This window comes from Mesocricetus auratus, unplaced genomic scaffold (assembly GCF_017639785.1).
Source record: "Mesocricetus auratus isolate SY011 unplaced genomic scaffold, BCM_Maur_2.0 Super-Scaffold_100003, whole genome shotgun sequence".
Classification (NCBI taxonomy): Eukaryota; Metazoa; Chordata; class Mammalia; order Rodentia; family Cricetidae; genus Mesocricetus; species Mesocricetus auratus.
The window spans coordinates 81,587,091-81,658,164 of record NW_024429188.1 but is presented as its reverse complement, the minus strand read 5'-3'; the positions used below and the strand labels follow the sequence as shown (position 1 = coordinate 81,658,164).

Below are 71,074 nucleotides of genomic sequence, written 5' to 3'. Positions count from 1 at the left end.
AGCACACCTGGTGCTCTCATCTTCTGAACACCAGCATAGTCTGTGAGCTAAACACCCTACTCACTCACAGACTCCTCACTGGAGACCTATGTGTGTATGCTGGTTGCTAATCAGAATCATATAGCTATTTGTAACTGCTTTCCTAGTTGGTGAAACAGGGTTACAGTGCCCATGGATTCACGGTAAAAATGAGTGTGAAAATCATATGTGACAATCAAGAGAGATGAAATAGAATGGAAGCGATTCGGTCATCTGAATTGTTTTGGTGAGCCCCTGTGTAGTTATCTAAGCATTTTGTCTCACTAGTGACAGCAGAGATTGCGGACACTGGGTTCAAGGTGAGACTTCCTGGCACCATCTCATGTTAAGTATTTACTACTCTTACAGTATTTATGTTTGGAGTAAAGGCTAATGTCCTGTAGAGTTAGGCAGCATTTGTGATGTGTGGCCATGCTTGGTAACTATGAAGATAGCACACAAGGAAAACCAATGAGAGTAAGATTCAATTCGGCCAAAATCCATTTTAACAGAGATTAGCCCTTCTGCTGAGTAAGCTGAGCCCTAGTAAACTGATCGTGCTTTCTTCCAAGGAGCTATGGAAATAAATCACCTTGTGGGTGAAACAGAGTTAGTCTTCGTTTGCAAGGGGATTTTAAGTGTCTCTGTGGTTTAGCTGTCCGTAAAAATCTCCCTGGATTTAACATCTGCTGTGTCTTCAAATTACCCTGAGGATTTTTCGGAGACTCTGTGAATATGAGCAAAGAGCCTTCATTTTGCAAAGTGTCCATGGAAGCCATAGGGACATTAATTCGATGCAGGGAGGGAGGAAGAGGCAAGGTTCTGGTCTTTGCAAAGGAAGTTAGTTTATTCCATAGGAAAGAAATGAAACAGGAGTTCAGGGCATAGAAGAGAAACCTTTTAAACTCTCCCTGGATAGACTAGCCAGTGAGTGGAAAGCAACAGATGACACGGTAAAATGGGGGTGATAAACAAGTCAGAAATTTCCTGCAACCTTGGTAGAGACAGTGACAGGGTCACAGGCACTTCGGAGCACTTTGAAGACATTAAGGAAAGCTTGCTGTGGAAAGAGTCAGACACTAAACACTCGAGACTTTGTGCACTTGTTTTCTGTAATCTCTGTCGTGATTTAGGGTTGTTTCATCCACACTTTCAAAATGTGAACTAAATGAAACAATCTGGAATGGGATTGCTCAGAAAATATCCACTGAGCAACAATCTTCTGCCCATTCTGGTTCAAGATGGTAGTGATTGTTCAAACGTTGATACAATTTCAACCTATCGAATGGCTTTGGTTAAAAAGGCAAGAGTGGGGCTGGGAGATGGCTCAGAGGTTAGCAGCGCTGGCTGCTCTTCCACAGGACCCTGGTTAAATTCCCAGCACCCACATGGCAACTCACACCTGACTGTAGCTCCAATTCCAGGGAATCCAACACCCTCACACAGACATACATAAAGTAAAAATGAATTAAAAAGAAAAAGACAAAAGTGGCATTGGAGGCTGAGGGTAAAAGGAGACATGCTTCAGAATGACGTAGAGCCTTCCTGTGGTCCTACCTAGCAGAGAGAACTATTTGGAGAAGGAACATTTTGAGTAAGTCTAAAGGTCTGGGCAAAAGCTATACAAAGTAAAGTGGAAAAAGAGAAGAAAAGAAAAGAAAAACACTGGAGAGAGTGATTTAAACAGGACACTGAGCATCTGGCCAAATTCAATCTGGGAGAATTCCCTCAGGAGCCTTGAAGGCAGACCCAAGCACAGTCTGGAAGTTGGGGTCAAAGGGAGGCAAATGCTGAGGGTTTTTTTCCCCACGAAGGCAGAGAAAGTTCTGCATTTTGTATTGTAATTACCAAGCATTGGCGGCAGAGCTTTGGGAATAAGTGAAATCTCTGCAAAATGTAACTTACCTGCCTGGTATTCATCTAAAATACCTCATAAGGTAAAGCTTGGTGCATGTAAAGAAATTATGCCTGAGAAATTGGAGTCTGGGGACCCTGGGAGTTATGGTGCAGAGGATGGAGAGGTTGGCAGTGTGCCCTTTCCCCTCCCCCCACAAGAACCACTTTTCCCTGGGACGACAAAGCAGGCTAGGAAGGTAGAAGCAACATAGCACGGGAAAAGCCCTTGATAATAAGCTTTTCAGAATGTAAAGGAGGGGCTCCCCCAGATGCTGACTGAAAAGACCGGAGGGCAGCAAGTCTTAAGCCAAGATCAACTTGTCAAGATACGAAGAACAATGCTTTCCCCAACCCAGCAATAGCACAGGGCTAGGGGGTTTAAGACAGGATCAATTCTTGGAGCCTGACTGGGAGGGGAATGAGGGGCAGCGTGGGTGGTAACCACACTAACCACAGGTGTCCTGAAAATAACCATTGAGTTCATTTTCCAAGCTGTTTTCTTAACTGTTGTTTGATCTGAAGCTCACAACAAGACAGTGCGATACCAAGACATGACAGTGATTTTCTCATTTTTTTTTTAAACTTGAAGCTCAGAAGAGTTAAGCCACTTGCTTAAATCTGCACAGCTTACATAAGTAGCATCACAAGAGTCAGCTCTCTTTTCCTCTACCCCCACCCCGTCTCTGTCTCTGTCTCTGTGCCCCCCATCTCTTCTCTCTCTGTTCAGTTTGCTTCGTTTTGTTTTTTGAGGTAAGCTCTTACTAATGCAGGCCAGGATAGCCTCCAACTCCTGATTCTCCATCCTCTGACTTCCTGGTTCTAGTATTACAGGTGTGTGCAACCACCCTTCTTTAGTTTTGTTTTTAACTGACATTCTAATTGTACATATTATGGGATAGAATGTGATTTTTCCACATGTGTTCACATTGTTTAATAATCCAATTAGACTGTTAAACACAGCCATCACCTCATACACTTACCATTTCTTTGTGGTAAGCACATTAAACAATCTTCTAGAAAATTTGAAATACATAATGCATTATTACTGTTAGCTACAGTTACCCTGCTGTGTAATGTAACACCCAAGCCAGTTTCTATCTAAATGTAAACAACGTCTCCCTACGTTTCAAATAACATAACCGAGGCTGCTTTTCTACAAGGGGAGCAAATGACTGGCAAAGAAGTACATGCTTGGAAGCTCAGAGGCAGTGGTATATTCCTTTAAGCCCAGCACTCGGGAAGCAGAGGCAGGCAGACATCTGTGTTCGAGGTCAGCCTGGTCTACCGAGTGAGTTCCAGGACAACCAGGGCTATTACACGTTACACAGACAAACCCTGTCTTGAAAACCAAAACCAAATAAAAAACTAAATAAATAAAAAGGAAGAAGAAGATTCTTGGAAGAAGTGGCCCAGCTGGGAGTCCAATGGGTGAAATACAAATGACCAACCAGACAAAAAGGGTAGTAAAGTTAGGAAAAACAAGCATTTCAGAGAACTGCGAGGGAAAAAGGCTTTTACACTGAAACAGTTCTGAATACAAAGTCTATATTTCAAGGAAATAGGGACCTAAGATTTGCAAAAATGTTGAGGACAACCAGGGAAAACTACAAAAATGGAGTCAGGACAACTTTGAGGAATTATCTCAGGCAGAGAGCAGTGAAGAGGAATTATTTTACATCTCATGTTGAGAGTCTTTGCCTCAAATCTGATTTAAATGCATAATAGGGTTACAAATTACTCAGTAACAAAAAAACAAAAACCTTGTGATGAAACATAATTCTTATATCCCACGAAACGTTTACTCACTATTTAGTATATGCTAACTATAACATGTTCCAGGTATAGCAGACACAGCAGTTAAGCACACATTGTCAGCACCTCGGGGGGGGGACCTGCAGTTGAGCTGGTTATACAAAAAAAAAAGATTGTCCCAAAGCAATGTGATAAGTAATCTGATAGAGATAGGGACTAAGGGGACAATGGAAAAGGGAAGCAAGATAGGACCTGTGTTGCTCACTCAGCTCTAGGACTCTGGACACCTTCACCTGAAGCCAGCACTACTCTTGGTGAAATTAAGCACGTGACACGTGAAACATCTGAAATGATCCAACTAGAAATAATGCATCATGCAGAGTTAGGAACTACATCTCCCTCTCCCAACCTGAGCCACTCTTCTGGAAAAGAGACTATCAAGTAGAAGTTTGGACCTGGTGAGATGGCAGATCCGGCAAAGGTGCAACAGAAAACACTAGCAACCTGAGTTTTTTCTCCTGGGTAGAAGAAGAAAACCCACTCCACCACGCTGTCCTCTGGCTTCCACAAATGGTACATTATATATCATTTAAACACATTCAAATAATGTATCAATTTCTAAAACCCTAAGGGGATGGAACATCATGCTTGTGAGACTGTTTGGTGGGTTACTGTCACTAACAACATGACAACATGACAAAAAATAGTTGTTTGGAATGTTAAGAGTCCACTTTCATGCTCTCTGATCCTAGGAACGGTATGAGAAAAGTTCATCCAAATAGAGGCGAAACCTATTGCTCAGGACCACCATGGGCTAATTTTTTTCATGCAAGTAGTTGTTGCTAAGGAATAGACCACAGTAGGAACAAACAAATATACAGACAGTCAGGATGTAATGGAATATATTACAAGAATCTTAAGTACGTTGTTTTAGCCATTTACTGTCCATTGTACAGAAATTACCAGAATTTGCTTGAGTTTCAACCATGTAATTATTACTCTACTAAAATATAATAATACTGGGGCTAGAGAGATGGCTCAGTGATGAAGAACACTGGATGCTTCTCTAGAGAAACTGGGTTCAACTCCCAACATTTACATAGACCACAACTGTCTGTAGCTACCATGAGAAGGAATTCCAAAAGTTCTTCTGGCCTATATGGATGTCAGACATGCATATGTGCAGACATATCCAAATAAAATAAATAAGTAAAACTGAATAAGTATAAATACAATAATACCCTTATTACTGATATAGTACTTTAGTACTCATTGCATTACAGAAAGTCATGAATATTTACTGAAGTCTTCAGATACCTACCTTCCAGTTCAACATCCCTTCAATGCGCAAGCTCTGTAAGACAGGGATTTTCTTGTTCTGCCCACCAAACATCCCAAATGCTCAAAACCATGTGTTCAGTAAACTTTTGTCCAACGAGTAAGTTAGCAAATTAGAACTTAAAAGATTACGCTGATCTATCAAATTTCACACAGCCAGTTGGATATGTGGTTCTCAATCTAGTTTTAATGGTTGAAGGTTTCTTCTCTTTGCTTCTCTCATTTTCCTAAGTTGCCCCTGGACAACCTATTCCCAGTTTAGTCACACAGTATGAGTGTTCTAGTATGCCAGAAACACCTGCTGCTCCCAAGACTCTATCTTTGCACTCAGGTCCTAGCAACACACTGTGAAGCTTGTGGAGATGAGGTCCAACACTTAGAAATGAAATTTGTACAGGTATTCTAGCAACACCTTAAATTTTTTAGCTAAATCAGGAATCTAGTAACTTAGAGTTGCCATCTGCTTACGACATTTCAACACTTTGCGTAAACTCATTCCCTGCTTTAGATTTGAAACTACTCACTAGAGACAGTAATCTCTAAGACAGGCTTGGTGACTCACACCTCAATTCACAGCACTCAGAGAATAAGGCAAAACATGAGTTTGAGGCTAGGATGGCTTTCATAGGCTATTCCAGACTAACTTGGGGTACACAGCCAGAACATGTGTGATACCTGTGAGGGCCTAATGAATGCCTTTTTTTTCATCTCACTGTAAGAGTGATGGGATTACTGATGTATTCAACATATCTAGTTTATATATGGATTTGAGGAGAGTCCAAACTCAGTTGTTAACACTTGCTTAGCAGATGCTCTAATGGCCGAGCCATCTCCCCAAACTGGCACCCATATTTGAGAACTGAAGAAATGAGGACTTAAAACTTTCCCCAAGTCATATAGTCAGTGAAGAGCACAACAAAGACAAAGGAAATGACATCTTTGGGATGTTGAAGGATCCATCTACTCTGCGGATCAGGGTTTCAAGAGAAGAGTGAATGAGCTAAGTGTTATAGCTAGGAGCTCTAATTCCCTGGACACTCCTGACCAAATCCATCGTGCCACCTCCTGGAATGAACAATGGGCAATTAAGTGACTTTGCTATGTCAGGTTTCATGACAGGACCTCATTTAAATTAATCCATACAACAACCCCTTATGGCAGGGAATTTGCCTTGATTTTATAGGTAAGGAAGTTGAAGTCCATGATAATTAAGTAATTTACCTCCTCATTAAATTGTGGCCATGTGTTGGAATCCAGGTTTGGGTGACTAGGGAAATCTTTAGGCCTTTTCCAGCAGAGCTCACAATTATGGCTTACTATTTAACCCTTCCAAGGTTAGGTATTTACACTTTAACAATGAGCTTCCTGTGTGAATTTCACAGGACAGTGGTAGACCTGAAAAGAAGGCTGACTGGGGCCTGCAAGATGGACCTGTCTTAAATCACACTGGAGTGGCAATGACTTGACTTCCCTGGAGTTTCAAAAGTAAAGCAGAAAGCCAGGGAAGGTAAAGCTCTACTCCAGCCATAGCCTTCTTCCCCTCCAACTGGGATAACCAGTCTCACACACTCTGCTAACTACAAAAACAGAATGCAGAATCAATCAAGAGTTTATTTGCAAAGGGTAATGCCAGAGAGTGAACTTCCTGCTGCCTCGGTACATTTAACATGCTTACTGGCTCAGCATTTGACTTCCTTCTAACTCACTTTTAGAGATTTTTTTAATCACTAACTCCAATAACATCCCTCCTCTGCCCACCACCTTTTACAGTACTAACTTTATTGTGTGCTTTTCATACGCCATATATCCCTTTTGGTCCACATAACCTAGGAATTTAGAAACAAACCCTACTTCGAGGTATGGCCAGCCTGGACTTTTGCAGAAATTTAATCTGCAGAAAGAGATATAGTATTTAGTTAAACTCAAGTGAAGCCCTGCATAAATCATACAGAGGTGAACCCAGGTTAGTCAAACAGGACCCTAGAAGGTATTTGGGGAATAGACTTGCAGGCAGTTTTATTTCCCTACATTTGATTTACTTCCAAAATCTTGAGGCTCACAAGTACCCCAGGAGTAAGTTGGCTCTCCAATGCTGAGCAGGTCTTGGCCCTGGAGCAGAGTTCTGGTGTTGTTTCCTGCATTCCCACATTTCTGTTTTCCAACACATGGATCAGGCTTCAAACTTCCTGTCTGGAGTGTGTGTGTGCATGCATGTCCTTTGGTTCTAGTCCTGTTCAAACAAGGCAGCTCTTTTCTTGTCAGCTGGCAACTACATGCTCAGGACTGGGGTGTCCAGAAATCACTTGGAACCTGAGCTTTATGCAGCTGCCCTAGAGAAGGAAGATTTTTCAGCATTTTTCTCATTTGTCTTAGGCTGATTTCCAGGGGTTGAGGTGGACAGGGAGCAGAACTGTGTAGGATCTATTCGCCCTAGTATATGTGCTTGCTTCTGCCTTTGTTCCTAAGTGCATTTAAATGATTTAGTTGTTCACAAGGCAATTAGAGGAAGATGCACTTATTTCACACTCCCAGTTACTTGGTGGGTGGAGGAGGATGTCACTCAATGCAAAGCACTCTGGTTCTATGATCTTTCCTTTTAGAATATGGCAGCATTGAAGAACAGATTCTACTCCTCACTCTACTTTCTGCTTGTCCAGTAGCTCAGGCAAAACTCTAGCTGTGAAAGACAGACTTTTTATTAAGACAGCCACGAGTTGACAAAACTTTAAAAATGAAATTTTCTGTGAGGTACATATGACTTTTAATCTCTCTTCAAAAGGTAGATGTCCTGATAAGATGGAGCTGTGCTCCAGCTGCCTCCTTTACAGGCTTCCCATCTTCTGTTCTTGGTAGCGCACATCACTGTACTGATTTTAAGGACATGTAAAAATGAAGACATTATGCAAGCCTCACCACTGTCTGTTCCCAAACTTCTTCATGCTTCTAAGTGGAAACTCTTCCTACAAAGCACTGTCTTTTCCCCACTGTCTGTTTTCCCTATGAATTTGCACCCTGTAGGTCCTCATATAAGTGGAATCATACATTTGCCTTTGTAGCTGGTTACCTTCATTTCACGTAGTATTTCCATGGATGAGACTTATTTTTGATGGACTCTTTTTCTTTTTAGCACAGTTTCTAAACTAAAGGAGGAATTTCATTTTATGAAAAAGGTCAAACAGGGTACACAACCTGGAATGAAGACTCCTTAGGTTCTCAGATGAAAATGTCCTTGTAAGACCCTTTTTAATGTGCAGTACTTGGGTAACCCCGTGTCTTTACACAGGTGTTTTACAGCTAGTGGCTAATTCTCCTGGTATCCCCCAGAGGGCTTTCCACGTTTTATAGGCAAGTCTTGAAGACATAGGGATGGTGTAGGGATTAGTTAAATGTGTGTGGCATAGTTTGCTGTATAAACTCACTCTCTGAAACTTAGTTTTCACTCCCTGCTGTTAACTTCCACAGCTTTTACCATCAATGCTGCTCATTTAGCACTTAGCATACACTTGTTAGTTGTCTTTTTATATTTATCTGCTGGAAGGCAGGAGCCAAGTCTCATAGCTTTTTGTTTTTAAGTCCTGTCCATAAGAGCACTTCAATCTATGTTTGTTGATATTTCCCTCTTCTTCCCTTTTAACTAGAGCAGGCAATGCAGAGCTTTTTCAACTCAAACTCAGTTTAAACAGACAAATGCTTTTCAGGGTAAAAACACAGAAGAAGTCTTGCATAGCAGGAGAGCTGGCCACCTAAGACCTTAAGACACTTGGAAGACCCTCCCCCAGGGGGGACACACAGACTTACCTGAAAAACTGTTGTTTTCCACAGGCTAAGTCATAAATGACTCACACAATGCCTGATTCAAATTTCAATTTGTTGGTGAGTCATATCCAAGGTTAATACTTATAGGCTCCAATAGCTGTGGGGAAGGCATTTTGGAAGAGTTTTAGAAGGCAACTTCAAGAGTCCGAGCAAGCACAACACACTGAATCCCCAGGCTTTTGCTAATGTAATTTATTTTTCTGTGGTGACACAAGATTGGAAACTACCTTCTTAGTAAGAAAGTGAATGACGGGGCTTTTGCTGAGTTAAGAACAAAGTAGAGGTAAAGGCAGTTTTCCTGATATGGAAGGACATTTAAGAGATGTTACAGAATAAACATCTTCAAGGTTTGCTGTGAGAGCTGACCCTACCTGTAAGAGAGCAAAAGAACTCCCCACTGGACACTTTACATATTGGGTTTCTTTCATCTTTCTATGTGCATATTTTACCCTTCCTATTGTTGAGTACCAACTTTTCTTTTGTGGTTATGATCAGTCACAATCTCTCAGGATAGTCACATGATTTTTAGTTTCTGTGTCCATGCTTCTAAATATAGAACAACCCTGCCTCTTAAACTAGACGTTTCTATGTTTTAAACATTCAAAACATAGTACCTTCCCTATGAAAAACAATCACCCAAGTAACCTCTCTTCACACATAGAGTGAATCCTACTCAAAATCCATTTTGCCACAATGCCAGCTTCTGAATCAGCAGCTACTAGCAGAACACAGTGTAACACTCTGCAGCAAACCACCCACCTGCTACCTTTCATATACCCAGAGGGATATTTGGAGACCCTATTTATCATGACACAGTGTTTCTTTTGAGCATACCTACTTTGGGTTGCCTTGATTCATGGCACTTCCCAAGGCTCCTATTGGGTTGGCTGGAATTGGCTGTCCCTCTTTCACTGGCATGACTTCATTGTAACAGCTCTGAATGGATGGTAGCTTTTATACTTTTACTTGTTTCCAACTCAAATGTTTTCTAAGAAGTACAGATCTATAGAGAATGGGTGGTTTCCATGGAAAATCTTTCCTCATATCTGTTTGTCAAGTTCACTTTAGTGATACACAGCATGATTTCCTCTTTCAGCATCAGCTCCACAATAGATTTAGGTCGTGGTGAAACTGCAAAACTGTTTGCAAGAGAAATCTCAGCTACCCTGGTTAGAAGAGGGGTAAGTTATTATTCTAACTGCAGGAAGCCAACTTCATATCCACCCTGAAAACTATAGGAAAAGAGTTGGCTTTTCAAAATAAAACCACACCACTTACCCAAGCCTGTATAGAAATGATTGAAACAGATGAGTTATAGCTCCAGCATGTGTCGAGTAAGTGTGGAGTGATTCAGAGAGTTTTTATATACATTTCATTTTATTTTCATATCTGTACCACTAAGAACCCAGTACATGCCTTACAGCATTTTCTTACAGATAAGAAAGTTAAAGTCCTTTAAAAGTCACACAGCTAGGTAATGTGTGACAGAGCCCACAGTAATTCTTCCTTTGGTTCAACTTCCTTGTTATTTTGCTCCCCCTTTATTGCTTCTTTGTGTTTTCTTTTACCCAGATGTTAAATTGTAGGTTCCAACCCCTCATCCCGTGTTCCACGATGTTATTGTACTCAATTCTCCGTGTACTTGAGCAACATGATTTTTTTTCCGCAGCCAGCAAACGTGAGCATCACATTGACACTCCATGTACTTTCCCTCTCCTGATTTAATGAATTTAGAAGGAAAAGTTACGTTTTCCCCGAGAGTTGGACAGTTCTTTAAATATAAAGTTATATCCCAGTTGGCAAATACACTGTCACACCCTTTCACAAGACTGAGAAGTCAACCGTCTTGTCTATCTATTCTCAGCAGAGGCTGGGGGAAGCAAAGAGCTAGACAATAGTCTCTTGTTTGATTTTATTAATTTTGAGGGCGGGTGTGATCAAAGTATCGGACTGGCGACTGAAAGGACCAATCGTAGGCCAATAGCAGGCATGACTGGCCAATGAATAGATGCAAAAGAATGGTAGGTGGAACCTATTCAAGGTCCGCTCTGCCAAGATGAGCACTCCCAGCCGGTCCAAGAGGCGGAGCTTCCTCCAAGCCCCGCCCTTCTCCTGGTGCCCTAGTGGCCTGCCTCTAGGAGGAGGCTAGGACCCTGGTCGAGATTTGGGACTGGAGGCAGGGGAAGAAGGTGTAAGAAGGTTGAGGCTGGGGGTAGGGTGGGTGGGGGTGGGGATAGTGTGATGGAAGAATAGAGAGGGATCTTGCTGACTTTGCACTGAGTAGACAGTCAGTTGGTCAAAGGAAACCAGGTTGGGGGGGGGGTAAAGGAGAGGAGCTCCTTCCTGAATTTTGTGAAGCTGGTTTTGGCTGACGCTGTTTTTTCTGCATTTATACGTTGTTTTTCTTCCTCCTGCGATGGGGCGGGGAGCTGGGCTGACTTCTCCCACGCTACTCTGCAGCTCTGTCGCCGTAGATTATTAAAGTCTTTGAAAACATGAAACAACCCCCCCCTCAAAACAAACCCCGTGCCTTTCTTTTCCTCGCTTTAATTCCTGCATACACTATGTGAACTACCGTCGAGTTCAGCGCGTGGGAAGAGGAGAGCCAGCGAGTTATCCCAGCTCTCTCCTCGATACCCAAACGTAGCCGATCAATTGTTTGAAAGTTCCCCGCCCAAAGGCCGCCTCTTCTCCTGGGCGCCGCCTCCTCCCCTTTGCCCGCCAGGATCCTGCTGGCCTCCCTCCCGCCTCCCGCCCTGCTGGCCCCGCCCTTGGCCCTGCCCATTTCATCTTCCACCCCCCTCCTTCTGGGCGGTCCTAGCTGCTCACCGCCAGAAGAAAAGGCACCCATTCCTCCCCCTCTTCTACCTCCCATCCTTCGCTCTGGAGCTGCCTTCATTGCAGTCACGCCCCTTCCTTCCGAGGAGCTTTCGGGCTGCGTTCGCTGGTAGACCCCTGCATTACTCCTCCATCTCCGTTCTCTTTCGTCTCTTCTCTTAGTTCTCATCGCCTTCCCCCACCACCACCACCTCCAGCCTATCTCGCCTCCCACTATCCGCTGCTCCACCCTCCGGCCCGGTATCCTGCCTGCCCGTCCACTGCCACCAAGGAGAGACCCAAGGGAGCTGCGAGGTGGGGAGTAGCCGGGACCTGCGGCTTCCTCCCTACCCATCCCTGGCCTCTGGCCTGGGACCTAAGCCACTTGAGCCAGCGAAGAGAGTGGTCACCTTGTCTTCACTGCCTTCGGGGGTAGGAGAAACATCCTTACTTTTTGCGGGGAACTGGGGCAATAGTCTGTAGTGTTGTGAACTTAATCATGCCCTTATTTGTGAGTAGGTTGTTATATGTGCCTGTGGGGATTGCCTGTTTGTTCTACATTCTTTGCTGTTGGCCTTGGGTTTTCTGAGATGTGCAAGAAGTTTAAAAGAGTTTAAAAGTATGGACTCCTCTCCTACTTCAAGGAGGAGATGCTGGAAGGTATCACTCCTGGTGCTCCTTCATTTTCTCCCCGAGTTCTTGCAGGTTCCTAACTGAATTGATCACTTAAGGAACTAAATAAAGACCTTAACTAAATTAGGGACTTTGAGGTCTACCTTTAGTCCTGCCTGAAGGTTTGCCCTTATCTCAGATAGTTTTCTTCTAAGTGCTTAGGCTTGGGCTGGGAACTCACCCTCCCTGACCCCAGGGCCATGAATTCTTCAAGTTTTAAAATGTGGAAGTAATACACCACACAGCTACTAGATATATGCAAGCATGTGTGTCTGTGTGTGGTGGTGAGGTTCGGGAGGCAGAAGCTTTTAATAAGTAGTTTTGCAAGATCATGAAAGTTTTAAGGTCCGAGCCATGGCTACTTCAGTTCATCAACAGCAAGGCTATCTTCTTAGGTAGGTGAAACTGAAGAGAATGGAAAGGAAGCAGGAAAACGAGTGCGAGCGATCCCTGATGATTGCTGCTAATAAATAATGTGCTAATAATTTGCAGCAAGGGACTGAATACAAATTAATGAAAGGTGAACAGGAAAGATTTGAGAAAGCCTTTTCTGTTATTGCCCCTTGCCTCCATGAAGAGTAGATGTCAGACAGTTTAAAACTACGAATATAAACTTTCCCTCCCATTTAGAGAGAAAGATAAGTGATCAGTATAATCTTTAGTGATGAAGGAAGGATATGAAGTCTTCTTAGGTTTGACCATGGGAAACGTTCTTGCTCAGGCCAGCTTTTGTGAAGCCTCATCAGACCTTTCAGTACCCTCATTCAGTAGCTAAGAATAGTCAGAAATGTCATTTTGGACAGGGGGTAAATTGTCACCTATCTCCTACCTCTCTTAGGTTGGGCAAGTGCCACTAGCTTATGAGACTGGTTGTGTTGAAAGACTTGTTACTGAGATGTGCCCAGTCTATTGCTTATTCTTTAGGGAAGAAATCATTTGCATATATTAAACGAATTTTCTTTGGTTGATTTTAACTGGGGTGAAGGTGGGGGTTGAAAAGTTAAGAAGGTAGAGAAGGGATGTTACAGAGTTGCATGGTGACAATTTTAAAGGCTATCATGTTTCACATCAGCTGGGAGGGAAAGGCTGGCCTGGGACATTTTAATAGCCAGGTGGTTGTAGAGTAGTTGCATCTATTTACAGATGATAACTCAGGTTCCAACTATTCTGTATGGGTTTGCCCAGTGTCGTTTACAGGCACTTTCTGGCACTACATCATGCTTCATTTTAAGTTACTTCTTTCTTTGGAAAAGTTTGTCTCTGTGAAATTGAAAGTTTTTTTTCTTTTTAATTCACAGCCTAGGTGCAAAGTAAACCTGTAACTCCACCTGTATGTACAGTAAGTTTTACATGGTCATCATACATGCCTTTACTGGATGAAAAAATACTTTAGAAAGAAATTTTAGCAATTCACATTTGGCATTGAGATTTGGACCTTAAAGTGTATTTTTTTCATTGATGAAGTAAGGTTTATTAGACTAATGAATAACGGAGGCATTTTCTAAGGTTGATATTTTTTCCTCCATCCTATATATGCATAGAATGAAGTAGACTCTGGAATGCTAATAGGAAGATAGAGGGATGGATATTTTGACTTTGACGTCCCATTGAGTGCCAGCATTCTAAGTGGGTACATCTGCTTCTGGGCCTCTCCTAAGAGCTCTCTCCCAGGGCCTGTGCCTTCTTTAAAAGGGTGTCTTTGTAATTAAGCAGCCCTTCCCCCCCCCAACTCCCTTCTTCTTTTGATCCAGTTTTTTAGGCTTATTTTCCATTTGGAGACCAGAGGAGTTTCTCACACCCTCCTGCTCCCCTCTTAACATTTCTGTTCCTTTATCCCAGAAAATCACAGCCCAACACCATGTTCTCAGGATGGCTTGCAGTTTTGTTGTGTTTGGGACAGAGGGAGTGTTCCTAGTGAGGAGGAGTAGAGGATATATTCTGTCTTGGGAAATGCTTGTGGCCAGGTAGCCTCCTCCATGGAGACTGAGCTTTTGGAATGCATGAGAACAGTCTATTCTTCACGACTGTCTGGTAGAAATTGTCCTTTGCACCCATTAAGCCCAGCTTAAACCCACTGAAAGGGGTGGAGAGAGGTGTGTGTGGTCAGGCCTAGCCTTTTAGGGTGGGAAATGTTTCCAAATCTCCTATTACATCATCTCTTTCTCTCATGAATTCAGTGCATTTAGAGATCTGCATGACAAGTTAATTAGCTGGGGACTGACCCAATTTGTTTAGAATTGGTGATCTATTGATTTCCTGTCCTCAGGAATTTTTGTTGGTGTTTTACTATGATGTGTTGTCTTTAGCATTACTTTTCATTCCTTGTTTCCTTTTGTGGACTTTGCTCCAAAATCTAGGTTCCCACCCCCAAGTCAAAGGTTAGAATTTAGTTGTAGGAGCTAAGGGGGTATTAAACAGGCTGGGATGCCACATTACTCTCCTCCATGGTGGGCTTCTGACCCTTTGTAAGGAAGTTGCCCCTTCCACATACAACACACACAGTCTGAAAAAAAAGAAAGAAAATGAAAGAAAGTAGAAGGTCATTTGCTTCATAAAAACATCTACACAGGCTTCCTTAAACAGAACTAGTTTTCCTAGTGTCTTTAAACTCTGACTTGATAGGTTGAAATAAAAAAACACCCCAGTATAGCTGGACTTTCTTAGGATCATATTTATTGCATAAAGGACTACATTAGCATTTGCTGTGTTGATTATTACCTGAACTAAATGAGGCTATTATTGGACTTTTGAAGCCTTTTGTTATATGGGATGGGGTTAATTTTCTATATCATTATGGCTTGTAATAATACTGACCACATTAGACTCAGCCCACACATGCTTGTAGGAAGGAATTAGCATTGCTTTCTGGAAGAAATCTAACTTTGCAGATTTTGAATGTCTAAAAATGAGATGCTATACCTCATTTTTGTAAAAATATTCTCTTCCCAGGTATTATATTTGATTAGCTCAAGGACCTAGAAAGTTTGGTTTTTGTTTGTTTGTTTTTAAATATAAGAGTCTGTGATAGGCTTTCCAGGTGAACCCGTTGGGGAGAGGACCTGGGCTTTAGCGGAGTTTTCTCCACTGTAGACTGTGGAGATGGCACTGGGTAATTTTGACAAGTCAGTTCTCCAAAGTTCATGCTTATCTTTTGAGCTTCACTAATCTGGTGTGCCTTTGAATGACTGCTACCAGGCACAACAGTTGTTACAAATTACAATCCTGTACTCATCCTGTGTGTGTGTGTGGGGGTGGGAGTGGGGATGAGTCTGTAATAAGGTATCTATAGAAATGTGCTTTCTGTTCAGCAGTCTCAGATAATAAACCCAAGACTCTGTACAAAACTTCAAGAATCCCATCAATTTTTCCTGGTCCCTCTACTAATGGGAATTGCCCATAGGAGTATGCAATGTTGCCTTTAAGTAAGAGCTTGTCACAGACAAAGTTTTGCAACTGGTGTAGAATAATGGAGTTAGAACTGAAGTGAGTACATGTGAAGAATCTTGTACATTTTCTTCCCGGAATTTCAGGAGGGACAAACAGATTTAAATGAGTTTTAAAATCTTCCTGGGTCTTATAAGTGGTTCGTCTTTGTGTATAGCAAGCCCATTAATGCTATTCTTCTGACCTCCACTTACACACTTAAAAACCAAACTAAAACCCAGTGTCTACTTGTCTAAATCATTGGAAATTACTTTTAAATTGATGCACCATGATATCTCAAGATAGTATAAATTTGGATGGACTGTGAGGGATCCAGACTAAGGTCAGGGGAGCAGGAAGGCCTAGGTATGCTTGTTTGATATCTTCAAAAGTAGTTTGTCAGCCTCGGCAGGGGGGGGGGTGGCTAAAGAGAACAACATATAGATAGGTACAGTAGAGTGGTCCACCCACGAAGGGCTCTTTTATTTTTTTATAAATTTTACTTATGTATTTGCCTTTTTTGCATGAGTGCTGTGTCTGCATGTCTGCCTACATGCCAGAAGAAGGCATCTGGTCCCATTAGAGATGGTTGTGAGCCACCTTGTGGTTGCTGGGACTTGAACTCAGGGAACTTAGGACCCATGGAAGAACAGCTAATGTTCTTAACCATTGAGCCCACAAAGGGCTCTTTTATTTGCGAACTTTAGACATAGTGAAACTTAAGTTTCATAGACTTTTAATTATTCTTTATTAAATACAATATTGTCTGCACGTGATATCTAATTTTTGATAGATTCATTCCTGGTAAACTAATAGCTCTTCACAAACTGAATGAAATTTCTTCAGCCAAAATGCAAATACTGAAATCTAAGTCTGTAGCATGTACACATTTCTAAGTGAAGTATAGGCATATGTTTCATACTTTGTGCTCCTGGGGGAAGAAATACAGGTGGGTTTATTTGGTATCAGTTCCTATTGCAACCCCTGCAACAGAGATTTGCTTGACATTTGTGAAGTCACTCTCACTCTTTCTCTGGCTGCCTGAAATGGCATTAGTCTGTGTGACTTGAAGCCAGGGTTTGGGATTCTCTGCCCAACCCCTATCTGACTTGCCATGTGACCAAGGGTAGCTGAATTAGCTGCTCTAAGCTTCAGTTACCCTTCTGGGAAACGAGGATATTAATACTTCACAGAGGTGTTTAGGCATGCTTCATATTGGGTATATGCTTTGAGGTCGCTGGAAGCGAGGTGTTTGCATGATGGTGGAGCGGGGTTAGTAGAGGCTCCTGAGCAGGTGTTCGTATTTAATGAGCTTTTTCTCTCTGATAACATACAGTACCCTTTGGTGTGCCCTATTGCCTTACTGAGTATAATTAAGACTGAGTCTTATTGAAACTCTCGACATTTTTTTTTAATTTAAAAGAATTAAACATTTTCATATTCTGTGATAGGTGGAAAAGGAAAGTAGTGACAGTCAGGGTAAGGAAAATAGTTTGAGAAAGAGAGATAAGTTAGAATGCACCCTAGTGTCCAGGGAGTTCTTGAAAACCCCTTCAAGCAGTTAGAGTAAAGCAAATTTTGATGTGTCTGTGTTTTTAGGAAGAAAGTTTTGAGTAATACTTGCCTGTGACAAATACTGGTGATAGCCAGTAACTGAAACCCAGCTATTGTAGTGTTTTGTGCACAGCTGGTTTTTATTAATGATGGAATATTTATGCTTGCTCTACAATCCATGGCTCATTTCCATGTGTATGTCAGAACTTAAATACCCCCAAAGGCAACATTAAGATAACATTAAATATAAATGTGGCCAAACTAGAAAGGGTGCATTTGGGGGGTACCTGTCATATTTATTGGTGTTGTTTTAGATTACAATAGCTGGTCACCTTTACACAGTGATGCTGATCTTTCGCCTTCTTATAACATTCCACAGTAAACTTCAGGACAAGTGATTGCCCCCCCTTTATGGTGCACATGAAACTGATGTATGTATTTTTTAAGAGCATTTTTCCTGGCACATGCTTCTCATTATCCGAGAGGCCTGGACTCAATCAGTAAAGGAGCAGAGAAACCACATAATTGAAAGGAGAATGACGGTGGTGCATACTTGGAATATTTGTGGGAAGGGGATTGCTGACATCAGAAAATGTAGTGGTCTGAGTGTTAACAGCATTGAAGAGAAATCAGCTTTCTGTGTTTCTGTGTATTGAGAATTATTTTAAGGAGATACAAATATGGGCCAGGTTTGACATCGTTTATGAAGTTGTCCTGGAAATTTTGATGAAGGTTGTTATAGAAAAGTTCAATTAAAATCTTCCCTATTTGGAAGCTAATTAGCGCATCCTTTACTCACTCATTTCAGTTGTTTTCAAGGGACGCTGATTTGCATTGAATTAGTGACATTCTCCCTCATGTGATAGCAAACTAAGATTAAAAATAAAATCACAGATGAGGAAAATCATTTTGATTGCCAATTCTGAAGAAATAGAATTTCCTCTGTTACCTTGGGCTTTCCATGTAGATATTTGTTTTACTCCATTTATACAGTGATCCCAGTTTAATTTAGTATCCAGTTTTACCTTGTAGATCATGAGTTGTGACCCACAACTTAATAATAGGAGTTCTCTGTGTGAATTGGGAAAATATAATGGATCATAACACACTATTTTATTACAGTAGTCTATTTTCTATTATTTTCTCCTCTCTTTTTCTGTCTACCTACCCCCCCCCCGTGTGTGTGTGTGTGTGTGTGTGTGTGTGTGTGTGTGTGTGTTTGCCTGCACACATGCATATGTCAGGAGGGGAGAGGGGGAGAGAGGAAGAGGAGAGAGAGAGAGAGAGAGAGAGAGAGAGATTGTTTTCTAAAACAGTTTTTGGAGCTAAGAAAATATTGATGACCAGCTTTACCCCCTAGATCATTCTTTTTGCATGAGGTTGCCAATTAGGATTGTATAGGGCAGTGTGGTAAATTTTCTGACCTGGTTTTTCTGTGACCAGGCTAAGCAATGCTCCCTTGGTAGCATGAAAAGGAAGGGTTAGGGTGGGGCTAACCATAAGCATAGGCTTCCTAATAGTTTGAATTTTACTTCACCTCTTTTAGGGAAATAAATAACGACTTCTAAGATTTCAGAACCATCTGCAGAAGAATAGATGTTCTGTAGAGGGATAAAATATAAGGTCTATTTTGAGCCTTTCCCTCCACAGCTTGCAGGAGAGGGTCATTCTTTATATATACAGAGTCCCTGATGCCTTCCCCACAGGCCATGCCAGTGTTAGTTTCTGTCAGTGAGACAGTTACTTAGGCTATATGATATGTGTCATAACTGATCTTACTCTAGTCCTTCCTTGAGATGGCAGGGTCTAGATTCAATTCTACAAGGCAACAATGTCAAACTAGGTTTCTGGTTCTTGCAGATCAGCAGGAGGAGGAGGGGCTACCTCTGTCTTAGGAGAGTGACTCAGGTTCTTTGGCATGAAGATATGAAACACTGGCTCTTATCCATGCACCTGCTGGATGCCACACCTGCAGTCAGCACCTGAGTTCTACTCAGACACAAAAACGCGACTGAAGGCAAATGGGGCTCCTTTTCACAGTCATACAGTAAAATGGGGGACTCCAATTATGTCAGCACAACATGCATGAGAGTTAAATGAAGTGAGTCGTCCTCCTGTTAGCTTGGGGAAATGTCTTAATACTTTCTTATAGATGAAATACATACTTAGACATATTGTTGGAGTGCTGAGGAGATTTGGCTTTTGGAATAAGTTTCTCTTACTTTGAATTAAAATTAAAGTTTAACTAAAATTTCTGTTGTAAACTGTCTTCTTCAAAATTAGGCAAGACATTTGTGGAAGGGTTTCTCTTTTACCTGAACATAGGGCAGGAAGTCACAAGATTTGCTTACTGATCCTGACCCTACTGGTGAGCAACAGTGAAAACTTGATCCAGTTAGTTAACATTAGCTATCTTCTCTGGATTCATGTTTCTCCAGTTTTAAAGTGGAGTTAATCACATCTGTCTTGTCTTCCACCCACAGCTGCTGAGAAGGCTACCAGAAGCGCAAGAACCGTTGACTCTTTAGAAGGAAAGCTGAGAAACTAAAGGTAATAATAATGTTAGTATTCTAAGTCTTTTATACCTTTTCTTCTGTGTTAGCCTCTCTCAAAGTCTTTGGAGTTGTTATTACTCTTTATGCACTTATTGAGCACACTGAAAACACGAGTTAGTGTTTCAGGTACTGGGATAGAAATAGCTTATACCCATCCCATCTGCTCTAAGAGCTCATATTCTAGCAACTTGGACATTCAGCTCTGGCTCAACTTGCTGTGATTTCTCCAAGCTTAAAGCCCAAATGAGGAGAATTACCTTCGTTTTTGTCTCTGGATTATGACAGGAGACTTACATCCCCGAAGCAAGGTTGTCCTATTGAAATTACGTAGAGGAGGGGACCTGAAAGTAAATGTAGAAATTTGTTCACATTTCTAATGTACACAATCCTCAAGTAGTTTTCTTCAGGAGTCTATCATTCTTTCTCCCATGCTGAATTCTGTTCCTATTCTGTGGTTCAACTCCCTCTTAGGCCTTTAGCACTTCAACACATACCAGTGACTTCCAAAGATATATTTCAGTATTATTTGAAATCATATTGATCCACAAATTCAGGGCCTTCTATTCAGCTCAAAGATTTTTTTCCTTTCTGCCTAGTCAGAGATATAGTTCATGGCTCTATTCTGCAGAAGTATTAGATTAGACCCACCTTTTCCAGGATTTCCTGATGCCTGAGCTTGTATTATTTGTTGTTTTTTTCTACTCCAGTGTCTTGGTCTATGTGAAAGCTAAACACTTTTGGCTATAGTAAAAGCTCACTAAATGGTGATGAGTAGTCCACTGTGATTAGTGCTAAATTGATGTGTATACAAAGGACCATAGGAACATAAAGAGAACAGAATTCATTTTCCATACTGAGCAGAATTCAGGGCAGGGAAGAAATGGAGAATGAATAGTGAAAATCTTTGAAGGAAGGGCTGAACTACACTTTTCTGAGAGTTCTAGAAAAGAAGTAAACAAAATGGCCATCATGTGAAGCCAGTGGCATTTCTGGTCTGCTGCCTTCACTGTCTAAAACCTGGGTGGTTTTTATGGTCAAATATGAATAAACCTGTGTTTATAACACATTGACCATTTACACCGGTGACATGTATTCATAATAGTAAATCAGGTCACCCTTTAATGTGCTACTTTCATTGAAGCAGTAAATAGAGCCATGTGCACAGGCTTCTTGCTCATATGCATTCAGTTTTAGATAGCAACATACCCATTAGGATAGATTGAAGATTGGGAACTCAAAATGAACAAATTCCATTCTCAGAAAGTAACAGGCTAGGTCACCAGAACTGAATGTCTTCAAGCTGACTGTCAGATCTTTCCAAGGGCAAAAATGAAAGATGATATAAGCCATTATAGGCCATGAACCTGTTCTCACCCATCTGATGTTCTTACTAATTAGCTTCTTGGCCAAGTGGCAATTTGGGGCAAGTGCATGCAAGCTAGATTCCAAGGGGAGCCCGCATTCCACTCTCTGCCATTTCAAAAGGCACTAAGGTCTTATACTGCTTCACTTGTCCTTAGCTTCCCAGTGTCCCCAGAGCCCTGCCCTGACCTGGTGGAGAAATGGGGCAAAAGAACATTATTTTTAATGAAAGAAAGATTTCATGTGGCTTTGGTATGCTGCTATTTTTGTTTGTTTGTTTTTTGTTTTTAATGGATTGTCACAAACGTTTGTGCTCCTTGATCCATTAGTGCTACTTGTGGGATTGTATCATTAAGAAGCAATATCTTTATTAGGATTAAGATTGTATTAATATCATTAAGAAAATATACTTTTCCAAAATATGGCAAAGGGTTAAATCACAAAGATGTTTTTATAACACTATTTAGACTAGCACAAAGCTGGAAGCCATTTGACTATCTTAATTGGAAAATGGGTGAGTGCATGACCATTACAATATATGTTATGACTTCTATGCCAAAACATGGGCAAAAGGGTTATAATAAAATGAAATGTAAGATCCCATATTATGGGTATATTAGTATTTCTTTGTGCTGGTTGTGGTGGCTTATACCTGTAATCCCAGAACTGGATAAACTGAGCAGAATGATTACCACGAGTTTAAGACTAGCATGAACTACACAGTGAGTTCCAGGTTAGTCTGGGCTACACAGTGAGACTCTCTCTGAAAACAAAAACAGGTGTTTTTCATTGCTTTGCAAAGGTCGAAATAGAACTTCAAAAATACTAATAATACTGAAGTGCTGGACTTATGAGTGATTTATCTTTATTATAAATTTTTGCACACTGTGTTTATGTTGTTTAAAAAAATAAAGTGTAAATAACAATACCATAGTGGGAGGAGATTGTAAAGGCAGCAGGTATCTAGGGAGATTCTTATACTTTCTTCCTTTTAGGTTCATCCTGTTCTTATGGATCCCTTATACTTTTTCTGAGTCATTAAGTGTCCAGATGTGGTTACACGGTCTAGCAATCCTCTTTATAAATGGATGTATATCAGAGGATAAAGAGTGGTGGGGACAGGATTCGCCTCACTACTCTGTGTTTCACTGGCCCCTCCACAGTCAACGTGATAACTTTGTTGCCCATTAATAATTTCGGGTTAGTTGCTTCAGGCCAAGATAAATGACAGTGTAAGTGGGATAAAAGATGGCCAATTCTGATCTGGGCAGGATGACTCAGAAGGTTAAGGCACCTGCCTCTGGGAAGACTTGAGTTCCATCTCCAGGATCTGCATGGTATAAGGAGACAGCTCACTCCCACAAGTTTATGTCTCATCTGTGTATGCACAACATGGTGTACATGCCCACACACTGGTGTATATACACACATACAAACACATACACAATAAATAAATTAAAATGTAGTAAAATGTTTAAATGAATTAATGTTTTAGAAACAGATTTCTCCCATGATCCTCAGTAGGAGTAGAAAATTCCAAGGCCTTACAGTAATTTTTCCGTGTGATCTAGGCAATGAATGACATAGGAAAGAACTGATGCTCACTCTTCCCTTACACATTTTTAAGCAAGAGTAAATGCCTGTTCGAGATGCAAGTTACAGGACTGTGGGGCATTAAGTGATCTCCCAAGAGTCTTCTGAATTCTGGCTGTTGGTGACTTAAGAAACCCAGCACCAATAACTGAGATGCAAATAGGGACTTTAAATCAAATAGCTTTCATAATTTTATTAAAGCATCTAGAAAAAAAGCTAAATCAGCATAAAAATTATAGTAATAGTTAACTTTGGGGGATCTTTACTGTGTATCAGGATCTATGCTTAACATTTTACATGGAATACCTCTACTACTCTTAATCTTGGTAATCATCTTATATTGTGTGTACATCATCGAGGAGGTAAAGAAAAATGGATGAGGTCAATTAATGAAGACCTTGATTCAGGATTTGAACTTGAGAAGTGAGACTATAAAACTCTTGACTGTGGTGCTTTTACTGTTTCCCCATTACCTATCAAACTCAATGATATCTTATGCAAATAATTGAATGTGTGCTTTGTATTGTAAGATTTCTTGAGAAAGGTGGTGTCTATGAAACACCAGGCCATCAAGCAGCCCAACTTGAAAGCACATGAAAGCTTCCTGGCTTCGTTGTTAGATTTATTTATTTGAATTGGTGTCTGGCCTGCATGTATTTGCATGTGATGTGCATGCAGTGCCTGTGATGACCAGAAGAGGTCGTATGATACCATGGAACTGGAGTTATAGACAGTTGTGAGCTGCCATGTGGGTACTGGGAATTGAACTATGGTCCTTTGGAAGAGCATTCAGGGCTCTTAACCACAGAGTCGTCTCTCTAGTCCAGGCTTCTTGCTTTTAATGAAAGTGTGCTTGTGTGTGTGTGTGATGTTTTGTTTACAAGGACACAGACACAAACATTTTTACCTGGATGCTTTTCATTTATCTGGAAATACAGTATGAAGTAGATTGATTTGAATTTAACAGAGAAACCGGTTTTCTACTCTAGCTTTTCCATCCTTGTTTGTGTAGTAAAGGGCAGAATGTTAGCAGGAAGTAGGAGGGTTAAAAAGAAGACCTAATAGGCTTATTGCAAAATTTATTTGAAGGGCAAAAATATGGTTTGTTCTGGCCACCTTGTAATGTTGATTTTGCTGGGTCTTGGCTTGAGAATCATCTGAACTCTCACTAAGGTGTTTGGCTCAGCGGGGAGAGGTTAATGGCTACAAATGAAGCAAGAATTTATCTTAACCTTGCTGTCTTGCTGTTACAGAAAGAGCTGGATATATAGGTTTATATTGCATGTTTAAAGACAGAGCTAGGTATTTCCTTTTTTTTCTGGTCCACTATCCTCAAAGGCACTCTGTGTGTCCATGAGCAACAAGGTTATTTTATTGATTGAAGATGATGTCAGATCCTTGGCAGTGGCATGATTAAAAGTGTGGGCAAATTAAAGGTTACAGAGTTCATACTATTTGAGTACTTGTGCGTAAGGAAGAGATCTTCTCTTTGATTAGTAGTGTCGTGATTTTCCTTAGCATGACGATGGACCTAAGGTCTTTCAGAAAAAAACTGTAAGCTGGGGAGAACTCTATATAGTTGATTTGCTTGTTTGTTTCCTGACCTGATTCACTTTCCTGTTAAACAGAAACCAAAACGACCTGATATGGAAGAACACAGTCAGTGTCTAGTCAGTATTCTAAAGCTATTTGGGGTTTGAAAAAGGTGTGGAAAAGTTTGAACAAAATTAAGGGGAAGGAGATTTTGGCCAAGTAAGGTTTTCTCCAGTGAAGATCAGGGTGTCAGAAGAAAGCCAGTCTTAATCAGCTTGAAGAATCTAAGTAGTTCTGGAAGAGGAGCCTGTGGCACTTTCTCTCCAGGGGCTGCTGTCTGGAAGCCTAGGGCTTTTCTAGTAGTTCAGTTGAAAACCAGACAAATGTTTTGTTCAGAATAGGACAATAGAAGCATGGGGGTTATTTACTAGAGTTGTTATTCACAGTCTCACTTTGATTCCAATTAAAAGTTGTTTCTCTGCTTTGAAATGAGGGGAGACACCCTAAAATAATTACCTTACAGACTGGAGACAGTTTTGCTTTTGATCATGATTATACTTTGGACCAAAACAAGATGGAAAGACAAATTTCCGGGTTTGTTCACTCTATATCTGCTCAGTTTATTTTTGGCAACATTGCAAGGAAATAATGTTAAATTAATCACTGTGTGGTTTTGTGGATTTTTTTTAACTTGAAAATTTTGGAAAAGCTCCCAAAATACAATGATGCTCATGTGTTTCTTCTGCATTGCCGTGCTGCTCACAGAGCCTCTGGTGTGGATTAAAGGGTTTCTTTTCTTCCTTCCTTTAAAGCGATATGAATGAGTCATGGCTAGGCCAGGATGTGGTTCATGTGCGACCTTACCTAAACACAAACTCTTACATTTTATAATAGCATTGGTTGGACTTGGAGGGATTTTTTTAAAGAGAGATTCGAAGCAGAAATGGTAAACGAAGATGATGGCCAATCTGTATCTGTGGGATGTTTCTCATCTCCAATCGAAATGGAGAAGAATCCTTTTGCTGAGATACTGGGTCAGAGGACGTGCTGAGAAAGCAAACTGAGGTATACTCTGCTGCCTGGAGAAGGGCTGCTGTTTTGAACTGGGTTGGATGTTCAGCTTTCCTACTCTTGCGAGGGTGATTAGCTGTTGATCAGATTGTAAGCTCCTTGAGAGCAGGAACTCTGTTTTGTGAATCTCTGTATGACTCATTGTGTCTAGAACAAAGCTGGCAAATATCTGGAATGGTCAATATTCAATAAATATTTAATGGCTTGGCTGAAGTTTTGTTTTTCTGCTGCCTGCCTGAGGCTGAGGCAGTAGGATCAGGAATTTGATATTCAGTGGTCTGTGTTTAGACCCCAGATCTAACTTGTGAAGTCTGCTTTCTCTTCTGGTTGTAAGGCAGTTAAACTCATGAACCTATCCTGTTACTGATACCAACTGAGTGTTGTTCCCCAACGTAACAATGTTTGTAGTTATTCATCACCACCTAGGGTTCCAACAGGCATGGCTTTCCAAGGCTGTGAGACTTGAACACAGCAGCCCTTTCCAGGGTCACATCTTAGACTTTCTGTCTCTTGGAGACTGGAATCCTCCTGCACTCACCTGCTGGACAGTGGGGTTTGCTTTCTGCCTTAGGGGAGATAGAATCTGCCACTCCTTTAAAAACCAGGCAGCACAGGACAAACAAGACTTTCCCTTGGAAGGAGTAGTTTGGCTAAGTGCTGCTGGCTCTTGGTGGCAACTTAGAAACGACATTTTTATTTCTCCCTCCCTACCCTTCCTGAACATTTCAGAGTGACCAGTGGTTGGACTCTTGCCGGCGCTTACCCTGAACCTGAGTGTTAGGGGAGAGGGAGTCTGCTGCTGCGGTTTCTGGAGCTGCTCATAAGCAAGAGTTCCCTATCCTGATCAAGGCTTTAAGCCTAAAAGAAAGCAGAAATAGGTATGAACCACTGGTGTGCACACGTGTGTGTATGTGTGTGTGTGTGTGTGTGTGTGCACGCACACATGAGTGTTTGACTTTGAGCACGTGGGACCTGCATTGGTATGTGCTGACCCACAGGAACACATGCCTGGGTGCCTATGTGTGCGTGCTGGATGGACGGGTGTGTCATGGGAGGGGGTGGCATACCTTTGAAGGTATGGGGTCTGGGACAGCTCACTGTCTATATTCTCCTGCCTTGTGGGAGAGGGTTGGAAATGATATTGGTTTTAACTACAAACATTCTTGTTTCTACCTTTTTTTTTTGCTAGAAGAAAAGAATTTGGCAGTCATCTGTCCAGTTTCAGGCAACAGAAGAGATTTTTATATTGTCTTGAGTCCAAATCTAGGAACCACAGAGTGGAGACAAATGTGATTACAGGCTAAGTTAGTTAGCCTTTTGGTAGTTAGCTTACACTTTCCCCCCAAATATGGATGGGATATAAAAAGTGCTTCTTGAATTAGGATTGTAGCTAAGAGGTAGAGTGCTTGCCTAGCATGCCTATGACCCTGAGTTCCATTTCCATTACAAAACAAACCCATCAATAGGATCATTACTTATCTGAATAAAAAGTAATAAAACGTGCCTTTGGAAGGGAAACTGTTGGTTCGGATTTTTTTGTAGAACAGTTGAAAGGCAAGTAGTGATAACCATCAAGAAATAGAAGCCAGAGGCTGAGCATTTCCATCTGCTGTCCACATTCTGGATGCCCTGCAGCACTAAGGAAAGGGATTTCCAGGGAGCTTGGAGGTGACCTAATATCATAAAGACCTGATAGGTAGAGTGTAGAATATTCATTTGCAAAACTCAGCACTCCGTGGGTTGACCCTTACAGTGACTTTGTGTGTGATATGTCTGTTCACACCAAGTTACTTCAGATCTATATAGTGAAGATTTCATTGTTTAGCATTGCTGTTCCCTTTTAGTATTTAACATGACAGGATTCTTTCTAAAAAGTCTTTGAGTGTTTGATAGATTGATAGACGCAATAGAGTGTCAAGAGAGAAGGGTTGGTGTTTATGACATGCCATTCTATTTTTCAGATGAGAAAACAGAAATCATTGTGAGAAGAGTATTGGGTTAGGCTACCCTGTAGATTGTAGTATGATTCTGACATAAATCTTCATGTGTACTGCTGCTATCTATTTTACAAGATCCATATTAGATCTTTAGAAGAATTGATGGAGGATGGAGGTAGTCAGGGACATGGTCATCATACTTGTTTCAGAAGGATGGACTTGGATTTTCAGTTTCTAAATGTTGTCAGAGAAAGATTTCAAATCAAAGAGGAACTTCCCCGTATCTGCTTGTCCTGCCCAACAACAGCAAACTGTGTTTATCCTTGGATAGCCTAAGGAGAAATGTGTCAGTAATACCTATTCAAAGCCATTTTCTTATTGGATCACGGAGCATCCAAAATGGATACTAAAAAGTTTTAAGATTATGCTTCAGAGTTATAGGCAACCTGAGAAAAAATAACATAGAAACAGGGTTCATTTATACCTGGTGCCAGCTAAACCCTCTTTGCCCATTATTTGTTCAAGTTTTACTTTGTATTTTATTTTTCCTGTCACATGCTGAACTGCTTCATAAATCCTATTTAGGAGGTGACTTGGCCCATGTCTCTGTCTCCACCTTCTTGCACAAGACTTATATTTTTTATTTTTAAATAGAGTACAGAGAGGTGAACCTTGTAAGGGGTCTTAGAAATTTCCCCCTCTCATTACCCTACTTGACTATCCCTTGTTTGCCCACTCCTTCTATGAATTAAGTCAGGATTAATTAGATCATGGTAATGGAGGAAACAACTTTTTGGCCTAAATGTTCAACATGCCAGTGCTAAAGACAATAAGCATGGAATTAATCTATGATTTATGAATACAATTCTCTGTTTTGTCTCTGTAATGGATGCCTCTCCTTCAAAAACACATTTTCTTTCCTTTTAGAGGACTGATTTGTGCATCAGCTGGATGTTAAGCTTCCTGTTTCCCCTTCCCAGGTCAAGGGCAGCCCAAGTGCCCAATTTCTCTCTCTCTTCACAAAGCACCGCCAGCTATAGAGATGAGAAATTCTGAAGAGCAGCCAAGTGGAGGAACTACGGTATTGCAACGTCTGCTTCAAGAGCAGCTTCGCTATGGCAATCCCAGTGAGAATCGTAACCTGCTTGCCATACACCAGCAAGCCACAGGGAATGGCCCTCCGTTCTCCACTGGCAGTGGGAACCCAGGCCCTCAGAGCGATGTGTTGAGTCCCCAGGATCATCACCAGCAGCTCGTGGCACACCCAGCCCGACAAGAACCCCAGGGCCAGGAAATCCAGTCAGAAAACGCCATCATGGAGAAGCAGCTGTCCCCTCGAATGCAGAATAATGAGGAACTCCCAACCTATGAAGAAGCCAAGGTCCAGTCTCAATACTTCAGGGGCCAACAGCATGCTAGTGTTGGGGCTGCCTTCTATGTCACTGGAGTCACTAACCAGAAGATGAGAACCGAGGGACGCCCATCAGTTCAGCGACTCAATCCTGGCAAGATGCACCAAGATGAAGGACTTAGAGACCTTAAGCAAGGGCATGTCCGATCTCTGAGTGAAAGACTAATGCAGATGTCACTGGCAACCAGTGGAGTTAAAGCCCATCCACCTGTTACCAGTGCTCCCCTCTCCCCCCAACAACCCAATGACCTCTACAAGAATCCCACCAGTTCCAGTGAATTCTACAAGGCTCAAGGGCCACCTCCTGGCCAACATAGTCTGAAGGGCATGGAACACCGAGGCCCCCCACCGGAATATCCTTTCAAGGGCATGCCATCCCAGTCTGTAGTGTGCAAGTCCCAAGAGTCAGGGGGCCACTTCTATAGTGAGCATCGCCTGAACCAGCCAGGGAGAACAGAGGGGCAACTGATGAGATATCAGCACCCCCCTGAGTATGGGGCAGCCAGGTAAGAGTTCCCCTTCTGTCGTTTCCTGGCCTCATCCCCAACCAGCTTCTCTTGCTGCCTGTTGGGAAAGGGAAGGAATGGGCAGGTGTTTGATATACCAAAGTGCCCAGTGGCTGAAGAGAAGAGCAAGGCTTTATTTTCATGTTGATTTTTGCCTCTGAGGATTCTGGAAGGAGGGTCAGTGTTTCTAATCTTCCGAGTTCTTAAGGGCTTTTAAAAGAAGCAGTAGCAAGTTGTTTTGGAGGTTAATAGCTCTGAAATGTCTATCACTTCCACGACTCATGCATCACTTTTTGTGTGTGTGTGAACCAATCTATCTGTTTCCTGTTAGTTTGTACTTTCTCAGAGAATTACTGTGTTACTTTTCAATACTAAACAGCCAGGGAGATACGATTGTTGTTGGAAGAAGAATTATACGTGTGCCGGTTCCTAATGTTCCTTGCCTTGAATTTCATTCAGGTCCCGCTTCAGCAAATGTCTGAGTTTCTTCTTGTTTCTGGAGAGAGTTGCTAGGCGGCTGCCTTTCATGATTTGAAGCATCTAGGTTAAATTCACGTTGTCTCTGCAGAAGTTCTTCCAGATGCTAAAATGCACGGAATACTACTGCCTCCACTTCTAGTTGTGTCTTGCTTTCTTCCTAAGTGTATTTCTTAATCATTAAGCAGCCACTGTCATTTCTGTCAGTCACCTGATCCTATGACTCTTTTTTTTTGTTTGTTTGTTTTACGAGACAGGGTTTCTCTGTATTGTTTTGAAGGCTGTCGGTCCAGCCCGGCCTCAAACTCACAGAGATCCGCCTGCCTCTGCCTCCCGAGTGCTGGGATTAAAGGCGTGTGCCACCACCGCCCGGCCATATGAGTCTTTTTTATTATTTGTATTATTACTGTTTGGTAGAATTTCAGGACATGGCTCAGGGGAAGGGTTGAACTACAACAGCAATGGCAACAGTTATGTGTGGCATCCTGGCCTCTTCCCAGGGGTAGGTAATGATAGGTGTCCATAAGGTTTGAAGCCCTAGGTGGCTCGCAGACTGTGGTCTTATTGGTATCTTCCTCTTAGCCTCTTGTCTATTCATTCATTTGGGAAAGAACCTCCTGGCTTGAAGTCGGTGACTCAGGAGGTAAGGCACTTGGGGTGGAGTAGGGCGGAGGTAAGAGAAGTTACCTAGCATTTCCTGGTATTTCTTTTCTCCCCTCCAGCTCCTGATTTTTTTTTTATCCAGAGGCAATTCATTTTAGACTCCTCCCCTTGCTTTACTGGTTTAGGATTTTTTTTTCTCCTTTAACCCAGGGTGATTTCTTAACCCTCTTTGCAAGTGCCTCTGAAGTTTTCAGAAGACAGGAGCCTCATTTTTTTATTATCATCTTGGAACAGGAAATGGGCTAAGCACAGGGCCATTCAGCTTTCACCTGCTGCAAGAATCCAATTCCCATCTGCCCAGTGAAATGGAAGACCCCAGGGAGGGTCTACACCCTTGGACTGCAAAGCTTAGTGGAAATCCATTCAAGCTAGGAAAATGTCAAGGAAGTCTAGGGCTTTTGTTTTGTTGTTTCCTTCAGTATGGAAGCATGGGAGGCACTGGCTCCTTCTGGCCTGTAGATGGGCTGATGTCTGATCTGATGCCTTGTGGAAGACTGTATTGGCTAGGGTGTGGAGATGAAGCCAAAGCCCCAGCTCAGCACATGGCCCGCCTTCCTAGGAAAGCTATTCTCAGAATTCATTCTCCAGTATTGTTTGTGATCTGAAATGACTCCCACAGTGTTTGAAGCTAAATGGAAAAACTCTTTGATCTGCCTAAATAAATAATGAGACAAAGAAGGGTTTTTTTACCTTTCCCACACTGATTAAACAACCAGAGAAATTAAGCTGCACACATTTTTACAGGAAGATATGTATCTTTTCTCCTTCTAAATTATCTGTGGATCTATTTATGTCCCTTGAAACAACGAAGCCCATGCTGACCTGCCTTTGTTTGTTTGTTTGTTTTTGTTTTTGGCCTGCTGGGCATCTAATCCAGGGCCTCCAGTATGCTAAGCAAGCGCCCTTCCACTGAACTCCACCCCCAGCCCATGAGCAGTGTTTTAACACACAGGTATGCTCTAACAGTTGCTTCTCTATGGTACAGAACAGTGTGATTGAGATGCTGGGCAAACAATAAAACTGCCAAAGCTAGAGATGTTCCATGTGAAGTTTGGGTATACAGCAGACAGATTCTGTCTCAGCATTTTGCATGCCCGGTGTGGGGGAGTGGCACCTATTGACAGATTCTTGGCAAAAGGAGGCAGTCCAACAGCCTTCCAGAAGTCTACTGTTTTTAAATGCTGACACATTTTCCTCCTTCATTTCCTGTATGGCTTGTGAATATCTTCCCAAGGAGCTGCAGCTTGCAGAAAAATTTTAAAAAATCTAAAAAAGAAAAATATATTGAAAGCCTATGTTCTTAGTTTTGAACCCACAAATGACAGATCAGGACAAAAAGTGAGTTTTTGAGCAAACTGCTGTGAAAAAAAGAACACCACCTTATTTGCCTTCAGAAATTCAGTGAAATGCTGGAGACTGGCTGTTAAAATGTTATAAACAATCCTTTGATTACTTCATCATCCCCATGCCCTCCTCCCTACAAAAAAATAAATAAATAGCTTGAATGCTCAGAACTCCAGATGGGGAGATAAGGCCAAACCATGTGAAGAATTTTTAAATTTCTAAATCTTAGTCTTTCTGAGCACTGAGCCTTTTTTTGCATCCTGGGTTTGTACACAGATCAAGTGCTTTTAAAAAAATTAAATCATTTCTGTTTATATAGCAGCCACCCTCTTTCAATTGTTGAAATCATGCCCAGATCTGAGGTTTCTTGAAATGCTTGTTGAACTGAATCTCAGGGTGACCTAAATCTGTAGTTCAGAACAGAGCTACTTGTGCAATTGGAACGATCCAGAGTTAGTTATTCAAGCTGCTCCACGATTCACATTCACTATCACAGAGCTTGAGAGAAGCACCGTTTCAGTGGTGAGAAACTGGCTATAGGCTGTTGGTGGCACCTGCTTTGGGGGGAGAGAGAGAAAAAGAGGGGGGGAGAGGGGGGTGCTTGTACTCACATGTGTGGGTGTACATGTGAAAGTGACCGAAGAGGATGGGGATCCTAGTCATGGAGGTAGCAGGGTGGAAAGGTCTATGTTTGCTAGGTGTGTGTGTGTGTGTGTGTGTGTGTGTGTGTGTGTGTGTATTTTACTTTCCCTTTTTGTCTTCACAAGCTCTCTTTGAGAATATTTCCTCTCTCTCAATGCAGCTTTTGGGGAGAAGCCTAATTTTGGTGAGTGGTCTTCCACATAGACAGTCAGGTCCTCTCTTCTACAGAGCACTAGTTGCCCTTGAGTCTTAGGAAGGAGCAGGGTGTTGGGGAGAAGGGGCGGAGAGGCCGATCAGATTGTCCTTGGGATCATGTGATTCTATTGTCTCCTGGAGCTTGTTGTTCCCAGTTAGTTATGTCAGTGGGGAGTGTTTCCAGCTGCTGTAGGGTGGAAGGACCTGGAAGGACTGCTTTCGTGTCTGCCACTTTATTGCTGTCATTACTCTTTCTTTTATTATTTAATCTTCAGTGTGTTTTTGTTTCTCTGACATATGCCAGAGTTCTCCTCAACCTGTTCTCAAATGGAACCTTTTTCCAGTGTTAAAGTCGCCCTGCCTTTTGATGGTGGGCAGATGTTGAAGCCCAGATGGAGTTTCTGTGCCTGGAGGGTTTCCCTACTTTTTCTACTACCCAAACCTTTACTTGTTTGCAAATCTGCCAGTGAAGAACTGCCTTGTTTTTTTTCCAACACTCTGCTTCCTTTTGTAGCCTGGGGAATCAAGGGGCAGCTGCTTTGTTTTTGCTTATCTTCATCCTGGGCTTATCTGACCCCAGAGACCTTCCGGAAAGCTTGCAGTATCCTTCTCTAGACCCCTGAGAAGCTGTGCACTGTCCAGGGCCTTGACAGGCCATTCACCCTTCAGGGAGGAGAGAGGCAGATGCCTAAATCTGTTTGAGAAAAAGGTCCCCTTTGCTTGATAAGCTCCCAGAGGAGCTGTGGAGAGGAAGCCCAGTTTGGAGCTATGTGTTCAGTATTTCAGAGAGAATACCTCCCAGGCACTGGGCTTTCCAATCCCGAGAACAAGGGCAAAAGATAGTGCTGTGATCTTTATCCTTAGGTTGTGAAAGTAGGATTGGAGAATATGAAATTTAAGATTCCCCTTTCTCTCCCAGAGATCCTCCCAAACCACATGACATTCTAACTCTGTATTACATACACATTAATGAAACAGCTCTTGGAAAGGGAGCACATAGTTGTTTCTACCTGCAAAGAAAGTGGAGGTCCACAGAAGGGAAAATGGAAGCCTGTCACCAAATAAGTTTATAATCCACTCCAGGATTTAGAACAACTGAGTGTTTTGAGCGCTTGGAAAGAAAGGTTATATACGGTATCAACTTTCCAGTTGTAGTCTTGAATAGTATCATTTCTTTTATGCCCAAGTAGTTTGCATGATTTGTTCAATATTTAATAATTATTTCCAGTGACATGTGTATAACATTAGCAGAATATGTGTGTGCTAGAGGCATGTAGGACAGACCCCAGGAGATAAACTGGTTTGAGTACTTTTGTGAGTATCAAGGTCATTGGATGCATTCATGAGCAAATATTTGAAATGATTTGGTAGTTGTAAAAAGCCTATACAGGGAGGAGCTTTTGGGGATGCTGGTAGCTGGCGTGTGTGAGAGAGAAATGTGTTGAAGTCTCTGGATTGCCAGTGAAAATTTAATTGTTTCTGGTCATTTGTCCAACTTCAATCAATAATTCTATAGAAATCAGCACAGAGATTAACAGGGTATTCCATTGGGAAGATATCAGCAAGGTCAACATATCTCACTAGTAGATAAGAAGCTATAGCTCTTACTGAGTCAAAACATGTGAAGGACCCAGTATTTTTGCAATTATTGTGTAGCCTTGGCTGTCTTGGAACTCATTATGTAGATCAGGCTTCTCCCGAATTCACAGAGATCTGCTTGCTTCTGCTTTGTGAGTGCTGGAATGCAAGGTGTGTGTCATCATGCCCAGTAAGATAAACTTTTTAAGAAGGGCTTATTTTATATGTGGATTATTTGCTTGCATGTATGTCTGTGCTCTATATACATGCCCACCAGAAGACAGCCTCAGATCTCGTGGAATATGCCATTGTGTGGGTTCTGAGAATCAAACCTGGGTCTTCTAAAAGAGCAGCCAGTTCTCCTAACCACTGAGCCATATCTCCAACTTCTATACTAAGTAATTTAAATAAGGTTGTACAGAGCTAGGAAGTAATAACAAAAATCAACTAAGTTGCTTGGTTGAGATCTAAGTCATGTTCTTAGCTATCTGTCTTGTCTGAACTGAGAACTTCAGGAACATTTAAAGTTCAGCCTGGGCCAGGAGATGACAAATACTCTTTACCTTCAGCATACATAGACACATGTGCTTCCTGTTAGTGGCAATGGTGGGAAATAACACATCTATATACTTTTATTGTTTTAGTTAATAGTATGACCAAATCATTTGTATTTAGGCATTAATATTTTGTGTATAATAAGTAACTAGGTAACAATAATCAAAAAGCCATATTAAACAATGTACCAAAGTTGTCATTCTGAAACAAGAAAACCAAGTTTTCCTTCTATAAGCGAGAGGTTGGGGATTTGTACAGCACTGCTCAGAAATTAATAGAGCCAGAAGGTGGGAGTGGGATACTAATTTATCTCCCCCAAATATCTGTTTCTCTTTCTCTCTCTTTCTGTTGGTCCCCTTCAGGATGGGACTCGGGCTTATGTACTCCAGGCTTCTGTTTCAGCCCTGCACCGCATCCCAAGTCCTCAGTGCATGTCTTTCCTTCTCTGGGTTTTAGGTTCACCCTGTTCAAGGAAAATATAATTCCATCCAAGCCTTGCTAACTCCTAAATTTTGTGATTCAGTGTATTATAATTAGTACATTAGTGTTGTCTGCACTTCTCCAAGCCTTCATATTGCTTCTTAATGTGTATTATAATTAAATTGATAGCTGGAATGAGCAATAATTATTTGGTGTTTTAAATTTAATAAATGTCTTTGTATCTTTGGGTAATTCTTGAGTGCATGAATTCTCAAAGGTAGTCACAGATAGTAAGATGAAAGGCAACTGAATGTCTGTTTTCAGTAACCAAGCAAACATATTTTCCAAACTGAAGTCTTTGCATACGTAGAGTTTTTTACAGACAGGTTCAGTTTTCAGTCAGGCCATGAGCATTACTTTGTACAAGAGGAATTTTAAACGACTGAGCAATGAAGGTGGAGATAGCTGTCTTAAGGTTTTCATACTTACCTCAGGGGTTATCTGGTTTCATCTCCAAGGGAATCATAGCTAGTGAGCAGTAGCTGTTGGACAGAGTCACAAAATGTCTCGGTAAGAACAAACTCTAGAGTTCTTTCATGGGGATTTAACTCTTCTTCCTTCTAATTTCTCTGAATTTGGGGGATACCTCCTTGTGTCATTTGTGTCTTGAGAGGGAACTTAACCAGATCTCACCTTCTGTGTTTTTCAGGGCAACACAGGACATCTCACTGTCTTTGTCAGCAAGGAATTCTCAGCCTCATAGCCCGACATCTTCCTCGACATCTGGGAGTTCCTTGCTGCAGTCTCCACCATCTACCAGATTGTCTCCTGCTCAACACGCCTTGGTCTCAAACCAGGGTGACCATTCTACTCACCTGCCAAGGCAGCAGCAGCATTTTCTTCCTAATCAGAGTCACCAGGGAGACCACTACCGTCTCTCGCAGCCCTCCTTGCCTCCTCCAACAGCACAGCAGCAGCCAGGAGACGCCTACTCGGCTATGCCTCGGGCTCAGCAGTCTGCTTCTTATCAGCCCATGCCAGCTGATCCTTTTGCCATCGTCTCTAGAGCCCAGCAGATGGTTGAGATCCTCTCTGATGAGAATCGGAACTTGAGGCAGGAGTTGGATGCATGCTATGAGAAGGTGGCAAGACTGCAGAAGGTATGGCTCCCCTTAAGGGTCAATAGAGACTTCTTTGAATTTTACTTGTGGGACTAGTTAAAAACCCGTAAAAACGTTTCATCTGTGTGTGCTTACCCTCTCTTACGGGTAGATCTTTGAGATTCTTCTTTTGATGTTGGTCAAACTTTAGAAAAAAGCTTTGTCTGTCTGTGTAGGATAGCTACTTTTTCCTCTTTATTACCATACATTAATGATACAAAATACTGGAGTTCATGATGAAATTTTCACACATACATAACGTGTACCTTCATCACAGTCAGTCACTACCGTCTTTTGTCTCCCATTGTCTTTAAGAGAAGTAACATGTTACATTTATACTAAAAGAAAAGTACTACAGAGTCCCAGACTCTATAACCCTTAAGAAAACTTAGTTCATTGTCCTAGTCAAGAAGTCAGCAGATATACTTCTTCATAAAGAATATTAGTAAGGCCTGTGCTCATGGAAAGCCTGCCAAAATTTAAAGGCTTTTTGTCTTGATTGTATTTTCCCCATGTGATTTTGAATCAACTATAAAGCTATAGTTCGTAGTTTCTAGAAAAAAAAAAATCCCACCAACTGAGATTTTGTATGGTTCAGGAAAAGGCTGACAGTGGTTTTCCTTGTGGAAGTTTTCTTCTTCATTCTTCTTTGACACTAGCCCTCCTCTCCACGTTTGCTTTGGTCTCTCTCCACAGATCCACTTGAACATCTGCTCTAGTGTGTGTGTGTGTGTGTGCGCGCGTGCTTGTCAGGGGGATGCTCAAAGGGGGGCTTAGCACCACAGCTGGGTGACAGGTGACAGCCCTAGGCAGAGGAAATAGAAAAAGGAGTGTGTCCCAAATTCCCATTCCTCCCTGTTCCCCTTACCCCCACTGTCTGCTGTAGCTGGGACTTTAGCTTTTGAGTGCCCCAAGGCCAAAATCTCAGTTCTTGCCTTAGTGGCTATTAGTAAATAGAGTTATGCCTTTGGCAGCTTCTTTGTAGCTTTTGACCATGTGGAGTTCATGTGGCATGATCTCCTTGCAAACTGTTAGGGAAGTTTGAGGCTGGAGGTGGGGAGGGAAAGACAGTTGCCTTACTCTGTCTCTAGGAGATAAGAGTAGAAATTTCAGGGACCTGCATGAAGCTGAGAACTTGCCAACACCTGATCTTTTACCTAAAAGAGAAGAGGGCTTATTTTCCATAGTTAAGTGGTTTTTATATAGAGAAAAATATTGCCTCTTTCTCAATTTCCTCAAATCCTGTTGAGGGTTATCAGGGTGCATTGAGAGCTATTACTTTGTCTTGATTTTATGTTTTCTTGTCAGCTTGACAATAGCCCTCATTGTGTAAATGCTGTGCATGAATTTTGTTCATTGACTAGAAACCCTGTATAACTTTTAATTTGCTTTCGCCTGGCCTCATCTTTGACATAATCCCTGGTTACTGAACTCAGATCTTCTTTGTCAAGAATCCCTGGTGACACTAGGAGCTGGGTTGGGTGACTAGTTAGTGCAGGGAGGGAAATCAGAATTTTGTTTATTGTCTGGTCCTTGTGCAGATGTATGTCAGAAAATGACAATCATAGCTTGAGCATCTGCAGAAGCACAGTTCGAGCCAATGCTGAGGTAGAGAATGACAATCATAGCTTGAGCGTCTGCAGAAGCACAGATCAAGCCAATGCTGGGGTAGAGAAAAGATGGGGAAAGAAGGAAATTAAAGTGGGGGAAAATATGGTACCCACCAGATGCTAGAGCTAGAGAGAAGGAAGGAAAGAAGGAAGGAAGGTAGGAAGAAGGGAGGGGGGGAGGGAATGAAGGAGAAAAAGAGAGAAAAAGGAAGGAGGAGAGAAAGAGAGAAAGGGGGAGGGGGGAGAGAGAAGAAAGGAAGGAAGAGCGAGTGAGCACTGAGGACTGAAAGTAGAATGAGCAAGTCCTAAAAACCCCGCCACTCTCCCTCTGTGGCCCTTCTCCCATCACCCACACCAAGTCAGTGAATCTGCCTTTCTGGGAAGGCCTTGTTGCACTGCTCTTTGCAAGGGGATAGTATCTCCACAAGGGAGAGGGGGGAGGATTAGCAGCAGATCCTTCCCAAGCAGGCTGTGCACTTGCAGAAAAGGGACTGTCGTCTAGGTGAGGCTTCTGGGCTGTAAGCAGGAAGCCTCACTTTCTCTTGGCTGCCTCTGGCAGACCAACACCAAGCCTGCTCTTTCAAATGGAAATGTTTATTTTCTCTTCTCCAGCACTTGAATTTCATGCGAAAACCTCATCAGGTGCAAGCCCTGCAGATCTTGTCTCTAAATGCCATTCACCAGTTTTCACCTTCTGTGCTGCTATCTTGGTGCCATCTGCAAGGAGAAAAACACTCTCAAGTCTGCTCTTTTCAGTGGTGTAAGCCGCATTTGTTTGCAGGCAGACCTGTCTCCAGCAGGATTTTGAAGACAGGGCAGCTGGAGTCGGAGTTGATTGTAACCACGCTGTGTCTCCTCCCCCAGCCTCCAATGGGGCACTTGTTTATTTCACCCCCTAACACACCCTGAGCTTTGTTCAGGAAGAGTGGAAAACTGAGAAGAAATGCAGGGTGGTTACAGGAGGAAGACCTAATTTGAAAATTGCTTAATAGGCCATGGGGTTTATTTGTCTTATACAAATTATATGCAAATAATCGCCGCGGTCATTACACGTGCGCTGGAGCTGTACTGGTGGCAGAAATCCTCTAGAGTCTAGTTTCTTGTTTTCTTCCTGATTCTGGCGAATTCTGGACAAGAACCTTTGGCTTTCTTCTCATTTTATCAGATTTTCAGAGAAGTGTCGTAAAACAACACAAAATCATGAATTTCAGTTAAAAAAATCAGCACTAGTTTCCCACTGACTACAGTGACTGTGGGATAAAGTCCAAATGCCTGGCATTTAAAGCCATTTTATGGCCTGACTTCGGTTATCTTCACAGCCATATCCCTCTAGCTTCCCTGTGGCTACCACACAGTGGCCAGCCAAATTAGACTCCTGGTCATTCTGGGAATGAATTTGCTTACTCAGAATAGAATACCCTTCCCCTCACCTCTGCCCATTGAAATCTAAACAAGCTTTCAGGATCTGACTTTAAATGACATCTCTCCCTGAAATGATTTTCCTCCCCTCCCCCAGCCGGGGAGAACTTCTTTTTACTCCTTGTTCCCTTACAGCTGTGCCTTGCTCTAAATTTTCTGACTTGATAATATTCAAGGCAAGGATAACATGGATGTTCTCATTCAGGTTTGTACACAGTACAGTTTAGTCATGTCTTATTAAATAGCTGGCTCTTGACTGAATAGCTGTGAAAGTGAATTGAATTATACTGCACAAGGCTGGCCATTTGGGTTTTTAGGTGTGTATCTGCTGCTGATTTGTACTTGAGAAAGGCAATTTAACTGTTCTCTCTGCTAACATGGGGCAAGTTGCATTACCTAGGCAGATGCCAGTACAAAATGAGAGAACCACATAGAAGTTCTTTGGGGGTCTTCAAAATGAAGTTACTGCTATATAATATATAGCATTATTAATATTTTGGGATTAGAAAACGGAGAAATTAAGTGTCATAGCTATTTTATCTTACTGCCTTCCATGAAGGTAGAAATTATACTACTTAACCCCAACTTCACCCCATCAGAAATACGCGTGCAAACACACACACACACACACACACACACACACACACACTTTGTTCTTGTCCTAAGGAAATCCTGTGATGCAGTTGAATCATATACTGAGCTTACAGTTTGTCTTGAATCTTTCTTGAACTCATTTCTTAACTGTGTTACACTTGCCTCCTGGCTATATATATACATGCCACTGGCGTGTTGCATGTGTGGTTCTTTAGTGTCTTTCCCATGAAACTCCCAGAAGAAACACCATCTTTCTTTTTAATGTTAAGGTGGAGACAGAAATCCAGCGGGTCTCAGAGGCTTATGAGAATTTGGTGAAGTCATCTTCCAAAAGAGAATCTCTGGAGAAAGCCATGAGAAACAAGCTGGAGGGTGAGATTAGAAGGATGCATGACTTCAACAGAGATCTGAGAGGTAAGGGAAAAGCAGACTTGACGTGGTAGGCTTTTTGCTTGATTGCTTGCTTGTTTGTTTTTGAGAAAAGTCTCTACATAGTTCAGGCTGGCCTAGGATTTATTACATAGCCCATGCTGGCCTTGTACTCCAGAATTCCCATGTTTACCTCCCAAGTAGTGTGTCACTACATCTGGCTCTTGCTTTAGTAGGTCTTGTACTGTTTTGACATTCACATTTGCAAAGTCGGGTCTGTGTTACCCATCCTGTTCATCAAAAACGATGCTGACTTTTGCCAAAGGCCAGTATTTAGAAGACAAGTAGCATGTGCTCGGAACTTTGTGTGGAAGGCCCTGTTCATTGTCTTCACATTCCACAGAACGTCTAGAGACTGCCAACAAGCAACTGGCAGAAAAGGAGTACGAGGGGTCAGAGGACACCAGGAAAACCATCTCTCAGCTCTTTGCCAAAAGTAAGTCTGGAAACTGCACTTGCAGGTATGGATGTGTGCATGGGCAGTAACAGGTCTGAAAAAGTCACTGATCTGGATGGAAGGAAAGTTCATGAAAATGTTGCCTGGCTCTCTTTAGCCTTCTAGAACAACTAGGAGAGAACAAATGTCTTTTTTCTGTTACTGCATGAAACACCAGGAAGGATGCTGACACAACCTCTAGTCACATCAAAGGACTGTTCTCTGGACTAAGTCAGCAAAGCCCATTGGGATCCCTGGATTGTCATAGCTAGCTGAAGACACGACCTTAGGGCATATTACCCTTAACAACGCTGAAAGCATTATTGTAGGTGATTCCATATAATGGCTCTGGTAGATGGAATGAACATGCAGGGCAATGATTAATGTTTGGAATCCCCAGCCTGTATGAGGAGTTCCCCCATTAAACACCTATTGCAGTATACTGTCATTACACACTGACAGATTGTGAAGATAGCCAGAGGAGAAAGGGCCTCTGCTACAGCCTGAATTCATGGTTCTGCTCTCAAGAGTTGGAGGGTACAGGGCTGGGCAGAGCTGTGCTTTCCTCATAATAGTGTTTCCTTTGTCTGGAAATACTCTGAGGACTGTAACAATGAATTAATCCTCTTCTTTATCGGCCCCTAATGGACTCCACCCAGCTAGACAATGCCTAATTCTTTCCAATTGCTATAATAAAAGCAGCAATAAAAACTTCATAGTAGATTGAGTCCACTGGGAGAAGAAACTGGGTTGAGAACAGATGAACTGTCCTTGTTTCTCTGCAGATGCCTAAGCTCGGCCTTGCCCCACCCCAGCCTCCCTCAGTGAAGCTCCCACTGCAACCCTGCTTGTTGGGGACTTGTCAGTCTCTTCTATTTTTGCTGGACCTCCCAATGACCCTTTCATGTCATTCTGTGCAGTTTCCAGTTAGCTTTTACAAGTCTGTTTGATCTTCATTTACAATATTCCCTTCCCTGCCTGGGTTGCTCTGTTGTTCCCTGGCTTTCCTAACAGTTTTTCTTCCTCTTTGCCCAGAGCCTACCAGGCCTTTGTCAGTAGTCTTAAGAGCAAGGAATGCTGTTTTTCTGGTGTCATCAGAATCTAGGGTAAATTGTGAAGTTGCTTTTGTGGTGTCACAGTTACCCTGGAAGCTCGTTCAGTGGCAGGAAGATGGTGGCAACCTCCCAGAGTAAAACAAAATATATGGATTCTTGCCCTGGATCTGTTAGTTTGTACTCTCCGTGAAGAAATGGTATTTCAGGTGCTCTCGGAGCTCTAGTTCTTTACTAAAGCAAACTCCATAACCAGTAGAATGAAAAACTCTCAGTGATTCGAAAACTAGGTGGGGAAGAGAGCATGCCTTTTGACCCCTTTATTTCTTTTGCCTTTGGGCATCCAATGAGAAAGATGGGAACTGTAGCAGGAAGAAAGAAAGGTTCTTGAAAAGCGTTCCCTGGGAGTGTACTTCGGCAACCCCAGAGAGACAGAAGCACTTTAACCCAGAAGGCAGCTGGGTATAATCGAAAGGGCTTCGAATAGGTTGAGCCTATGTATGGAATCCACCCCTCAGTTTTTCAGTTGTGGGGGTTGTCATGCTTGCTTTCCAAGTCCTGTTTTCTCCCATGCAAAACAGAGAAGTGAAGAATAATACCTCATATCCTTGCTCTGAGAATTAAGCTAGCACAATGCCCGATACGTAGTGAGTGTTCAGCACATGCTCATTGCTTTTCAAGGCACATCTATTCAGATGGATGTATGTATGTCACAGTGGGAAATGAGGCCAGGCTGGCATCATGACAATGCGGTCCAAATCTAAACTTTGAGTTTTGGTGTAAGGTTAGTACTAGATGACAGAAGTACCAGAAAAAAACATTAGGTACTTGTATATAACTGTATATGTCAAGGTCCCTTGTAGCTGTGCTTTAGTATCAAATTCAGAAACAAAATTGTTCCTCTTAAAGGGGAGAGTTAGCCTCGATATTTTACAAACTAAATAAAAACATCAGTTACATCTTAATAAGACATACTTTGAAGCTACATGATTCTTTCCCGTCGTTGATCATGCTGATGGCGGTTATTTTCTTTAGTAAGTTTTGGTGATGTTTTCTCATGTTTCTTTCATTGCTTTATGTTACCTCATTGGATCCGTAACAACCATGGATTAAAGAAAACAACAATGTTACTTGTGTTTTTTATCTATAGAGTGTGCTTATCCTTGCTTAGAATGCCCATCTTTCTATGTACATAACTTTCTTGTCCTTGCATGCTGTCTTTTTCCTACTAAAACCTTAAGCATATTAGTCAAAGGCATTTCAAAGTTATGATCTGATCATTCCAATGTCCTTGAATTACCTGGGTCTGGTTCTGATGCAGCCTGTGTCTTTTATGAAACTGTATTTTGTCTTTTAGTTTGAAAAAGTCCTGTTATTTTGATTGTTGTTGAATAGCAGGAATTATGTAGTGGCTAAGATGAACTGCACTAGACAAGTCTTTGAATAATACTTGCCCTGTATTGTTCTGAGCATAATACTCCTTCCTGATGTGGCATAAGGTGTATGGCAAGTGAAATGGTATCTAGCCCTAATATTTGCTTTTATTAAGTCTGTGCTTTTGGACTGTAACCCTACACATGTGGCTCAGTCCACACCCATGTTTACTGCAGTGTGGTCAGAGGGGCCTAGAGTCACGTATTTCTTTTTCTCCAGCCTGGGATATGTTAAAATTGACATTATCATCCTTCCTCCAGACTGGTTATTATCCAAAATATTTCAGCAAGTCAGGTTCTGGTTAAATCGTTTCTCCTCAGGGCATGCCTTGTTGAGAGGAACAAAATGCTCTGGTATATTTCACAATGCTTTCTTTCCCCTCCTGCTGCTGATAACACAAGATTTCTTTTCTGATCTCTTGGGAGAACCTGGATGAACACCTGGCGTCAAAACTTCCAAAAATGTGGGTGTTCCAGTATGAGTGCCTCTCCTGGGAATTAGCCCTCACATTTGTACATACTGAGCCGCCAGCAATTAATCAATTGTAGTTCAGGGTTTTCTAACCAGCCTCAGCTCTCCATGGTCTTTGCTCACGGAATGCTAATTTGGTAAATTGTAATTCTCTGTCCACCTATCTCCTACTTTGAGAATAGGTGCTTGCCCTGTGAACTTCTGGGAAAGCTCTCTGCAGATCTCTCTCCAGGCTTTTCTTTTTAATTCAGCTTCTTAAATCTCTGTTAGGATGGAGTCACAGTTTCCTATTATTCTATTTTAGAAGAAAAAATTTATAACATGGTTGGTAGTTGACCTAACTGCTTGTCATGTTAAAATCAGGAAGGTCAAGGCAGGGCAAATTTAGAATCAAGGTCCTGTTTAAGTGACCTCCCATAGATTTGGGCCTAAGAGATGTGATATTTATTCAACCACCCTTGCATGACTGAGATAAATAACACTTCATTTTGCTGTCTCATCTCCTGGTAAACATTTGCTACAGATTTTGGTTGTTCAGTTTTATCTGAGCAGAGATAAGGGATTGAATGGTCTTTGGATTCCATTTTCTCTATTTCCGTGTCTCTTTCTCCTGTTCATTTCTAATATCTTTTATTCATCATGGTTGACAGATTTCTCCTTTTTGTATGTTACTCTGCTTCTGATTGTGATCAATAATAATTAGACCAACTTCTTTAGTGGCTCTTCCATTCTAAAGACAAAGATATATCTCTACAAATGCACACACTCACAAACACACATGCACGGATATGTGTCTACACATTATGCATATACTTACATTCAGAAGTGTGTGTATATATATATGTGTGTGTGTGTGTGTGTGTGTGTGAATACATTATAAGCACACAAACATTTTCTTACTGTAAAAGCTTTAAACATTTACTTAGGTGAAATTGGTACCTATATTGCGAATTCTGAATTTTTTCCTCCTATTCTGCCGTATTCTTTCCCAGAATCCCTCCATACCCAACCTATTCTGCAGAAGAAAGGGTAGGAAGGAACATAAGATGGCTTCCAGTTTTACCCCACTTCCTTTATAAAAATCTGGGGCTTTTAAGAGAAACAGATACTGAGATAAAGTGTGTTAGGCTGGGCATGGTGTTGGATCAGGCTTTCCCTAGAGAGGACATGTTGTCTAATTTTCTTGATTTCAGCAAAGTTTCTTGCATAGGAGGATGCATCTCTTTTATGTAATATCATTCTTGGACTATTTGGTACATTATAATAAGGAAACAATGTGGAAAATTGTGTTCAGCTTAGTTAATTTTGCCAATGTAAGCACATTTTGTAAAAACAAAACTCAGGGAATGAACTTACTCTGTGCTGTATGTGTATGTAAGCACACATGTGTGTTCGTCTTTGTGTTGTGACATTTTATGTCTACTTATCCATTAATTCTTGCTTACCCAACAAGTTAGTCGTTGATTCGGTGGTAAAATCTACGTGTTGTAGAGTTTGATTCTTTTAGCCTAGTACTAGAAGAGTGTCCACTGTCAAGTAATATATTAGTTTTGCTCACGTAAGGCTTTGAGCCAGCTTCAGGAAAACAGTATTGCTATCCCATGTCCTCACAGATAAAGAAAGCCAGCGGGAGAAGGAGAAGCTGGAAGCTGAGCTGGCTACTGCCCGTTCTACCAGTGAAGACCAAAGGCGACACATTGAAATTCGAGACCAGGCACTGAGCAATGCCCAGGCCAAGGTGGTGAAGCTGGAAGAAGAGGTAGGTGTCCTCAGGTAGCACACGAGCCTGAGAGACTCCTGGGGACTCCTGGGCTACTCATGCTTTTGAATGTGCAGCTTATGCAATCTTCCAACAGAGAGAGGGGCCATCTTTTGCTTCTGGTTACAACTGCTGAGACAAGTGTGTTGGTTTTGATTTCATTTCCCTTCTCTGCACATTCCTTTCTTTTGCTCCATACTATGAAATCAGTATAGTCAAAGGAGCCAATTTCATTTGAGTGAACTGTTTTCATACCCTAAGTTTTCCCAAATACCCATCCCTGCCTTAATCCTCTTCTTACCAGCTTTTTTTGTTTTGCTTTTTTGAGACAGGGTTTCTCTGTATTGTCTCTGAGGGGGTCCTGGAACTTGCTTTGTAGACCAGGCTGGCCTCAAACTCACAGAGATCCGCCTGCCTCTGCCTCCCGAGTGTTGGGATTAAAGGCGTGCAACACCAACACCCGGCTCTTCTTACCAGCTTTAAAAGCCTTATTTTCCAAGAACTATAGAATGATTCCAGATATTTTAAAGCACTCCAAAGATGTTGAAATTGGAATGGTCCTATTCTCCCCATACTTGCTGGGAAGTCAAGCCTGTCTCTTGTCTTAGGTCAGACATGCATCTTTGACAATTTGCTTTGGAAATGGAAGTAGTCTTCAGAGGTCTGGGACAAATAAGACCCAGGGAGAGTTTACAGTTTTTGTCAGGAGAATGCATTGGTAAAGACCTTTCTTGTGGCTTAGAGACCAGTTTTAAAGAATGTTATTATGTGGTGTGACTGAATTTGTCAGCTCTTTGTGTGAGGGGATGGAGCCATCCCTTGACAAATACAGGGGCCCCTGAACTATTAAAAATATGATTTAAATATGTATTTGATTAGTCTCCATGTAGAAGTTGCTCTATTGCAACACTAAACTGTGTGTCTGTGAAAACAAGGGAACTTTGCTGCTGGACTGTCATTAATTAATTAATCCTGGATGTTGGTTGTGATTGCACTAGAGTAAAATTAACTCTTAAATGTTTTCAACTTTTGGGAATGAGTATATTCCAACAAAGATATGATAATGAAGTATGAATTGACTAGGAAAAATAAATCTTCATAAATTATGTTTTGAAATTTGAATTGTTTAAAAACAATAAGTGTCATGGATCTCTGGTAGGAAGCCATTTGGGCTACATAGCAAGTTTAAGGCCAGCCTAAGTTATATAGTGAAACCCTTTCTGAAAACAATAGTAATAGCCCCCCTCCCGCCATTATCTTGCAAGTTGAAAGTCTTATTAACCCAAATAAAAACTAAAATCATAGTTTTAGCAACTAAATGACATTGTGGCAATTGATTTGAAATGTCTTCCCTGCCTCCATTAATTGCCTGCACCCTGCTCCTCAGTAAGAATGGCCTGGTTGCAGGAGATCTCCAGACTTAGAGATTTCCTCTGCTGTTCCTTTTGAGCATTCAAGACCTGTTGGAGTTAGGTTGTGATTCAGTTTACTGGGAGATAATACCATGTAATCCATGACATACTTTAGCCTGACTTGCCTACTTGTTGCTTTAACTTGGAGAAAATCAACATAATGTGTTACTTCTTTAGTTCTCTGTCTTAGAAACACTGTTACTTCATAGAGAATGACAAAGCCTCACAGGGGAACCCTCATCACACCATCCAAAGTGATTGATTCCCCAGCAGGCCTTGGTTATTCTGGGATAAAACAGCTCAATTTGGAATATTAAGGTTTAATAGCAGTTTGATATGAGGTCTTTAGTGTATTCCCTTCACACAAATCAGTGGCTGTTTCTGTCTTATGAGTGCTTTTCATGCTGGGTGTGATGGCACATGCCTGTGATTCCTAGTAGTTAGGGGCAGAGGCAGATGGATTTTGGTGAGTTCAATGCCAGGCTGGTCTACACAGTGAGTTCCGGAACAGACAGAGAGATATACAGACCCTGTCTCAACTGAAAGTGAGAAGGAGGGAGACAGAGATTGATTCACAAGTAGAACAGGTTTACTTATACTTGGTGGACTTAAGGAAGGCCATGTTGGAACGCAGAGAGATACACTAAAAGACCAGCCTGTGTCCTGTGTAAACATGCATTGTGTGGCTCACGTATGACTTTATGGACTTTCCTTATTGCTCAGAAATTTGGAGTTTTTCCAGGGAAAAGTTCTCTTGCCTATTTTGCAAATAGAGATTTACGAGCACATTCTCAAAAAAGGCCTTTTGTGAGGGGAGTATTTTCTTAGCTTTTTAAGTTCAGGGTCACTCAGGTAATTAGTTTTCATTGCATCAAGATGGTAGAGAAAATTATAAATGTATTGTTTCAAGGACCCTTGGGGTTCTTTTATATCTTCATCTCTTGAAAGGCCACATGTAGGTACATTCCTTGACATTCATTTCAGTTTTCTAATCCACTGTGCCTCCTGCCTGTATGCGTCTCAGTCACCCTTGTAAGCATTCCACAGAAGGGCCACCTCAGGCGAGAACTGTTTTCCTAAAGCCGTAACTTTCAATCTCTTGCATGCTCAATGCAGATTCCTCTGTGAATCATGCTCTCATGCCATCTACAGAGCTATGTTGTTAGGGCGGGGGTGAATAGATCTGATTCTCTGATAAGTCACTGTGATACAGACCACAAAATGAGTCTACATCCAGGGCAGCAGACAGCCAGATGAGGTAAATGATGCATTCCTGACCTCCTTCCCCTTATCTTTCAGGACACATGGGTCTTATTGAAGTTGACACTGATTAAACGTGTCAAAAGAGCTCTGTGTCCTACAGCAATCACAATATACTCACATTCACAGGGAGCTTCCCGTTCCCTCGAATTTAACCTCACTCTGGAGTTTCCATGGATGTCTGGCATATCCTCTCCCAAGACTCAAGGCAGCCTGGGCTTCTGGCTGGCTGCTACATTAGGAGAATACAGAGTTGAAGCAGTGGCTTGGGTAATTGTTTCAGGGGTGGTGGGAAAAAATGGACTTGGCAAAATCAGAACGGGAAGATGTTGAGGGTGAGCATAGTGAGCACAGTGTACAGGAATGTATAAAGCAGCAGGTGAGAGGACTGGAGGAGAATGAACTCTATACAGATTGAGAAAGAAGGGGCTAAAGCATTAGAGTGTCTGGCGATGATTTATACTTATCCCTCTTGTCTAGATATTTAATGCAGTTCTCAAAGTTCTGTTGCCATGCTAGTCACTTCCCAAATGTGCCTACACCTTGTTTTATTCCACTACCACCAGCATTCTTCTTCAGGGCTAACATTTGTCATTCTTTCTATGTCCCTCACTACTAAATTTACTTAGCTTTTTGTTTTGTTTTGTTACAAAGATAATTTCTGCTGTATCACCTCTTTACAAAGGAATGCATCAGATTCCCCCTTCCCGCAAGTAGAGGAAGATGTCTTATGTACAAACATTAATTAAACATATGTTTAACACTCTCTAATAATTTTTAACCAGTTGGACTCTGCTGGTGAAGTTTAAGCTTATAAAATTGTTAAAATGTGTTACACATTTGAGTGGACATCTACGAGTGTGAATTATGTGTACACTTAGAGGGTTAATATGATAATGTTCTTATGCATCCAGGCATTTCCCAGGGTGTTCCACTGATAAACTATCAATGTATTTGAAAGGCATTTCATCAAAGGATGAAGTTTCTCATGCCTGTGACAGTGCAGTTTCTTGGTAGTGAGTGCTGGTTGTTTTACCCAGCATGCTAAAGAACAAATTTTGCCCACATGCCAAATTGAGATGGGGTGTTCTCTCAAAGTTTGCTTCTTTCATAGATTCCTTTATGACTATGGCTTTTTAAATTCCCCAGGTAGAAGTCACATAGCTTTCTTTATTCCCAAGACAGCAAGTTTCCAGAGGTGGTGTTTTCCTCTTTAAGTCTTTTAATATCTACCCGAGGACTGCAGACTTTTTGGCAAAGGACAGAGGCAGCTTGCTAACACCAGGCTAGTGTTACCAAATTGCTTCAGTGTGAACCCTGACTTAGAGCAGGGTCACCGGATAAAACTAAATCAGATCAAACTAAAACTACTGAAAGCTCCCTGAGCAACATAAAAACACATTGTATGAAGGTGAAGAACAGAGAAAATATACTGTATATATGATGTTTACAAAATACTACTTGCAGACAATAGAAGGCAAGAAACAAATCAGATATAATAAAGTTCTGTATCACCCTCAGTGTTCTTGAGAAGATGGGTGCCTGTATATGTCAGTGTTCACTCAGCTAGCATTAATAATTTTCTCCCTCTACCTACCTATCTGTATTTTCAGTCTTTGGAAATATTTACAGATAGCTGTTGATGTGCCTCAGTGGTAGAGCACTTGCCTGACATGTACATGGCCTGGCTTTGAAGCCAGATAACAACAGAAAAAGAAAATGAATAACAACAATAGACATATGTTCTATCCCACGGGAACCTTTCAACTGTTACTACCATCTCTCCATGGATGAGAATATTAAAGGACAGACAGACTAGGCAGGAGAGTTAGTGAGAAATCTAGGGAAAAGACTAACACCATTAGCCCTGCTTCTTGTCTCCCTGTAAAGAAATAGGAAAATGATGGATTTAGAAACTTTCCTGGGAAGGCCTGAGACAAGTGGTCAGCTTGAGGCGCTCTAAAACTAATTTAGTATATAGCTGTCTTTAAAAAAATCTGTTTGAAAGACACCCACAGTTGTTGGAGGGAGGGACGAGATGCCATCACATGCTATTCATTTGTAGGGATCAGGTTTTCCTGAGTCAGAAGAGGTTATGGGATCTGCCAAATTCTTGGGAATGGCTTCAAATTCTTACAGAAGTGCAGTGGAAAAGATGATTGATTCAGCTCAGGAGGATTTGCCCTGTTTGTTATAAGATTACTTTCCTGCTCTGCTTTCTTGTATTTCTTATGATTTTTAATAGTTCCCTTTGTGTATGTGTGTATGTGTGTGTGTGTGTGTGTGTGTGTGTGAGAGAGAGAGAGAGAGAGAGAGAGAGAGAGAGAGAGAGAGAGAGAGAGAGAGAGAGAGAGAGAGAGAGAGAGAGGATAAGAGGGGGGCAGAGGGAGAGAGAACATGAGAATGTGTCATATAGTCAAGGGTTGGTCTTGGATAAAATTCTCCTTTGAAAATTTGTCCTGAATAAGAATGATTTGAAACCCTTATAGCAACTTGGCCAAGCAAATAAATAGTAGATAGGTAGCAAATAGGTATATCAAATATGGAAGCAAAGGGAAATAATGGGTTAAGGGGGAAAGTAAGGGAAGGGAAGTGAAATATCTTTGACAAGTTTTGAGAACTAGTGTTTACTAAGAAAACTTAAATGAATGGAATGATTTCTTCTATTCACTGGATAACCAGGGGGATTTAGGTTGAAATGATTGATTTTTCTTGGCTTCTCTAGGAACTCATGGGTACAGAACTTGATTAGAAACTCAGAATGACTAATCTGTGGTTTTGAAAACTCATTTTCCACATGAAGACCTGAGCCACTCTTGTGGATTGGAAACTCATCATTTCCTTGAACACTGAAGACATGAAAAAATAAATCATCTAGGATCCTATGAAAAATACACATTTTCTGTGATCTCTCTCTCTCTCTCTCTCTCTCTCACACACACACACACACACACACACACAGAGAGAGAGAGAGAGAGAGAGAGAGAGAGAGAGAGAGAGAGAGAGAGAGAGAACGAGTGAGCATTTCTTTGTTCTTAACTTCCATGGCTATGATTATATAATATTCTAGGGCCCTATTTAAGATCTTAGTTTATTTAGCACTGTTAGATATTGCTCATTGTTAAATATGAAAATGGAACTCCTAGGTTTGTGAACTATGGGAGTTTAAAGATCTGTAAAAATCATCATAAATTGTCTGTCTATTTTAGTGTTTTTTTAATTTCTTAAAACAATTGAGAGCATTGTAACCCGTTTGACTTGGTAATGACTTTTTCCCATAAAGAAGAAAAACAAAACAAAACAAAATGCCAAGGTTGTTTTATAACAGATGGTCTTCAAACTTCCGTGTTAGCTCCATTGATCCTTGTAGAGGTATACAACATTATTGTCATGTCCATGTTTTTGACTAATGAGTAATAAAGACTCAGGGATCAAAACTGTTCAGAGATATTTAAGTAACTTTCTTCACGTTTCATAGATCTTAAATGAGAATGCCAGCATAGGGACTCAGGCAGTGTGAGAACTTAGGACATTAAATGTCTACAGTCTCTATGTTCTCTACATAAGAAAGAATCAGCAATATTTCCAGTGGCTTTGAAATGTAAAATTGGTGGCCCACTCTTGCAATTAGTAATTTAATATTCGAGGATCTTAGCAGCATAGATTACTGTAAAGGAGAGGTAGGGAAAATAATGGAGTTCACTATGCTGAAGGCAGAAGTTTAGAATAGAAAATCTAGGATAGTTAATGAAATTGAAGCACATAGGTTGTGGTACTTAGAGATAATCTACAAAATGTGGAGCATATAACTTAGAAGATGGTTGAATTTGTAAATTACATTCACAAAGCCCTGCATGGGCAGCATTCAAGAATTGTCACTTTCCATTGTGACATACCTAGAGGTTAAGTGCTTCCCGGGTGCTTGTGGTATTTGTGGGTGAGCTATACATATATATATATACACACACAGAGAGAGAGAGAGAGCCAGTTTTTAACAAACTCAGAGAACTTCTCCATCCCATGTTGTTTTTCTCATTCAGAGGGTTGGCTTAGTGACTCTTCTTTCTGGGAGTGCTTTTGACAGGATATTTGGTTTTCCTTTTTGAGAAAAGCAGGATGTTGAGAGATTGGCATGGCACTGGGTTGTTTGATTTTCAGTTTTCAGACTTACATTGCTGTACTTCACTAGCGAGGCAAGAACTGCATTCTGTCTATGTTTAATTGCCTTTAAGTACAACTGCTGCAAGCCTTCATAATTATTGTTCCCATTATCTACATTAACATGAAACTGCTCCCTTAGGGTTTTCAGAGTGATTCACAAACAAATGCATTCAGCTCTAAATAGCTCAAGAACATTATAGAACCCAAAGGTGAAGGATAGAGAGTGATTCCTTCCCTCTCAGTACCGAATGCTTAGCAAATAGCAAGGAAGAGACTTCCCAGCCCTAAAAATATCTTGCTTGTCCTAGTCAGAAAAGACAGGCTTAAGCTTATTGAGAGACAGAATATAATGATCTATTTGTTTATTATATACTCTAGGAAATGTCCTTAAAAAGCAAAACACCTAGACTTAATCTTCCTCTGTTGGGTTACTGTGCTGGATTGAATGAGGCCTGTCTAGAAAGGAAATGTCATTGAAACAGTTTTGCCTTCTCATGGCCAAAGGAGATGCCATAAGTCTGGAGGTAGGGCAATGTAAGATAAATTTCCTGCCACATGATGAATGCTCAGTAATTCTAACTTAGCGGAGGATGCCAAACAAGTATTGTTTCCCCACCAATAAGTGGCCATGCTGTTGAAGTGGGAATACAACTGAATTGTGATCTAGACTCATTACCATGAAGGAGATAACTGGTTTCTGGCCTGAAAAGTTCTGATAAGTCCTGTTGGCTTCTTCAGAGCTATGTGGACAATGTCAGTACAATGAGCCATTTTTCTGTTACAGCAACCTACTGAAATCACTCAGAGTTTAGGAATTACCCACAGTCAAATGCATAGATTTATGTTTTAATATAGGTTAGCAATAATATTTTAACTCTTAATCTTAGTGGTGAAGATAATCCTCAAAGGGAATGGAAATGGCAAGTGTAGCCCACTTGGGAGGGTTTCTATTTCAGAAAGAGGCTCCACGTCGATTTACTAGCATTGGCTGATGCTCTACAGGTATTGTGAAAAGCACAGTCTATTCTTTTGCAAGCAAAATGGCCAGGCTGTCCCCCCATTTTCCAATCTTCTTGGATGTTGGAGTATGGATATCTTAAGGCTCTCCAATCACTTCCTCACTCATTGCTGCTGAGTAAGCATTTGGTTTGCAAGTTAAAGGGCACAAAGAACTCACATTCTTATTTCCAGTTATCTCAACTTTTGCTTTGGTATGTGACTTAGAGACTTGCAGATGTGTGCAGAATCACACTTGACTCCATCATCCACTGAGATATAGATAGATTGATTTGAGTATTTAGGGATCCTTGGCTCCAGAGAAAATGTAGAGAGTACAATCCACAGTCATCAACCTCAACTTTAGAAATAGAAATCCCAAATAATTTGTTGGTTTTTAGTAAAAAAGTAAGTGGAACACTGCTAATCCTGAGGAGACCCAAAGGCATTTGAACCATCACTTTGCATCGTCAGTTGGAGAAGAAGATGTTCCAAGCAAATCAATGTAGGTTATTTTGGATCATAACCAGGGGAATTTTTTGGAAAGACATGTATGACTTCTTTATATCTTTAGTAGCTTCTTTCTCCAGCCCCAGCCCGAGAGAGGGACAGTATTTTAAAGGATATGGGCTAGTGAAATGACTCAGCAGGTAAAGGGATTTCCACCAAACCTGACAACCTCAGTTTGATTGTTGGAAACCAAATGTTGGAAGGAGAGAACCAAGTCTCACAAGTTGTCTTCTGACTTCTATGTGCCCATTGTGGCATGTGAGCATGTGGTCATATAGGTGTGCATAAGCATGTGTCTCTCCTCTCTCTTTCTCTCAAACACACACACACACACACACACACACTCAACGTAAAAACAATTAAAGAGATAGACTGCTTTATCAAATTGAACTTTTCTCCCTCTTCTCCTCCCACCCTTTCAGCATTTATCAACTATGAGAACTAAAATGAGACATACTTTTCTCCCAGAGAGTCTCATTTATAGTAAAGAACAGAGGTAAGGACAACCATAAGTAGGAAACTGACAATCGAGCATTCTAAGGTATTGTTTAGAGGGGATTAGCCTTGGGGAAGCCATCAATTTTAGGAAGGAGGAAGAATTCAAGAGAGGCTCCTGTCTTTGGTCACATTCTTTGTATTAGATACACATGGCAACCAGCTACTCATCCCAATGGTTCATCTCACTGTTATTTCTTTTTCAAACAGGAAGAAATCTCAGTACAGGGCTAGACTTGGAGGTTTTAAAACTGACCCTGTTGCCTTTTTTTTTCCTTCTTTCTATTTGCATATCTCCCTGCCCGTATTTCCAGCTGAAGAAGAAGCAAGTGTATGTCGATAAGGTAGAGAAAATGCAGCAGGCCCTAGTGCAGCTCCAGGCAGCCTGTGAGAAACGCGAACAGCTGGAGCATCGACTCCGGACACGTTTGGAGAGGGAACTGGAATCCCTTAGAATCCAGCAGGTACTGTGTGACTTCCTGGGAATAGGCAGGGATGATAGATCAGTGCAATGATTCTGCCCCCGTGTATCTTAATGAGCCATATGCTTATTAGGGTTACTTACAGAAATACTGGAGAGGGGCTATTACAGATGTGTGGGTGACTCAAATGCAGCTGGAAAGCTTGGCCCAGCATGGGTGGATGACTCACAATAGCTGAATCTCTAAAGATCCCCCTGACCAACATTCAGGCTGCTCCACTAATCAGAATTTTTTCCTCTCCTGCAATTGTTACTGCTTATACATCCTCCGGGAGGGGACTTATAAATCTTGTGTTAGGTACCTCAATATTGCTTACTTCTTGAGGCTCATAAGTTCCATTTATTTCCCAAGTCTTACCTACCAGGTATGGAACGAAGGAAAGGAAGAAAAGAAATGCCATTACTCCTGCGTGTTTATTTTTTTTAAGTTGATGCTTGGTAAAAACACTAAAGGCATTTAAATGATTTCTCATCGTTACATTTTCACTACCTCCCCATGTTACTGCAGAAGGCTTTTCCAGTATAAACACAAAGCCTACCGACTTCCTTAGCTTCCCATTCCAGCAAAATCCATCATAGTATCTTACACCTTTTATTTCTCACGAGAACTGGAACAAGAAACCCTCTATGAAGTGAAACAGCTACACACCTACAGTCTTAGATGTTTTGGGATCTTGGGCAGATTTTCTGTTTTGTTTTACTTTGAGACCAGGTCTCATGTAGTCCAGGCTGGCCTCCAGCCCAGCTGGAAGTGGTCCTTATCCATCTTCTGATCATAATACTTACTGGATTTCGAGGAGGAAAAAAAAATGAAGAACCCTACCCCCACAAAATATTGCACAACTCACCAAAGAGCTCATAAATTAAGGACAGTTTGGGATTCAAATCACAGATTTAAAATTTTCCATTTTCCATTTCCCTTGTGCAGTTTTTATTTCATTGATCTAATTTCTTGACAACATAACAATTTGACAAGGTAGATTCTTGTTCTGATCAAGGGAGGTTCATATTGCAAACCCAAGTCCTGTGGCGATCTGAATTCTTCCTTGTTTTGAGCCAGAATCCAAACCAAGAGCTGAGGTTGGGATTAGCTTAGTGATAGAACACTTTACCAGGGCTCGCAGCACTAAAAAAGGATCTTCAAATAGATTGAAGCCTGGAGATACAGCTCAGTGACAGTGCTTTCCTAGCACGCACAAATCTAGGTTTGATCTCTACTACTATGCAAACAAACAAAAGAGCTTGGGCAGTCTCTTCCTTGTAAAAATGAAAGCTCTTCAAATTGGATTTGGTAGGGGAGCTATGACAGGGGATTCCTAAGTTTAAGGCCAGCCAAGGCTACAGATTGAGATCCAATCTTAGAAAATCAACATTATTAAATAGATAGATATAAATAAGCAAACAACAACAACAATAATAATAATAGTAAATGAACTTCAAGTGGACTCTGGGCACCATGGTTGTTCTTTCACTAACTTGAAGGGTCTTGGTGTCTCCCTCCACAGCGCCAGGGCAACTCTCAGCCCACCAGTGCTTCAGAATACAATGCCGCCGCACTGATGGAGCTCCTTCGGGAAAAGGAGGAGAGAATTCTTGCCCTGGAAGCAGATATGACCAAGTGGGAACAGAAGTATTTGGAAGAGAATGTGATGAGACATTTTGCTCTGGATGCTGCTGCAACTGTGGCTGCACAGCGGTAAGTAGTTGCTAGTAGGGGCCACTAGCTGAAAGAGGACAATGGGAAAACCAGGTATGGAAATTCATTCTGACATTTCCCAATGCTTAGTCTCCTTTAGTACTCTGTTTGTTCCCCCTCCAGTGTCTCCTCAAACAGATTTTCTTTCTTCCAAATATACATGGACTAGATGGCTTTGGGGATAAAGGTATAAGGACTTCAAATAGTTTTCTCTATGGTCTTTTTGGAACCATAATTGAGTTTGCCTCAGCAAACTGGAACATTGCAGGTAGACTTAGCAGCTAAGTGTTTGGACACCCCCCCATTAGCTATAGATGCCTTCAGCCACGTGTGCATGTTGTTTAATCCAGCGAAATTCCACTCAGAAAGTAAATGTCACTCAGGAGTAGCTGCTGCCATTTGATAGTTCTGGCTCTTCCTGGGTGTGTGCCCAATTTGAATCCATCACTGGCCTTTGAGAAGGTCTATATTTGATGGCCACATTCTCTGTGTTCCTGAGCTCACATATAGTTAGTCTCATTTTATCTGGTACAGAGAAAAAGGCAAGAGAAATGTTATTTCTGATTTCTTAGGCACCTTCTTTGTGTATTATAAAAGCTAATAACTATTTTTTCTATGTTGCTGGATAGAACCTGCATGTAGACTTGAACACTGAAGGTCATACAGAGTATATTGCACCCAAGCAGGCTTCTGTCCAGAAAGTTAATAGAAACAGTAGTAGTTTTGTCCTTACATTCTTTCAAATGCAGTACATCAGTAGAGTGCAGCACTTGCTAGACATTGGGCAGTGATAGGTGTGGGGGATGTTATCAGTGTGCAAGATGGACTGGCCCATTCTCAACCTGCTCAGGATTCTCCCAACGTTCTTCCATCCTCTGTGTGATCATCCTGGCTACAGATAACCTTATACCTGTAAAGGACTGAAGCTATCTTTGGCCTGATCTTGAGGTCTTCATGAGCTGATGCTTCCCTGGCTTTGTTTCCTGAGAAAAGCATGCTTACTAAAAGTCAGTTTCATAATGGTGTCCAAGGAAACTCCAGCTGTGTCAGAAGGTGGTCACAAGGCGATCACAAGGCTTGGGTACAGATTTGAAGCAGAATGTAGTGTCAAATTGCCTACAGGTTCCCAAAGAAGTACAGGACTTGTTCAGAGTTATTTGTGAATACCTAGCTGTGGTGAGCCAGGGAGATGCAGGATAACTTTGTCAGTTTTATGCAGATGAATGATACAGCTTGCAATGGTGCAGGACATGAGAAAATGCTAGAAGGCAGTAGCTTGGGGCTGACAACAGATTGGATTCCAGGGCAAAGTACAAGAAAGTCAGAAAGATGCTTGGCACGAGGAATCTTATATAAAGACAGAACACCCATTCCTCCTCCTCTCTTGAAAGCATTATGTAGTGATGAATTCCCTTGCAGATCTATGTCCAAAATATGTTGGCTTCCATAAAGTTTATTTGATTTAAATTGAATTGCTTTGTTTTACTAGGTAGTAAGTGTTCACATAATTACTGTTTTCAGCAAAATATGCATGATTATCATTTAATATGAAAAAACACAGCCCGTTCCTAGTGTTCCTAACTAATAGGAATGCCTTCTACTAGAGGCAAGCATTCCAAATCTGGGCTGTTTGTAACTGATACAGACAACAGGAGAGAATGAGAGAGAGATTATATCGGAATTCCCGTAACATAAATGAGCTAGACTAGATGAATCCTCCAGATCCTTCTATTAAAGATTTATAGTATATTTATGGAGACAGTATCATTGCACTTTGCTATGGAGAGTGGTTCCCTTTTCTTCATTTTTCATTACATGATAAATTTGGGGAGTAACAGACAGAAAATGTTATTTCTTAACTTATAGGCTTTTCTGTCTAACTTGCCAAATCTCTTCACATTCCTTCTCCATTTGTTACCTTCCTGCCAGCCAGCCTAAAGAGAGACATGAAGCGTCTGCCCCGGGACCCCTATTTGTGGTGTAAAGCTTCATATATCCTTATATATATTCTTTCATTCAATGCAATTTTAAATGCCTGGAATACTGGCTGAAGATGGAAAGTACTCAAAATTTAAGGAAGGAAAGAAGAAAAATGGGGGGGGGGGCAAAGAATGAAGGCAAGGTTGCAGGGAGAGAAAGAATTTAGTTCTAAATGTGTAACTTATATCCCCCAATTTAATTAGTACTACATTTTCACATTCTGTCTAGTGTCTGTATTCTGTCAACATCACAATGCAGAATAATCTAAACCTCACAGGTCTTGACAGGTAGCTCACAGGTAAGTGACATATGTCACAATTAAGTCACCTTGTTTGCATGATATCAGTAGTAGCTATAAGTGACTGCATTTTTTCAGTGAAAATATTAGTCAACACAGTTAAGACTAATCACTTCAAGTGTAAAATTGGATGAATTTTGGAAAATGAATACAACAGTGGAGCTACTACCAAAATCAAAATAGAAGACACATTCTCACATGACCCTATGGCCCTAAACTTGATGCTTTCCTCCCTAGACAATGACTCATCTGGTTCTTGTCAATATAAAAGGAGTTGTATTGTGTTTGCACTTTTTGTTTTACTTCTTGTGTTCAGCATAATTATTTTGAGCCTTCCAATTGCATGTATGTATTAATAGCCCATACCTTTTTATTTCTGTGTAATGTGCCATATAATGGATACATCATAGATTATTTATCCATCCACCTCGTGATGGCTATCTGGATTATTTTCAGTTTGGGACTTTTAGATATAATAAAATACAAATTTTAATGTAATAGTAAAAAACGTTTATTTTCTTGGATTAGAAGTCATACTAGAGTGGTCTTTTTATACCCTTTCTAGTACTTTGATTCTGACTAACCTTTTGCCAAGGGAAAGCTGTTGATGATACAATTTTTTGAAGAAGGTATAGGGGACTAGAAGTGTTCAGTAGTAGACAGTGATACTGATCAGAAGTGCACCACTTGAGGTGGTGGTGGCAATGAGCCTTATGTCAGTACAACAGGGGGCCAGGGAGAAAGGCTGTGAGTTCAAAGTCAGTTTAGGCTACATAAGATCCTGTATAAAATAAAAATAGTATTTGACATTTAATATTTTTTATCCCAAGGATTCTAGAAAATGTATTTTCTTTGTCAAAAACCAGGCAGTGTTCTTCAGAGAACTTTAAGCTTATAACTTGTACTTCCAATGCTCAAAGGCACGTGCTGTTATCCATTCAACTCTCAGGCACAGAATAATTGTATCATCTAGAAGCCCATACTAAAGGACACAAGAACCAGAACCTAATATTTTATCAATTTAACTGTCTCCTACATGTGTGGCTCAATGCTGGTGAACTTGTTATCACTAGTTGTTCAATAAAGTATTAGTTGAGGCTTATTACTTAGGCACCTGGAATCTTTATAACAAATGCACCATCAGTCTCTGCATTCAGGCTCCAAGTTACTGTGTCTCTCGAGAATCTAGGGGCTTAACGTGATAAATGGAAATCCCTACCAAGAAGCTCTTGTTCATTCCCAGAAGCCCAGATTTGGCAATACAGATTTTGTGTTTGAGCTCATAAATGGTGAATATGCCTGAAAAACAGCAAAAAGATAATATGATAACGACCCATCAACCATGCAGTCTGTTACATTGAATTTACTGAATTGGGTTGTTGTGCTTGGAATGTGTCTGTTTTATACTGGGAAATGTAAGCCCACAAAAGGAGGTAGTAAAGTAAGAAAGGGCAGGAAGAAGACACACAGCTCACATGGGTATTTTTTCCTTCCTTAATAATGGCCTTTATCGGCTTCCATATTCTACTTCTCAGTCTGTATTCTGTTATAGTTACCTTGTTGTCTACCGTGCCTTCTCTGCAAAATGCTGTAATAGTAGTTCTGACATTTCTGAGATTAAACTTTGGATCTTGTCTTATGATTGTTCTCAAGACAACTCTCCAATAATTCTGAAATATAAAGTCATCAGCACTTTCCAAAAATTCTCTCCTTGATTTCCTGTGTGGCAGCAAACAATATTCCATGATTTGAATTACAATCACAGTTCTTATTTATTCTTTCACTTCCCTGATTCTACCATTGACATGGTCTCCAAGTTCAATCCCACCTACCTCCTCCATTTCCCATTTCCCTGGCTACATTACTGGTTTGTATTTTCACTATTGCCTCGTGGGATTACTGCAGTCACCTTCCTAGCTGGTCTTCTTGATTCAAGTGCTTCTCTCTTCTGGTCCATCCATCCCATTTCCGCAACAGATAGTGCTATTGTCCTAAAGCTTGGCACAGTTCCTTTCATTCCCCCACAGAAAGCTCTAGTAATTTTCAGTGCCCATTAGACTAAAGTCCAAACTCATTCCTGTAGTGGTTAATTATTTACCTTTTGTCTTCTCTTGCAAGTTTCCTGAAGCCGGGAGCTAATCATTTCCACGTGTTTCTCCCCTCGGCCTCCCACAATGTTCCACTTATGGTAAAGTTCATGTATTAAATAAGTAGCAGAATGCTACCCATAGGAAAAGATAAAGCATTTTTATTTATTGATTTAAAAAAACAACTATTTTTGATCATTTGAGGCAGGGTCTCACTATGTGACCTTGCCTGGCCTTAAGGTCTTGAACTCGTAGTGATCCTCCTGCCTCAGCTTCCTCAGTGCTAGGATTATAGGCATGAATCACCACACTAGTCAAGATGAAATTTAAATGCCTGTTAGGTGTTTTAAGTAGGGCTGGGCTGTGGTGGCACACGCCTTTAATCCCAGCACTCAGGAGACAGAGGCAGGCAGATCTCTGTGAGTTTGAGGCCAGCCTGGTCTACAGAGCGAATTCCAGGACAGCTTCCAAAACAATACAGAGAAACCCTGTCTCAAAAAACCAAAAAAAAGTCATTTTAATTAGGAGGCCATGAGTGACAGTCTCTTACTGTAGTTTGGATTATGCTATCAGAGAAAAGAACAGATAATTTTTGAGCTGCTGACAAACATCTGTCACATTTAAGACTTTGAGATGATGGTATATCAGGTTCATGGGTGTGTGTCTTAGGCTTTGCATGCTGTTTTTCATACTGCAAGCAGCATCTCCTGATATTCTTGAAGGCAGTCTCAGAGTACTGGAACTTGCTCTTCAAATGCTGTACTAGCTTGCATTTGCAAAGCCATTGGCTTCATAGTCCTAGTCTTCTACAAGGAAGATTAATATTGAGGGCTGTCCTGGCAGGCCGATAGGAATTCACTAAGTGCCCCACATTTTCAGGCTCCATTCCTGATGAGTTCACAGTGTCCATATCAATTAGTTGGCAGGGCTCTGTGTACCCAAACTGGTCTTTTATGCAATGAAAGTGGCAGTAGGCCAGTACTAGTTCCCCCAATGACAAACTGTACGTTCAAGCCCCCAGTGTCTGTAGACACCATGCACTTTTCAAGAGGCTTGGCTCTAAAGTGTTTGCCTTCAGTTTCCCTTGGCACTGTGTTAGGGCAGGAATGGCCTCCAGGACCAAGGAGTAGAATGGTTTTTTTTGTAGGGTGTAGAATGTTTTAAAGTCACACTCGCTTTTTGTTATTCTCTACCTATATACTTCTAAATATTAAAAGCATTGTTGAAGTGTTTTTATTGTGCCTGATGGTATATGTTTTTAACATGAATAAGTTTATTTTGAGCCGGGCGTTGGTGGCGCACGCCTTTAATCCCAGCACTCGGGAGGCAGAGGCAGGCGGATCTCTGTGAGTTCGAGGCCAGCCTGGTCTACAGAGCTAGTTCCAGGACAGCCTCCAAAGCTACACAGGGAAACCCTGTCTCGAAAAACCAAAAAAAAAAAAAAGTTTATTTTGTATAAAGTGGAAGGAGATGTCATTTCAATTGTCGTTTTGATATGAGGAAGAGTAAGCATAAAACATGTTAACTGACTTTCAGATATCATATCAGCAAGTTTGTTAGTGGCAGAGTATTTGTGGAAGCTGAGACTTTATCCCTGGGCTGGCTATAGTAAAAGCCTTGATATCAAGTAATATGCAGTACTGGTTCCTGTCACACAGTCCAGTAGGATTGTGAACAAGTGGATTGCGTAGAATTTGGGGATGTTAAAATAGTGTGAATTTGGCAAATGATGAGAGTGACTGTATCCCTCCAACTTCTTGCCAATTCCAACAAATGGGTGTCAACTTGGCAAATAAACTATAAGCATCGGCACAGCATTGGCTTTTGCAGAGGCCTACCAAACTTCTCCAATCTTAATGTTAGCTGACCACCTATTCGTTCCCGTCATTATATTACACCAAATGTGTATTCATCATAATCTCAATGCTAGGAGAACGTAGCTGTCTAGCTTCCAGCAGATACTATGCCTAGGATCTGAAAGAAGTACAGTGAAGCAGGGACAGTTCATTCTTCTAAAGTCTATTTTCTCCATTTCCTTTGTAATCCCATGTATGTCTTCCCTTAATCATGATATCTATGTATTTCCCTTAGTCCTCATCTCTATTTCCTTATCTTTTGCCTCTTTTCCCCTCCCTGTCTCTGCCTCTGCCCTTCTCTCCTATGCACACATGTTTCTCCTTATTAATAGTGATTGATTTAATAGTTTGAGACAACTTCAGGTGGAAGGTGATGACCCCTTGCACAGTAGGGACTCTGGCAAGAGAACAGCCATTTAGTTGGTATAAGCTCGTGCATTCAGCATGGTCCTGACATAGATTAGATAAAGAAAAAAAAACAGTACAAGGTTAAAGACCCTTTTTGTTAGTTCAAGCGTCCAAACTGATTTGAACTGTTTATGTGTCTGTTTGTTTCTAGCCCTCGTATGTAAATGACACTCAACTGTCACAAATCCTACTCAGAAACCCTCTGATTTTCTTCAAAATGTAACCTTGTCCATATTCCTCTTGCTGTTTGGCGACCTAAAATCTTGAATGGGACGAGCTGCTAGGAGGTTTGGGGAGAGCTGCTTATCTAGTTCTGTAAAGCCAGTGTGTACACATTTTTACCAAATCCCCTCTGACTTTAGCAGCTATGTCCATGCCGGTGCATCTTCCACCCTAAAATTTTAGGCTAGAGAATACCATCTATTGATTTCGATGCCTGCTCATCACCATTACTACCCGTTTTCCTCCTCAGAGACACAACTGTCATTAGCCACTCTCCTAACACCAGCTATGACACAGCCTTAGAGGCCCGCATCCAGAAGGAAGAGGAAGAAATCCTGATGGCCAACAAGCGCTGCTTGGACATGGAGGGAAGGTAAAATCTGGATGTGGACACAGATGGGTTGAGAAGTTGATACTGAGACCAGCTAGATCAACAGAGAAGGACAAGAAAGTTTATTCAGAAGTGATGAACTTGATTTTGTAGCCTGCTCCCTCACCCCTCCATTTTCACCCCTGCTAGTCGGTTACCTAAGGTTTGATGTGATGACTTATAATGAACATTCTTATTGACTAAGTAATTCCAAGTAGGGTTGCTTTCCCCTGGATTTTGCGTTTTGCTAGATCTGAGTTTTTCACATTACTTCTGAGGTATTCTTCATAGCACAACAGCTCAGTTCTGTAATACAGCCAACTTCACAACAAAACATCTGTTTACTTTGGGAAATCCAGCACCCAATGTCTTTTTTAGACTTGGTGTCACTTACTTATTACCTGGACATCATGTTTTAATAGAAGACTGTATCTTCTCACTGAATTTACTGTTACTATGGAAGAGCTCCTTCAGCAAAGAATGACTTCTTTCCTATATAACCTTTCTGTTTGTGAATATTTGACTTTTAATTTTCTCATGTGTCAGCAGAAGCTCTTAGATGTTCTCTTGCATCTACTTGGCAGTCCAGGGCATGCGTTATTTTTTCTTTAAAGCTCTAACATACTGAGCCTTCCCTCCAACTCAGAATGAACTAGACCAACACTTTCTTGACAAGATAATGGGAATGCAAACCCACTTAGGTGGTGAGATCAGAATACGGAGGTAGCTTTCTGTTTGTGCTTTCTCTTTGACTTTTAGGATTAAGACCCTCCATGCCCAGATTATTGAAAAGGATGCCATGATCAAAGTGCTGCAGCAGCGCTCCAGAAAGGAGCCAAGTAAGACAGAGCAGCTGTCATCCATGAGGCCAGCGAAGTCTCTGATGTCCATTTCCAATGCTGGATCGGGCTTGCTTGCCCACTCATCTACCCTGACTGGTACCCCCATCATGGAGGAGAAGCGAGATGACAAAAGCTGGAAGGGGAGCCTAGGTAATGAAAATAAGAGCAAACGAGGACGTGCACGGTGACATACTTAGAAAGTGTCCTCCCTACATTACACACAGCAAGGGAAAGAGACAATAATTCAGGTTCTAGAGAGGAGAATTTGGGGTTGCTTTTTCCCCTGGTGGTACTAGCTGCATGGCCAGGAGCTCTGAAGTCTCATGGTAAGAATATTAATTGAGGCCAAAAATGAGAATCCTGAGTTCTTTGGGGATTCAAGGAAAATAACTTGAATCTTCTGTGAAAAATTCTCAGAATTAGCTTTTGCCACACAGGAACTTTGTCCAAATATCAAAAGGACTTCATTGCAGGCAAAATTCAGAATTACAGCCTCACTGTGTTCCTTCCTCCCCTACAGAAATAGGATCCAAAGTTCTCTTTAAGCTAATAGGGTGAGGTGGCAGCTCTTGTTACCAGAATGTTCCGATATGGGAACAGAATGTGCTTTTTCTTTCAATTCCTGTCCATTTCACCCCCTCTAATTAAAGCCTCAGAGGCCCATAGATACTGAGACACATTTTTGAACCGGAGGAAACAACCAAATATATATTTCAAATCTTTTGTTTTTAATGCCTTTCTTGGTCCTCTGACACTTGCAGTATCCTTTAAGTTAGAATAAACACTCTGGAAGGCACTGTCATGTTTAGCACTGTAGTTACACAATGAAAAAGCACTCTCATGGACATCCACAGGTACCCCATACTCCTGGATTATTTTCAGCTCTCTGGTAATGTGGGGTATTAACGTTACTGGAACAGAAAAGAACTCGGACATGTTGGTCTGCCATCATCACCAATGGGGGAAAAATCTATCAGGTACCAAGGACAGGATTAGTATGTTGTGTTAAGAACTGAATAATGAAGAAAAGAAGGGATCCTCTAAGTCCAAAACCAACACTAGAGGAAAAAACAAACACTTTTTAAAGAAAAATGTCAAGTATTTTCTTTTCCTGAATTCTGACAAGGGTGAATAGTAAATCAGTATTTAGATTGGAATCACCCCCTTTCCTCTTGTTCCTTGTTTCATTGGTAGGCATTCTTCTGGGTGGAGACTATCGCGCTGAGTCTGTCCCATCCACTCCTTCGCCGGTGCCACCATCTACTCCCCTGCTCTCGGCTCACTCAAAAACAGGCAGTCGAGACTGCAGCACCCAAACCGAACGGGGATCGGAATCATCCAAAACCGCAGCTGTCCCTCCCATCTCTGCCCCAGGGGCTGTTCCAGTTGCTGCTGCTGCCACTGCTGCTGCCATCACTGCAACTGCTGCCACCAACACTGCCACAGCTGCCACCAACACCAATATCATGGTAGCTGCTGCTCCAGTTGCTGTTGCTGCCGCTGCTGCTCCAGCTGCTGTTGCCGCTGCTGCCCCGTCTCCGGCAAATGCTGCTGCTCTTGCTGCTGTCTCTCCGGCTGCTGCTCTCTCTCCAGCTGCTGCTGTCTCTCCAGCTGCTGCTGTTCAGATTCCAGCTGCTTCATCTCTTACTTCTGCTACTGTTCCTCCCACTCCTGCTGCTGCTGCTGCTGCTGCTGCTGCTGCTACTGCTGTTCAGGTTGCTCCAGCTGCTTCGGCTCCGGTTCCAGCTCCCGCTCCGATTCCGGCTCCAGCAACGGCTCAGGCTTCTGCTCCGACTCCGACTCAGGCATCAACTCCAGCTCCGACTGCATCTCCTACTCCAGCTCCGACTCCAACTCCAGCTTTGGTTCAGGCTGAGGGTCCTGCAAGTTCTGGACCACGGCGTTTGTCCACACCAAATCTGATGTGCAGCCCAGACAAGCCAGGTAATCCCAATTTTCCATGCCAGGTATCTTCTGGTTTTATTCTCAGGAATAGATATATTAGTTGGCGCCTGCCATTTTGACAGAGTTGAATGTTTCATGATGTAATAGGGATTGGGCAGAGGAGAGAAAAGAGCTTCTAGAAATGCTTTCTCTCATTCACTAAAATGGAAATGGTCACGAGTGGCCATTATCCCAGTAAAGTAATGATGGGAATGTACCTAGTTGCACTGTTTGAAACTTTTGTTTTTCACGTTGTCTCTGAGTTGTCTCTAACCTCTCTCATTTCCATTTAGATGGTCCTGCTTTCCACTCCAGTACTCTGGAAAGAAAAGCACCCATTCAGATCCTGGGTCAAGAGCCTGATGCAGAGATGGTGGAATATCTCATCTAAATGGCATAATCAAGAGCTGAAGTTATCAGCAAGAGTTCTTTTAACCACTTTTCCCCTTTCGTTTGTCTAATCTGGGGTGATGATGGGGTTGGGAGGTGGGGGTGATTTTTTAAAGGGACTTTTTATTGGACTCTTGTAGTACTTAATACCATGAGAATTCCAGTCTATTTTTGGAATACGTAGGGAGTACCTCAAAATGATAGGTTAAGCCGAATATGCTCTAAAGCTTATTGGTGGGATTGTTACGATAATGGACTATTAACAGGTAGTGATGCCCATTGATTTAAAATGTTTCCATTTGTCTCTCGAGTGCCCAATTTGAGGTCATTTTTCATTGAAGAATACAGTATGTGTGGAAGGCAGTTTGGAACATGTCGTTCAGAAGTGGAAATCCAGAGAGAGTTTGAGGCCTTGCGGCTTTGTCTAACTACATCCCAGTCAACAGCCACAGAAAGTTCTCACTTTGAGCTGGGAAAAGACAATGTTTTTTAGGAGCTTTGAAAGCTGGAGAAAAGGAAGAGAGTATTGGGATTAAGAAGGGTGCTGGAGCCAATTTTCTCTCCCGGTTGCCAGTTACCCTGCCCCCTCATATTGATGGTGTTTATCTCCATTTCAGTGGTGCTTTGGAAGTGGATTCTTTTGGTTCCCTCCTGGAGGTTCATACATTCATATATATCCTCTGGAATAATTTATGCATTTGGATAATTAATATATTGCTTTCCGATGGTAGGAATGTAAATGAACAGAGCAGTGCGTGACTTCCTCTCTTAGGGAGCTAGTTGTTAGAAGCCTTGATGGGGGCTTCATGAGATGCTGCATGCCAACTTCAGTGGTCGGGGAATAGTCGTGAATATGGCTCAGTCACCTTGAATGAGACCAGTTGACTGACTTAGCCTTTATTTCTTCCACAACACAGATTCACTGGCTGACTCGCCGGTCTTTGTTTGCCAATAATTTGCAAAACGAGGAAACATCTTTTATTTGACAGGTTGAATGTGTTGAATTTCAGCCTAATACTTGGGAAATATTTCATTTTTGTTTCCCCAAATTCTTAGCATGTGCCTTCAAGGCATATGCAACTGTCACCTCCATGAAAATAACACAAGAAGTCCAAAGTACCGGGCTGCAGTCAGGAGAGAGGTTGATTGCAGCAATCTCCTCAACTACCTCTTCTTACTGTCAGTGACTCTATCTTGGACTCCCCTTGGGAAGTAGCTGGGAATGTATACGTGGATACATGGGAGGGACCGAACAGGGAGCCTTGACACAGGGCTGCCTCTAAGGACACAGAGGCTGCCAGCTGTCACGGGTCCTTGTCTTTAGTCTCTGCCCTTCATTGAGGTAATAGAACTGCAGATAGTATCACTAAGATCAGTTTTCAGGGGTATAGGGAGGGTAAGGGGAGGGGGACTATTAGGTAAAGGGGAGTAGGGTTTAGTGATAGGTTAAGTTAGAGATCAGATTGATAGAAGGGTAGCCTGTATATTATGTCATGGGCTTTAGTGATGGGAAGGAAGTTTATCTAGCAGTGTATCTCTGCCTTCTAACTTTAGTGATGAGGAAACTGAGACTTGGAAAAGTTTTGTGACTTTTTCAAGATCACACAGCACATCTGTCTCTTCTGACAATTACATGCCCATTTTGGGGAAAATGGGTATCTATAAAGAAGAGCCCATTTTGAAGAAAAGGCATCTTCCTAGTCTAGGGTATGCCTACTTTATGAAAATCTTCTTGATTTAACTAGATTGTTTGTGGTTCTGAATTTTTGTCTTGTCTCTGCTGGAGTGCCTTGTATGGAATTGTTCTTTTCCTCATGCCACTTAATCATTGAGCTATATGAAATGCACCCCTAAGAAATCAGCTCAACTGTTTTCACTATAAAACTGGTGTCTTGGGTCATTTTATGTATTCCTCTGTGAGCATAAGAGTGCTATATTTACCTGTATTCTTGTGTAGTTCCTAATTACCTTCCAAAGGATTTATTTGTGTGTGTGTGTGTGTAGATGAGGGAAGGCAATACAACAACTTTTAACTAGTTGTTCACATTATTAATATCAAAATGATCATCCAATAGATTGGTCCTCAGTTAAATAGTAAATGTCAAATGGAAATTTGAAAGTGCAGTCATGGTAATAATGCTTATTCACACCGTTTTTTGTTGGAAGGAAACAAACCTTCAGACAGTAGAAGAATCAGGCAGTAAGCACCAGGAGAGCAAAGGAATGAAAATAAAAGAAAAATTTTATGTCCTCTCCTGATGATAGTACATTGCTAGAATTTGGGTTGACTCTGGGAGCCGTGATCTGTAAAGTGAGAGATGTGATACATTCCTCACTGTGTGGCAACCATCTCTTTAGAATCGTGTGTTTGGGAAAATAAGGAAGTCCTTGCTGAAGTTCTATTTTGAACTTTTCAGAACCTCTGGCCTGCCACACTAGAGATAGTCATTCTGTTCAATTTTCAGTCCCAGGCAATTTGCTACAAGGACACTGTACATCTAAGGATGGATGAAGACTATGTTGGTACAGTCTGTTTATAGACCATACAGTCTACCTTTGAGAACATTTCTACTAGACATCAGTTTTAAAATTCAGTTATGGGATGACTCTCAATGTAACCATCTCTTCACTGATGTGTGGATGTAACATTTGGAGCCTCTTCCTGGCCTTCCTTCTGTCTGTAGTAAAATGTAAGCCTTTTACTGGCACCCCAGAAGATGAGGGAGACATTTGTTGTCTTAACTTTTACTGTCTCGTGGTTTATGAGGATCTTATAATTCATTTGTTGCTGGCAATGTCCCATGTCCAGCAACATTTCATTTGATTGAACTATACTTGATACAAAACTGTTAACATTGTTGGGAAAGTAAAGTCAGCTTGAACTTTCCCTGAAAGTCATGTATTGTGACTGTTGTCTTAATGAAGGTTTTCATTTCAGTGTTGCTTTTCAGCTGCAGGGTAAAGGGGTAGTAGAAACTTGAAGCATCTGCCATATCTGTGACAGGAAATAGAGCAAGATACCTGTCGTGTTCTCCTTTTACTTTTGCACTGTTGAATGGGTCTAACAAACTGGTTCCTAAGCTACTCTTTATGAATAATCTAAATAATGTGGCAGCTTAAAATATAGATGTGTGTGCTAACTTTAATCAATGCTCCTGTCTGCTAGCCATACAATCTGTCATCGTAAATGCCCATTCATACATGGAATATGTTACTTAAAATGTTTTCCTTCTTCTGAAAATGTTTGCAAAGGGAGGTATTGACTGTGGGTTCATTGTTACCAATTTCTGCCTGCCACAACCTTTAGAAATTCTTCTTCCAAGTGCCACCACTGACAGTAGGACAAGGATTGGAAGCATGTACATTTTCTTCTGGTAGCAAGGGTGGGTTACAAGGAGCTTTCAAATCTCCTTCTGACCACCTTTGTTATTTAAAAAAAAATGCCTAGTTGGGGTTGGCAGATGGTTCGAGAATTACTTTTGGTTTAATATACGTGCTCTTATAGTGGTTGTGATCCTCTTCTGTAATCAAAAGAGCCAGATCAAATAAAGTTAAGCAGGTTAAATCCACTTTGTGCCTATCTTTTCACTGACAATAAAGTTAGCTGTTTGAAAATGCACCCTGTGTGGAAAATGCTTTGGTGTTTACTGGATATGGACTCTGTGTGATGTTAGTAATTACTTTCAATTCAGTACACAATGGAATTGTTTTGCACCAGCAGCAGCAGCATTTGCATTTGCTCAAAGTATGGGAAGTGATTAAAAAGTCTTCAGACAACACAACACAACAGGCAGCATTCTCTAATCAGTCTTTTTATATACAAGTACAATATATAGCAAAAGCCTTTACACCTTTTTGTTTCCTGGTTCTGGAAGATAAAATGATGGCCACCTTAAGCAGATAATTAATTTGGGGGTTATCATTTTGGAAGCCCACCCCCTGCCCGTTTGGGATTCCTTTTGTGACACTAGTAGTTGTAGTTGCATCCATGCACATGCCGGCAACCCTGAGAGGAGATGAGACAAGAGCATGATAATAGGGAGGGAGAAGTGGTGGGCAGGTATAGGAAAAGTAGCAAGGGAGGCAGTGGAGGTGGATGTGATCAAAACACATAGTCAGATATGAATTTAGTTAGCAAATAGAAATAAATCAATAAGGGCACAAACTGTGTCAG

The 71,074-nt window shown here is 41.5% G+C and overlaps 1 protein-coding gene across 3 annotated transcripts; it reads left to right on the top strand.

Annotated features, from left to right (window-relative positions):
* Positions 1–11,646: 11,646 nt before the first annotated feature.
* Positions 11,647–70,519, top strand: Amot (angiomotin). Of its 3 annotated transcripts, XM_013122319.3 has the most exons (14): positions 11,647–12,069; positions 19,770–19,836; positions 26,130–26,278; positions 28,318–29,254; positions 35,838–36,288; positions 40,181–40,325; positions 40,684–40,776; positions 45,347–45,492; positions 54,641–54,790; positions 56,313–56,503; positions 63,605–63,727; positions 64,484–64,716; positions 65,761–66,510; positions 66,804–70,519. In XM_013122319.3, exons 4-14 carry the CDS (start codon positions 28,380–28,382, stop codon positions 66,899–66,901), a joined length of 3,255 nt encoding a protein of 1,084 aa, XP_012977773.1. In that variant the 5' UTR covers positions 11,647–12,069; positions 19,770–19,836; positions 26,130–26,278; positions 28,318–28,379; the 3' UTR covers positions 66,902–70,519. The 3 variants fall into 3 exon arrangements, with proteins under 3 accessions (XP_012977773.1, XP_021089980.1, XP_021089981.1); XM_021234321.2 differs by lacking the exon at positions 26,130–26,278; XM_021234322.2 differs by lacking the exons at positions 11,647–12,069; positions 19,770–19,836; positions 26,130–26,278 and adding an exon at positions 31,272–31,346 and having other exon boundaries at positions 28,322–29,254.
* The last annotated feature ends 555 nt before the right edge of the window (positions 70,520–71,074 follow it).

Excerpts from the sequence above, each read along its gene's own strand:
- Amot (XM_021234322.2), top strand. The coding sequence starts at position 28,380 with ATGAGAAATTCTGAAGAGCAGCCAAGTGGAGGAACTACGGTATTGCAA. Across the intron at positions 29,255-31,271 it reads CCTGAGTATGGGGCAGCCAG|GGCCTCCAGTATGCTAAGCA; the intron begins GTAAGAGTTCCC and ends CATCTAATCCAG. Across the intron at positions 66,511-66,803 it reads GTGCAGCCCAGACAAGCCAG|ATGGTCCTGCTTTCCACTCC; the intron begins GTAATCCCAATT and ends ATTTCCATTTAG.